The 69,057-nt window shown below is 42.8% G+C and overlaps 1 protein-coding gene across 1 annotated transcript; it reads left to right on the top strand.

Annotated features, from left to right (window-relative positions):
• Positions 1-9,472: 9,472 nt before the first annotated feature.
• On the top strand, positions 9,473-50,251 carry DTHD1 (death domain containing 1). The gene is made up of 10 exons (XM_070948898.1): positions 9,473-9,623; positions 16,873-17,632; positions 23,751-24,081; positions 24,176-24,355; positions 31,379-31,623; positions 34,945-35,109; positions 36,024-36,313; positions 44,197-44,438; positions 46,165-46,222; positions 49,947-50,251. Exons 1-10 carry the CDS (start codon positions 9,473-9,475, stop codon positions 50,249-50,251), a joined length of 2,727 nt encoding a protein of 908 aa, XP_070804999.1.
• Positions 50,252-69,057: the final 18,806 nt, after the last annotated feature.

The following is a 69,057-nucleotide window of genomic DNA, read 5'->3' as shown; positions in this document are numbered from 1 at the left end:
CTAGACTAGCCAGGCCCCAGTTCCTGCAACCGTTCTTCGTATGTTTTAGTCTCCATTCCCCTAATCATCTTTGTCATAAGGCACTTTTTTCAGTGGCGGTGCAACTTCCAACGGTCACTAAACGGACCATTGTAAGTCGGAGACTACTTATATTTGTAGTTCAGGATTGAACTGCGGGGTGCTTGGTGCTTTCCGAGTTTGATGATTTAGACTTAGAATAACTTATTGTGACTTTGAATGCACACCCATCAGCATACATTAAAATGAAATTTCATCGCGTACAGCTCTCTAAGGGTCTCCACCTCTAACATACACCACATAAACATATAAATAAATAAATAAATAAATAAATAAATAAATAAATAAATAAATAATATGCATATACCCACATCTAAGGTTCTCCACCTCTAACATACCCCACATAAACATGACAAAATAGATAGATGGATGAGAGAGAGAGAGAGAGAGAGAGAGAGAGAGAGAGATGGATAGATAGAGAGGGGGGGAGAAAGGGGGGAGAGGAAGAGGAAGATAATTATGCATATACCCACATCTCTCTAAGGGTCTCCACCTCTAATATACACCACATAAACAAACAAACAAACAAACAAACAAACATACATACATACATACCAGATAGATAGATAGATAGATAGATAGATAGATAGATAGATAGATAGATAGATAGATAGATATCAGGTAAATAAATAAATATTATGCATATACCCACATCTAAGGCTCTCCACCTCTAATATACACCACATAAACATAAACAAATAAATAAAACAAACAAACAAATAAATAACAGATAAATAAATAAATGGAAATTTTTGCATATACCCACATTTTAGGGTCTCCACCTCTTAATATACATCACATAAATAAATAAATAAATAAGTAAGTAAGTAAGTAAGTAAATAAATAAATAAACAACAGATAAATAATTAAATGGAAATTATGCATATACCTACATCTAAGGGTCTCCACCTCTAATATACATCACATAAACCTGACAAAATGAATGAATGAATGAATAAACTAATAAACAACCAGACAAATATATAGATATAAATACATACATACATACATACATACATACATACATACATACATACATACATACATACATCATGTACTCAGATATATATGACAGGGAGAAACAACACAGTTTACTTTGGATGTACACATGTACATGGAGAGAGAAACTAATCTTGCGCGTTGATGGTTTTCTTGCAGAGGTTTCATTAGCCAAGTAGGTGACCCACATCCACAAGAAAACCCAGAAGCTCAGAGAGCATCAAGGATCCCCTCCATCAAGGAGAGAAGTGTGACTATAACTGGACACGAGTTTGTCCAGTTGAGATCTCTCAAGTCCGAAAGGCCAATTCATTACAGGGGAGGGGGGGGAGAGAGAGAGAGAGAGAGGAGAGAGACGGGATCTCAGGATTCCAGGGCATCCTAACCCGCGAGAGAGGAAGGAAAGATCCCGTTCAAGCATCGGAAACGGCCGATTTGGACCAACTCGGCGCGCGTAAAAGTGGCTCCGACTTTGCGCCGAGCGGCCGCGGACCGGGACCTGAGCGGAGGCGAACTCCTTACAGCGCCGAGAAAGACCCGTCGTCTCCCTTTCCCGGCGGGATTCCCCAGGCGACCGGGGCATCCTAACCCGCGAGAGAGAAAGAAAAGATCCCGTTCAGTCACCAAAGAAAGCATCGGAAGCGACCGCTTTGGATCAAGTCTGTGTGCGTAAAAGTGGCTCCAACTTTTGGAGCGGACAGCCCGTTGTCACGGCGCTCTCCTCTCTCTCCCCCACTCTCTCTCTCTCATCTCTCTCTTTCCCTCCCTCCCTCTCTCTTTCTGCCCCTCTCCCTCTTTCTCTCTCTCTTTCCCTCCCTCTCTCTCTCATCTCTCTCTTTTCCTCCCTCCCCCTCTCTCTTTTTCTTTCTCTCTCTCCCTCTCTCTTCCTCTCTCCCTCCCCCTCGCTTTCTCTCTCTTTCTCTCTCCCTTTCCCTCCCCCTCTCTCTCATCTCTCTTTTCCTCCCTCCCCCTCTTTCTCTCCCTCTCTTTCTCTCTCTTTCCCTCCCTCTCTCTCTTCCACTCTCCCTCCCCCTCGCTCTTTCTCCCCTCTCCCTTTTTCTCTCTCTCTTTCTCCCCCTCTCCCTCTCTTTCTCTCTCTCCCTTTCCCTCCCCCTCTCTCTCATCTCTCTTTTCCTCCCTCCCCCCTCTCTCTTTCTCTCCCTCTCTTTCTCTCTCTTTCCCTCCCTCTCTCTCTTCCACTCTCCCTCCCCCTCACTCTTTCTCCCCTCTCCCTTTTTCTCTCTCTCTTTCTCCCCCTCTCCCTCTCTTTCTCTCTCTCCCTTTCCCTCCCCCTCTCTCTCATCTCTCTTTTCCTCCCTCCCCCTCTCTCTTTCTCTCCCTCTCTTTCTCTCTCTTTCCCTCCCTCTCTCTCTTCCACTCTCCCTCCCCCTCACTCTTTCTCCCCTCTCCCTTTTTCTCTCTCTCTTTCCCTCCCTCCCTCTCTCATCTCTCTTTTCCTCCCTCCCCCTCTCTCTTTCTCCTCCTTCCCCTCTCCCTCTCTCCCTCCTCTCTCTCTTTCTCCTCCTCTCCCTCTCTTTCTCTCTGTCTGTTTCTTTCTTTCTCTCCCTCCCTCTTTCTCTCTCTCTCTCTGTTTCTTTCTTACTCTCTCTCATTCTCTCTCTCTCTCTTTCTCTCTCTCTCTCTTCCACTCTCCCTCGCTCTCTTTCTGCCCCTCCCCCTTTCCCTCTCTCCCTCCTCTCTCTCTTTCTCCCCCTCTCCCTCTCTTTCTCTCTGTCTTTGTTTCTTTCTTTCTCTCCCTCCCTCTTTCTCTCTCGCTCTCTGTTTCTTTCTCTCTCTCACCCTCCCTCTTTCTCTCTCTCTCTCTGTTTCTTTCTCTCTCTCACCCTCCCTCTTTCTCTCTCTCTCTCTCTGTTTCTTTCTCTCACTCTCTCTTTCTCTCTCTCTCTGTTTCTGTTTCTTTCTCTCTCTCTCTCTTTGTTTCTTTCTCTCTCTCTCTCTTTGTTTCTTTCTCTCTCTCTCTCGGATCCTTGAAGGCTTCAAGTTGTGCCGGGGAAAGAGAGGCGGGACACGGGTTCCCCCCGCCGGGTCGTGTGAACGCAACCGTCGCTCGCGCCTTCCTGCTTACCTGGAGGTTTTTGCCAGGCGCCGACCTCGCGGGGGGAAAGGAAGTGACTCCGAGGAAATCTTTACTTTCTCTTTCTGCTCTTCGGTTGCTCCTTCCTGATTTGTTCCCGGCCGGGCCCATCCTCCGCCGGCTTCGGGAAAGCGCCCCAGGAAGGGCTGGGCGTCCAGGCAGACGCCACCGAAAGCCAGCCGGAGGCGGGAGGGTCACCTGGCCGCCTGCCGAGCTTCTCCGGCGCGCAGGAGCCCCGCGTGGGCTGTGGGCGGAGGAGCTGCTCGGAGGAGCTGGGGCTTTGGAGAGTTCTGCCAGTCGGAAGTTCAACGGGGAGAGCGCTCCCCACTGGCCTGTGCGGAGGGAAGAGCCCGGGCAAGGCAGGCAGGCAGGCTCTTTAAGCGCTGGAAGGAAGGAGATTTACCAGAGCGCATGTGAGCTGGGCTTTTCCTTGGAAAGTCTCTTTCTTTCTTTCTTTCTTTCTTTCTTTCTCTTTCTTTCTTTCTTTCTTTTCTTTCTTTCTTTCTTTCTTTCTTTCTTTCTTTCTTTCTTTCTCTTTCTTCCCTTTCCTTCTTTTCCTTCCTCCCTCCTTTTCCTTTTTCCTTTCTTCCCTTTCCTTCCTTCCTTTGCTTTATCCTTTTCTTTCTCCCTCCCTCCTTCCCTCCACCTCTACTTTCCTCCCACCCTCCCTTCCTTCCTTTTTTCCTTTTTTTCCTTCTTCCCACTCCTTCTTTATTTTCACTTCCTTCCTTCTTCTCTTTCCTTCCTTCCTTTCCTTTCCTTTTCCCTTTCTGCCCTCCCTTCCTCCCTCCCTCTAGCTCTACCTCCCTCCCTCCCTCCCTTCCTTTTCCTTTTTCCTTTTTTCTCATTCCTTCTTTCTTTTCCCTTCCTTCTCTTTCCTTTCTTCCTTTCCCTCTTTCTTCCTCCCTTCTTCTCTACCTTCCTCCCTCCTTCCTTCCTTCCTTTCTTTCTTTCTTTCTTTCTTTCTTTCTTTCTTTCTTTCTTTCTTTCTTTCTTTCTTTCTTTTTCTCCAGCAAAGATAAAGATAAACAGAAAGACAGACTCATCACAATATATGTCTCTCTCTTGCCGTCTCTCTCTCTCTCTCTCTCTCTCTCTATCTCTCTCTCTCTCTTTCTTTTTCCACTTTTATCATCTTATAAGTAACTCAAGGCAGGGAACATAACCAAAACACCTTTCTCTTCCTTCAAGGGTTTTAGAGATGAGTTTGGTGGTTTGCTGTTCTTCTCCTTACATGTCTAACCAGGCTACTAAATTAACCCCCGTTTCAGGGGTTTGCATAACAGAGTCAGTCTTAAGAGCTCCCGTTTGTGCAATCTTTTCATTCAGATACATCCAAAGGATAAAATGAACCCTCTTATCATGCTATGCCAAAGCAGGCATTTTCTTGCTGCCTGGGTTAAGCGCATTTGGGTGACTAAAAAACAAAAATGAGCCTTGGTAGTACAGTGGTCTAAAGCACCCTGTTATTAAGACCAGCTGCCTGCAATTACTGCAGGTTCGAATCTCGCCAGAGATTCAAGGTTGACTCAGCCTTCTATCCTTTCTAAGGTAGGTAAATTGAGGACCCAGTTTGTGAGGGCAATAAGCTGACTTTGTATAAATATACAAAAGGATGAAGGCTATTAACGCATTGTAAGCCGCCCTGAGTCTCCGGAGAAGGGCGGCATATAAATCAAATTTTAATTTTTTTAAAAAAAAATGAAGTATTTGTGGTCAGATTTTGAATGAAAATGCCTGTTCCACTGAATTGTATCGGATTTGCTTCCAAGGACTGCCGATAAGATTTCATGTAGAACTCCACTTCTAAAAATATATTCATTCATTACAGTAACAAGAATCAAGATTGATTGGATATGTCTAAAGCAGGGGTCAGCAACCTGCAGCTCTGGAGCTGCATGCGGCTCTTTGAGCCGTCTGCTGTGGCTTCCTGTCAGGTGATCCCCACCACTGGCTGGCCCCGCCCTTCGTCCTCCTCCCCTCCCAGTCATTCCTCGCCTGGCCTGAGAAGGTAAGGACAACGATGGGGGGGATGGAGAAGTGGCCAGAGAGAGGGGGAGAGAGTGGGAGGAGAGAGGAACGGAGGGGGGGAGAGAGAGAGATGTCGAAAGGATTTTGTGGTTCCCAGTGTTTTTTAACAATTCGTTCTCTGCCCTAATGACCAGCTGGGTAGGAATGGCTAGGGGAGAGTCATGTGACTGGTGGAAGTGAGTGACATTGAGCTGGCCACGCCCACCCAGGTTTTGTGGCTCCCGGTGTTTTCTTTTCTGTGGGAAACAGGTCCAAATGTGTATTTAAATATGTATTTGTGTATTTAAGGTTGCAGACCTCTCGTTTAAAGAAAAGTAAATGGGAGGAAGATTGCCCCAAAAGAAAGAAAAAAAGACAAATTAGCATTTGCACAGCATATATTTATATAGTTTACTTTATTGTCATTGCACCTCGTACAACGAAATTCAAATGCCATCTTCAGTGTACATTATACATGAAAAATAAAACACAAATACACATCCTTCATATTCGATACAACTGAATTGAAAAACCCCTGATATTGCATTAATATTGCACTATACAGCAGAATTCAATATAGTTACTGCTCTGGGATAGAATCTGTTTTTCAGCCTATTTGTCCTTGTTTTTATTGTCCTGTACCGTCTGCCAGATGGTAATAGTTCCAAAAAAAAAAAGGGTACCCAGGATGAGATGGATCTTTAATAATATATTTATGGTTTGTACTGAAAAACTACATGTATAGAGCTTCTTGGGAGAATCTTGAGTGGTCTGTTCCATTATTTACAACAAGTTGGACTCAAGGTAAAGGGTTTAAGGCCTTGAGATAAGTATTATCAACTGTTAAGGGCTGTAATCAAAGTGTAACCTCCAGCTACAGGAAAAGGATCAAAGGTTGAGGAAAAAACAGCAGAAGCTTTCTAAGATTACAATACCTCTCTACAAAACAGTAAAACAAAACAGATGAACAGGCTATAAAATCAAAAGCCATTCAAGTATTCTTTTCTTTTTTAAAATAAAACAACATTTGCCCCCAATACTTTGCTGCTAAATTGGTGAGGTAATTGCTAAATGTGAGCTGAATCCACAGAATTCAAGATTTTTTTTTAAAAAAATAATCCTCATTGCAGAGCCTTGAAAATAACACAACAATTATGACAAGGAGGGTTGATAATGGGTTTACATTTTATCCTACTAGATTTGGGCTCTGTACTTAATTGAAACATCATTTATTCAGCCTAATGGTCGTCTTCTTGTGTCATATCCATCCTCGGACGTTGGCGATCGTATTTTTATCTACAGGCGCACGAAAAAGTTTTGTCCAAACTTTTGTCCCTGAGATTTTGGATGATAATTCTTCTTCCTGGACTTCATTTGCCTTCAATATTTCCCTGGAGGATTAAGTGAAGAATGCCGTATTTTTCCGGGTGTCGCATCCCATGTCCAAAATATTCTAACTTTCGCTTTTTTAAAAAAAAAAATATTTTTATTGCATTTTTTTCTCTTTACATATCTCTATTACATATTTAACAGATCTATGACATTATTCATACAACTAGAACCAATATTCAGTACATTATATACATTCTATTTCGAAACACTCTATACCTTTATGTACATTTCCATTCCTTATTTCTATTATCTATCCATTCATGCCATTTCTCCCATACCGCATAATATTCTGAGTCATCCTTTCCCTTTAACTCTAATGTGAGTTTATCCCTTTCCGCGCAATCAAATATTTTTTGAATAACTAATCCCTCTGGCGCAGGGGTGAAATGCTCCTGGTTCGGACCGGATCACCCGATCCGGTAGCGATGGCGGCGGGTAGTTCAGAGAACGGGTAGCAAAAATCCCTGCCCCCCCCCGACATGCCCAGCTGAGCCGCACTATCATCAGAGGCTTTTTTTTTTAACTTTTAAAAGCATTTTTTCTACAACCTCTTCTGATGAAAAAATGCTTTTAAAAATAAAGAAAAAAGCCTCTGATGATCGCACGGATCAGCTGGGATCGTCAGAGGCTTTTCAAAGCATTTTTTTCTGCAATCTCTTGGCCAAAGAGGTGGTAAAAAAAAATGCTTTGAAAAGTCTCTGACGATCCCAGCTGAGTTGCCTGATCGGCAGAGGCTTTTCAAAGCATTAGAAAAAATGCTTTGAAAAGTTAAAAAAAAAAAAAGTTGGCCACGCCCACCCAGTCACATTACCGCCCCCCCACCAAGCCACGCCCACAGAACCGGTAGTAACAAATTTTACATTTCACCCCTGCTCTGGTGGTATACTGTCTTTTTTCCAATACTGTGCAAAAGCAATCCTTGCCATCGTTAATATATGTAACATCAAATATTTTATCTTTTTATTGTATTTCGCCCTAAATATCCCCAAAAGAAACAATTCCAGTTTAAGTTCTATTTGACACTTAGTTAGAACCTGCAGCCATTTCTGTATCTTTGTCCAATATCTTTTCGTTTCGGGGCATGGCCACCACAAGTGAAAGAAGGTACCTTGTCCCTGTTTTACATTTCCAACCTAACTTTCACTTTTTAATGGTTTTGATGATTTCCCTTGGCTTTCCCAGGCGGCTTATCTCCCCCTCATTTCTGATTTTGTCAACCCAACGTATATCTAACAGCCGCCTCTCAATCCACATTTCAAATGCTTCTAGTCCCTTCCAAGAGGCTTTCTGTCAGAGACCAACTCTCCACTCCGTAGAGCAGGATAGAAAAGATGTAGCATCTGACAAGCCTGGCTATAATGAGCTGAGGTGGCGCAGTGGTTAGAGTGCAGTACTGCAGCTACCTCATCTGACTGCTAGTTCAGCAGATCAGTGGATCAAATCTCACCGGCTCAAGGTTGACTCAGCCTTCCATCCTTCCATCTGGGTAAAATGAGGACCCAGATTGTTGGGGGCAATATGCTATTTAGTATACTGTCTTTGGTGTAAGCCGCCCAGAGTCCTCGGAGAGTGGGCGGCACAGAAATATGAATAATAAGTAAATAAATAAATAAATCTTAGGCTTGTGTTGTGACTGCAGAAGACCTTATGATCTAGTGGTGTCGTATTTATTTTAAATTTTATTTTAATTCGCTTTTAAAAATTATTTTTATAAATAACCCTAGTCCCGTGATGACGAACCTATGATAATTTCTTTGAGGACAATGACTATGCGGTCCTTGGTGCTCTCTGAGCTTGGCTGTTTTCTTGCAGATGTTTCATTACCCAACTAGGTAACATAATCAGTGCTAGAAGGGTGTGGGGTGAGGAGCAGGATGGGATATCCCTTAATTATAATAATGGTAAAATCTCCTAGGCATGTTAAAACCAATACAGAAGTGCACTGATGTGACAATGAAGTCAAATGGGGTAGAAGCAGTGTTGAAATCCAGCAGGTTCTGACAGGTTCTGGAGAACCAGTAGCGGAAATTTTGAGTAGTTTGGAGAACTGGCAAATACCACCTCTGGCTGGCCCCAGAGTGGGGTGGGAAGGGGGATTTTGCAGTATCCTTCCCCTGGAGTGGGGTGGAAATGGAGATTTTGCAGTATCCTTCCCCTGCCACACCCACCAAGCCACACCCACTAAACCACGCCCACAGAACCGGTAGTAAAAAAAATTGGATGTCACCACTGGGTAGAACTGTTGTAACTTGAGGATCACCTGTGTGTGTATATATACACATATATTTGTTTTCTTTTCTTTTCGTAGGTCTTTATGTGTATTTCTCTTTAGCCAGGTTCTTCCTACGTAAACCAAGATTTTTATGCAGCCCTAGTGGTTTGGGATTTCACTGAACTAGGGCTGTATTAAAATCTTGGTTTACATAGGAAGAACTTGGCTAAAGAGAAATACACACACACACATACATATATATATATACATATATAAATATACATATATTTCCCAAAGGTAGCAGTGTCATCAGTTCACCTTTTAAAGGCACATCCTTACCTGTAAACAAATCCAAGACTTACTACCCCGAGCTTCATTCTGACAAAGCCACGCCCATTTGTCACCTAGTAACTCTTTGCCATCAACAGCAGTTCAACATTTCCTTGCCAAGGCGACTTCCTGTCCAGAACTGGTTGGAGAGGTTGAAATTTTGTCTCGATGTAAAAAAGAGGAGGAGGAGAAGAAGGGGAAAAGAAAGCAATTCGCTATTAGTTTAAGAATTTGTCAGGGACGCCATGGAAACCATCGTCGGCCACCCAGATCAAATTTTGGAGAAGATCCAGCATTACAATCTGAAGTTAAAGAAATCTGTTCTGAAAGGAAACCATCAGGATGGCGAGAAGATTATGGAATGTCCATCAAAATTAACTCCGCTCCTTCTAGTTTTGGTCAAAACTCTTGGTCAACAATTGAAGTTCACAACGGAAGTTCTCCAAAATACCTACCAGTTGTTGAATATAGTCTATGATCAACATCAGCAAGAGGTATCCTGCCCAGGTAAGTAATACTAGATTTGTCAACCACAAGTAGGGTTCAATGTTGAGTACGCCTATGAATCAAAAGCTCTGACTTCAGCTGTAAAGTTAAATATGTAAAACAGATTCCATTTGTCTCCCGGGGAATCTAAATTGTGCACCTTTCTAGAACTGTATCTCCCATAAAAGATATTTTAAGAACCCGTGTTTCCTTCTCTTGACTTCAGCCTAGGTGGTTTAAAATAGCCACATCTTCTTCTACGTTATTCGTGGAATACAGGTAGCCCTCGATGTACGACCGCAACTCGAGATGAAAATTTATGTTGCTAAGTGAGAAGTTTGCTCAGTGAGTTTTGCCCCGTTTTTAGGACTTGTCACATTTGTTAAGTGAATTGCTCCACAACTGAGCCGTAAATTTATGTTGCTAAGTGAGAAGTTTGTTCAGTGAGTTTTGCCCCATTTTTATGATGTTTCTTCTTGTGTTTGTGAAGTGAATCGCTCCAGTTGTAAAATTACAACACGGTTGTTAAGTGAATCTGATTTCCCCGTTGGCTTTACTCGTCAGAAGGTCACAAAAGGGAATTATATGACCCCACACACCTCCAGGACGCTGTGACTGTCATAAATCAGAACCACTAATCCGAATTTAAATCATTTGATCACGGGGATGCTTGCAACGGTCCTAAGTGTGGAAAACGGTTATAAGCCTCTTTTTTCAGTGCCGTCGTAAGTTTGAATGGTCCCTAAGAGAACTGTTGTAAGTCGAGGACTAACTGTACATACGGATGAGATGAGAAACCATTAAAAAACATGTAAAGTAATATTTTAGCTCGGTAATTTACTAAACCGATTCCATGGTTTAGTAAATTATTATTTAGTAAATTTGAATTAAAATTCAAAATAAATGTCCAAAGAACTTATCTCTGTAATTGGTTTGTACTCCTATTCTCCAAGCTTTATTCCACAGATATTAGCAACTAATCACAATGACTAATTAATCACTAATCACAATCACTAATTACTTCCCAAGTTATTTCTATTGATTTCTGTTAGATCAAGTTGTTTTTAAAGGAGAAAAACCAGTAGTGAGGTTAGGGGTGGGGGAGGCTTGCCCTAATGGGAAAAGTAGAGGCAGTTTTTGACTTACAACTGCAATTGAGGCCAAAATTTCTGTCACTAAGCGAGACGGTTGTTCAGTGAACTTTGCTCCGTATAACAACCTTTCTTGCTGCGGTTGTTAAGCGAAACGATGCAGTTGTTCAGTTAGTAACACGGTTGTAAAATGAATCTGGCTTCCCCGCTAACTGTGTTTGCAGGAAGTGAAAAATAGTCGTTTTTCAGAGCCATTGTAACTTCGAACGGTGACTTAAGCGAATTGTTGTAACCTTTGTCATTTCAAACGGTTGTAGGGTGAGGATTAACTGGCCACCCCTTACCTCAAATTTAGTGTCCAGAAAATTGGAAGTTGAGATTCAAGGGGATAATAAGTAATACATATAAAGAAATAAAGAAAGACTATATATATAATCTCCCTTTATTTCTTTATCAGCGAAATATAAATTTTATACATACATATATATATATATATATATATATATATATATATATATATATATATATATATATATATATATATATATATATATATATATATATATATATATATATGTAGGTCTTTGGTTATTCGGGTTTTCTCCCGCATAAAATTGGAGGTTTCTTGGCAACGTTTCGACGAAGTCTCATTCGTCATCTTCAGGCTGGTGTTCTCGGCTTCGTGCTTCTGTGCTTCTGTGAACACCCCCACTGGCAGTTAAAAGGAAGAAACAGCTGCGATCACACACATTGCTCCTAGAAGCCCGAAGCCGAGAACACCAGCCTGAAGATGACGAATGAGACTTCGTCGAAACGTTGCCAAGAAACCTCCAATTTTACGCGGGAGAAAACCCAAACCAAGATATTATGCAGCCCTAGTTCAGTAAAATCACAATTCACTAGTTTCTGGGCTTTTTTTTTCCCCTTCCTTCCCCCATCCCCCCCCCCCCATGGCACATTTTTGCTCCCAGGAGGCTGGAAGGAGGCCTACTAGGCCCAAAACATGCACACTTTTGGCCTGCGAGAACAAGAAGTTTAGCCATCACTGGGATATAGAATTGCAACCTTCGTTGAAGAAGAAAACCAGAATCAGATCGTTTTTGTTTTTGTTTTCTAGACTTTGGTTTCATCCTATGCCATTTCAGATAAACGATTATCCGTTTTTATTTTTATTTTTTTGGAAAGCCTCCTGTGATGGAGCATCCACAACTTCCACAAATTTCACCGTTAGGAAATTTCTACTCTCTCCCTCCCTCTCTCCTTCTCCCTCTCCCACACATTCAACCATTTCACCATTATTGGAAAGTAACCAGAAGTGGTATTCAGCCGGTTCGTATCAGTTCATCTGAACCGGTAACGGAAATTGTGGGTGGGCCCGCCTGCCTGCCTGCCCTGGCTCTATGCCATCCTATTTAGGCAAGTTTTTGAGGCCAGGCACATGCGCGGAAGGTGCACGTGCCAGCAAACACATGCACGGAAGGCCAGGTGTAGGTGTGGATGCGCGTGCACTCACATTTGCAAACCAGTAGGGAAAGTAAGTGAATAACAGCCCTGAACATAAGTGCAGACTTCTAGGTAGTAAACAACTCACCATGTCTTCAGGAAAATTCAAGGTCTTACCATAGGGAGAAATGGTATCCAGGAGGAGCCTGGATAGCTCTGCAGACAAGGCACTGTAATTTAACACCAGCTGTCCGCAATTAAAGTAAGTTCGAATCTTGCCAGGCTCAAGGTTGACTCAGCCTTCCATCCTTTCTAAGGTGGGTAAATTGAGGACCCAGTTTGTGGGGGCAATAAGCTGACTTTGTATAAAATATACAAAAGTATGAAGGCTATTGCTTAACGCACTGTAAGCCGCCCTGATTCTCCGGAGAAGGGCAGCATATAAATCAAATTTTTTTAAAAAAATGTGTGGGGGGGGTTTTCTTCAGCTAGTCCTCCTGGGAAAATAAAAGAGACAGACACGCTCACAGTGTCATCCCGTGTCATCTCTAACCCATGGTCCTTTGTGACTGAATATCAGTTCTGACCTACAGAAAAATCCCAACTGATCTTTTTGTAAAGCCTACAGAGATGGAGCATCCACAACTTCTGGAGGCAAGTTGTTCCATTGGTTAAATAACTCTCACCTTTAGGAAATTTCTCCTTAGTTCTAGGTCGCTTCTCACCTTGGTTAGTTTCCATCTATTGTTTCCTATCTTGCCTTTTGGCATTTTGAAAAATAGTTTGACACACACACACACACACACACACACACACACCCTTGTCTTTGTAGGAGCCCCTCAAATATTCGGACACTACGTGTCTCCTGTCGTCCTTCTTTCCATTAGACTAGACATGCAGTACCCAATTCCTGAAGAACAGGCTGATTTGCTCTCAGAAAGTGGCTTATTTTAGTGAAAACATTAAATTCTTAAGAAAACAAAGCCCTTCGTCAACCAAATGCCCTTACATTAGTAGTAGTGCATTTGTAGTTGCTCACTTTCAAATAAGATCTTTGAAGGCATTCGTTCATTCGTTCGTTCGTTCATTCATTCATTCATTCATTCATTCATTCGTTCATTCGTTCATTCGTTCATTCGTTCATTCGTTCATTCGTTCATTCGTTCATTCATTCATTCGTTCATTCGTTCATTCGTTCATTAAATCATTCATTCATTATTTTGAAGAGCAACTAAGACAATTAAAAGCCTGGAGACTAAAATGTATGAAGAACCGTTGCAGGATTTGGGTTTGGCAAGTCTAGAGAAAAGAAGAATTAGATGGGGACATGATAGCAGCCTTCCAGTATTGGAGGGGCTGCCACAAAGAAGAAGGGGTCCACTTATTTTCCAAAGCACCAAAAGGCATGAGTAGAAACAAGGGATGGAAAGTTACCAAGGAGAGAAGCAAGCTGGAATTAAGGAGAAACTTCCTAACAGTGAGGACAATTAACCAGTGGAACACAGCTTGCCTTCAGAAGTTGTAGGTGCTTCATCACTGGAGGTTTTAAAGAAGAGACTGGACAGGCCATTCATCTGAAATGGTATAAGGTCTTGTGCTTGCAGGGGTTGGAGTAGAAGACTCCCAAGGTCCCTTCCAGCTTCCTTCTGATTCTGATATCTATAACCAAGGAGTCTGTTTGCAGCAATGGCCAGCAGATGGCTCTGAAGGACGTTAAACTTGGGTTTCTTCTTATCTTACGGGAGCTTAGCATCTGCTATCCAGCCAAGTTATTCAGCCTCTCATTATCAGGAACCCTGGCAGAACTTTTGACCCCACAGGAGGCACCATCAAGTTAGCTAGACACCCTCAGGCCTTTAGCTGGGCATGGCTAGACAAGAATCTTTATTGAAGGCAAGGATGAAGCTGCGTAGCAGTTGGAATAGGAAGTCAACGGTTTTTTCCTCTGCTAAAAATCTTCACATTTGTTAAGTGAGTCACTGCAGTGGATAAGTTAGTGGTACGGTTGTGTTGTGGCCCATCAGCGGTCTGTGCAGCTGGTAGCTGATTCCGACAGCGAGGAGGCTGGAGAAGATATGGTGCCAGAGGCGGGGATTCAGCCAGGGCCTTCAGAACCTCCAGAAGCTCCCGTAAGTGAAGAGGAAGAAGAGGAGGAGCCTCTTCTCGATGCACGGGCACGCAGAGCTGCCAAAAGGCAGGAGTGGCTCCTCAGGAGGAGGTCTCCTTGAAAGTAAGGCTTGGGGCTAATTGGCCACTCCCTTAGCCTATTTAAGGAAGGACGACAACAGGCAATTTGCAGGGAACAACTTTGTTCACTCTCCTTCGCATCCTGATCTTAGTTCTGTTATGGAGGAAAGGAATTAAAGAGACATCCCTTCAGAGCAGACAAAAATCAGTTATTTATTATTGCAATAAGGATCAGATTGGTATTGTGACCACAAGATCTGAACAAAGTATAAAATGGAGACCTCAGTCTTTATACATTTTCAAACAAAGGATTCTGCTAACTCAGCAGTTCTTATCATTACAAACATTTGTTACACCAAATGACATTTTCTTTACCAAGTTTGTTACTATCTTTGCAAAACAGTTATAATTCTTCTTGTAAATCACTGAAGCATAGATTCAAATGATCTCTTGTTGATACAACAATATGGTCATCCTTGTCTCTCTGACCTTCAAAGTGTAAATCACCAAAATGTCTTTATCTGTGACAACTGAGGGGCAACTGAGGGGCCTCTCCTCACTGGTTCTACATCGAAGAAGGAATGTGCCTGCCTTTTATTTCAACTGGATACATTTGCAAGCACAATTTCTCTTCTACAATACTATGAACAAAGAGGGCCCTTCAGTGATCATCTAGCTGGACCCGCTTTTCCTACTTTAGTTCTCTTATCAGTTTCCTGCAAATTGCTTCTGGGCGCAGAAAATACTGGGGCAGTGGTTGGGGCCTCCACTGGATTAGTGGCCAGAATTGTGGAAGCCTTTTGGGAAAAGTGTATTTTCTAAAACTAGCTAATAACACCACTTTTTTTGGAGTAAAATTATATATCAATAGAAAGATAATTTAGTCAAGAATGCAATGCAATAACTTTTATGAAGGATTTGCTATTAGAATAGCAGGTACAGTATAAAGAAGAAAAGTGAAACACGTAGAAAAAACGAGATGTACAAAAAATGATCCCCATATCAGTTAATACTTAATTGGGTAACCTTTAGCATGAATTACGGCCTTACAACGTCTTCCCATGGAGGGAACCAAGCCTTTTAGTTCTGCAACTGTTATAATGTGAAACCAAGATGGAATGATGGCTTCTATTAACTGGGTTTTATTGCTGGGTCGCTTCTGACTAACAAGTTTCTTTAGCTGACTCCATAGATTTTTCAAAGGGGTTAAGGTCTGGGCTATTCCCAGGTCATTCCATCAGTGGAATAGGATTATCTTGAAACTTAATAATAATAATAATAATAATAATAATAATAATAATAATAATAATAATAATAATAATAATAATAATAAATGGTGTTATTAGCCATCAAACCTCAAAAATACACTTTCCCTAAAAGGTTTCCACAATTTTAGCCACTACTGTACAGCCATATTGTACCATAAACACCAGATTATTTTTGGAAGCTACCCTCCCCATTTATTAATGCTCTCAATATCCGGAGGTTTCATGATCAATTGCTCTGTTTAGTCTCTGCCTGAGGAGGAAGACTTTGGCAAACGCCCAACTTTCTGAGACACATACAGAGAAAAGATTAGCCTGGGAGTCTTTCCGGAGACTGTCAAAACATTTCTTACCATTTAATTGCAAAGTGAAGGTTTCAGGAACAACGGAGTTGGAAAGAGAAGGGAGGGGAGGGGAGAGGAGGGGAGGGGATAGGAAAGGAAGGGAAGGGAAAGGGAAAGGGAAAGGGGACGGGAAAGGGAAGGGAAGGGAGGGGAGAGGAAGGGAAGGGAGGGGATAGGAAGAGGAAGGGAAAGGAAAAGGGAATAGGAGAGAGGAGAGGAGAAGAGAAGAGAGGAGAGGAGAAGAGAGGAGAGGAGAGGAGAGAAGAGGAGAGGAGAGGAGAGGAGAGAAGAGAAGAGAAGAGAAGAGAAGAGAAGAGAAGAGAAGAGAAGAGAAGAGAAGAGAAGAGAAGAGAAGAGAAGAGAAGAGAAGAGAAGAGAAGAGAAAACTTTGTCATTTTTTCCCCCTTTGAGCCCTCTGGCACCCATTAAAAATGAAATTCTGTTGCCTGCTCTCAAAAGTGTACACACACATAACACACATATGCATATGCTACACACACACACACACACACACACACACACACACACACACACACTGTTCCTAAAAGGTCCTTGTGTTTGTTCTCTCTCTCTCTCTCTCTCCCCCTTCCCCCTCTCTGTATGTTTGTATGTGTGTATGTATATACACACACACACACAAACACATATATACACAAACACACATATACATACCCATGTTTTGCCGAAAATAAGACCCTGTTTTATATTTTTTTGAACCCTGAAATAAGCGCTTGGCCTTATTTTCGGGGAGGTCTTATTATTTTGGGTCTCATGGAGCAAGATGGGGCTCCTCTTGCCATCTTACCTGATTTCCATCTCTGTGTTTAATATTTGGGGGGAGGGCTTATTTTCGGGAAACCAGGGTATATGAATTTATTTATTTATTTATTTTTTAAAAAAAGGAATTGCTCCTAAAATGTCCTTGTGTTTGCTCTTGCAGAATGGGAGAGCCTGGTATGGTGGCTTCAGGGATTAAGCACCCACCTGCAACGTCTGGTTGAAGACCTTGGACAGTCCGAAAATGAGCTGCTTGGAAAACCAGATGATGAGCAACACAGCCCAGGCGGGTCCATGAATTCTCCGAGCGATGGCACCAAGGAGGAAATAGATACGCCGTTACACGTCTCTACGTGTCAGCAGCTCCCTTCTCCACCTCCCTCTCTGCGTGGAGAAGAAAATGGAAGCAGATCAGAGCAAAACCAGTTGGTGGAACTGAAAGAGTTGGTTCCCTTCCAGAAAAAAGAATCGGAAGAGGAAGGGCCAGTGCTTGTAAACAGTGAAAATCCCAATAAATCAGAAGAACTGTGTCTGATGCCGAAGAACGTCAGTGAAAAAGATTCTTACTCAGAGGATTCATCCGCTGAGAAAATCCATGAAAACCTCAGTTGGGGAGACGGTGGGAAAACGATCATGGTGTCCCCAAATCCAGAAGAGATGGTTGCAGAACATCTTCAGAGGATGCCTGCTCAAGAAACCAAGGCAGAGTTCAAAGGAACCTTGGACGAGACAGAACGTGACACTTGCAACCTGCTAAGGAAATTGGAGACTATAAATGGGGATTTCGATCCGAAGCCGAGGAATGATGGAATTGGGCAACGCCTGGAAGAAAGTTCTGGAAAAGCAGAAGATTTGCAGGAAAGCCGCTCCGTTGTCCCGTTGATTGAGAAGTTGGAGGAAGAGAAGGATGAATGCAACAAAGAGTAAGAGAAAAAAGTCTTCTTTGTATTCTGAGCCTGGAGATACATAGAACATTTATGTAACTATGTTGCTTTTCCATTTCACTGTCACACCAAACAGAGTCAATCTATTACCATGTTTCTCCGAAAATAAGACCCTGTCTTATATTTTTTGAACCCTGAAATAAGCTCTTGACCTTATTTTTGGGGAGGTCTTATTATTTTGGGGCACAAGGAGCAAGATGGGGCTCCTCTAGCCGTCCTACCTGATTTCCAGCTCTGCACTGAAATATTTTCAGGGAGGGCTTATTTTCGGGGAGGGGAAACTTATTTTAGTGCATGCTCTCAAAAGTCCGATTGGGCTTATTAGCAGGGGATGTCTTATTTTTGGGGAAACAGGGTAGGTGCATGTTGTTGTTTTTTCCCCTGGTGCAGGTTGTCTTCAACTTACGACCATTCTTTTAGTGACCTTTCAAACAGCATTGTTGAAAGTTAGCACCCACCCCTCTCCTAGAAGAACAAAATATTTTGAGAACTATTAAAAAGGCAGAATATGATATTTCCCTGGATACTCAATGGAGAAACATTTTTTAAGAGGGAGAAAGCAGCTCCCACCTTCCTTAATAGCTCTCAGCAGATGTCAGCACTTAAAAGATAAAGAGATAGATAACTCTATTCATAGGCAAAGCAAATACTGCAGGCAGAAATCCATTCAAGAAAGGATATTTTGAAATTCCCTGCAGCAAAGTCTGAACAAAGGCAGAGTGATAGGATTAGCCGCTCACTCAAGATCCAAACCAGGACAAAGCCATTAAGCCATAATCGGAACTGCCCAACACCCTTTCAGAACACAAGCCCCTTAGTTGTATCATCTCAGAGCAGACCAAACTTCAACCAAACCTGGGAGCTCAAACAACCTATAGAGCCAGCTATGACCCCTACATAACCTCTACAACAGCCAATAGAATACATGTTCTTGCACAGGAATAGGAAGCTCAAGTGCAAAGCCCAAGAGAAGGTATGAAAACCCCGCACTCTCAACTCCATGTGCTCAGCTGCACCAGAACTACAAACACATGGTTCTGTTCGTCAACAAATGGACCCTCTTTACAATCAGCCTCCAAGAATGGAATGGAATGGAATGGAATGGGACGGGACGGGACGGAACAGAATAGAAAAGAATAGAAAAGAATAGAGTAACAGAGTAGGAAGGGACCTTGGAGGTCTTCTAGTCCAACCCCCTGGTTAGGCAGGAAACCCTACACCACTTCAGACAAATGGTTATCCGACATCTTCTTAAAAACTTCACAACCTTTGCAGGCAAGTTGTTCCACTGGTTAATTGTTCTGTCAGGAAATTTCTCCTTAGTTCTAGGTTGCTTCTCTCCTTAGTTAGTTTCCACCCATTGCTTCTTGACTTGCCTTTAGGTGCTTTGGAGAATAGGTTGACTCTTCTTTGTTGCAGCCCGTGAGATATTGGAAGACTGCTATTATGTCACCTCTAGTCCTTCTTTTCATTAAACTAGACCTACCCAGTTCCTGCAACCGTTCATCCTATGTTTTAGCCTCCAGTCCCCTAATCATCTTTGTTGCTCTTCTCTGCACTCTTTCTAGAGTCTCCACATCTTTTTTACATCGTGGCAATCAAAACTGAATGCAATATTCCAAGTGTGGCCTTACCAAGGCATCATAAAGTGGTATTAACACTTCACGTGATCTTGATTCTATCGCTCTGTTTACGCAGCCTAGAACTGTGTTGGCTTTTTTTGGCAGCTGCTGCACACGGCTGGCTCCTATTTAAATGGTTGTCCACTACGGCCCCAAGATTCCTCTCACAGTTACTACTATTGAGCAAAGTACCCAATGGTGGGATTCAGCCAGTTGGGGCCAGTTCAGGCAAACAGAAATTTTGGATTCAGTCGGGGTCGTAAGTCGAGAACAACTACCTGATACCATTTCATAAGCCATCAAAGGGTGTCCCCGGAGGTGGTATTCAGCCGGTTCGTACAGGTAGAGGAAATCGCGGGTGGGCCCGCCCCCGCCCACCTACCCTGGCGCTATGCCATCCTATTTAGGCATGTTTTTGAGGCTGAGTGCATGCACGGAAGGCACGCGTGTGAGCAAAGCACATGCACAGAAGGCCAGGCGGATGCGCGGAAGGTGCACATGCATGCAAAGCGAGCCTACGCGTGCTTGGCGAACCGGTGGTAACCAAATGTGAAACCCACTGCTGGACGTTACCCACTGGATATAAAAAAAAATCTCTGTGTTGGAAAAAAAATAGCACTGTAGGAAAATGTTTAGCAAGCAAAATACGGGCAGCTAAATCGGTTCTGATCTAAATCGTTGCCTTGGGCTATAAATCCATAGAAAACCAACATGGAAATGCTACCGTTATTGAGGGAGGAAACTTATTCTGGTGCTTTTCTTTCCAAGCCACTAATCAAGAGAAACCAATTTTTAAAATATATATACATATATTATATTTTATAAAGAGGAGCGAAAACTGCATCATTTTTCCCCCCCAAGATTTTCTTAGGGAAAGAAACCTATAATATTTAAAAGTCTTAGCTAGACTACGCAGCTGCAATTTAAGGCAGCCCATTATCTTATTACCGTTGAATAAAAAAAAAAAAACCCTTGTCATTATGTGGAATAAAATCAATTTCCCTTTTACTATTTTGTAAATTTATAACAAAGCTGGGTAATTGGATTATATTTCATCCAGAGGATACTTAACATTCTAATAGGGTTTTTCAGTGGCCTTGCATTCCCAAGTAGCTGGTATGATCACCGTATTTTTTGGAGTATAAGACGCACTAGAATATAAGAGTTTTTGGAGAGGAAAATAAGAAAAAAGCTGATTGGCAGGTGGATTGGCCTCTCGGAATATCCCCAATCAGCTGTTCCCAGAGGTGAATTTTAGCAAGAGGTTCCTTGGTTGTGAGCTCTGTGCCTTGCTTTTTTTTTTGCTTTTTTTTTCTGCGTCTGAAACATCTGAAACTCTGTTTCAGAAAAAACTTTTTTCCTGCCTCTAAAAGCCTCCGAAACAGAGCTTCAGAAAAAAAGCCTCTGAAGCTCTGTTTGGGGGCTTCTTTTCTGAAACGGAGTTTCTGATGTTTTTTTCAGTCTCTGAAACCTCCAGTTTGAGAAGCTGGGCAGGGTTACATTCGGAGTATGAGACGCACCCAGATTTTCACCCTCTTTTTGGGGGAGAAAAAGGTGTGTCTTATACTCAGGGGTGAAATGCTCCCGGTTCGGACCAGATTGCCCAATCCGGTAGCAATGGTGGCGGGCGGTTCAGAGAACCAGTAGCAAAAATCCCTGCGCGCCCCGCACCCACATGCCCAGCTGAGCCACACGATCGTCAGAGGCTTTTTTTTTTTTACTTTTAAAAGCATTTTTTCTACCATCTCTTCTGATGAAAAAATGCTTTTAAAAGTAAAAAAAAAAAAGCCTCTGATGATCGCGCGGCTCAGCTGGGATCCTCAGAGGCTTCTCAAAGCATTTTTTTCTGCAACCTCTTGGCCGAAGAGGTGGTAAAAAAAATGCTTTGAAAAGTCTCTGACGATCCCAGCTGAGTTGCCTGATCGGCAGAGGCTTTTCAAAGCATTAGAAAAAATGCTTTGAAAAGTTAAAAAAAAAAAAGTTGGCCACGCCCACTCAGTCACATTACCCCCACCACCACCAAGCCACACCCACAGAACCAGTAGTAACAATTTTTATATATTTATTTATTTTTATATGCTGCCCTTCTCCGGAGACTCAAGGTGGCTTACAATGCGTTAAGCAATAGCCTTCATACTTTTGTATATTTTTATACAAAGTCAGCTTATTGCCCCCACAAACCAGGTCCTCATTTTACCCACCTTAGAAAGGATGGAAGGCTGAGTCGACCTTGAGCCTGGTGAGAATTGAACTCGCAGTAATTGCAGGCAGTTGGATGTTAAATGCTGCCTTAGTAGGAGGCATTAGCCTCCTACACCACTCAGGCTCAGGGGTGAAATTTTACATTTCACCCCTGCTTATACTCTGAAAAATACGGCATTTATAGTCCTGCAGATAAGGCTGAGAAAGAAAAGGATAAGAGTCACAATCGGTGGGTCTCCCTTGCTTCTACAAACAACGCAAGTGAGGATGTCCATGTTTCTTCCTTGGTGAGCCTCATTCAGTTCTTGGGAGTACGGGATGCTACATGGCCACACAAGGTACCTCATCAAAGTAAAACCAGTCACCTCTTCATGAGGTCAAGGTGGGTCAAGCCCAGAGGTGGGCTTCACATAATTTAGCAACCGGTTCACCCCAGCACTGAAAATGTGAATGCACGCACCTTCTGTGCATGTGTGCAACCTTCTGCACACATGCTTTGCTTTCGCGCAGGGTTGAACACATGTGCACAGCTTTAAAAACACAGCTAAATGGGACAGCATAGCACCGGAGCGGGTGGGCAGGTGGATGGGGGTGGGCTCCCCACAGGTTACAATTACCAGTTTGCTTGAACTAGCACGAACCGGCTGAATCCCACTCCTGTATGGACCCCACCATTGAAAAGATCTAATGCAGTTCCGTTCCTCAACTAGTTACAAATAATTATTCTAGGGGTATATCTAGTCTAACAAAGAGAAGGACTAGGGGTGACATGATAAGCAGTCTTTCAGTACTCGGCAACCTATTCTCCAAAGCACCAGAGGGCAGGACAAGAAGTAAGGAATGGAAGCTAATCAAAGAGAGATGCAACGTAGAACTAAGGAGAAATTTTGTTCTGAACCAGCTTCTCAAACACGACAAACCCCCTGTATTTTCAATCAATGATTCCTTTATTAGTAGCACCAGAAGCCCCGGCAAAATGTTCCTCTCTCAACAAGTCTGTCCGGCATGGAGATGAATAGTTGTCTGCCACATCTATTCATCTCTGCCCTCCGCCTTTTATCCCCAGAGCTAGGGTGGGGTTTCGCTAGTAGCAGTGGCTTTTCCTTCCCAAGGACCGGCCCACAGATTTCCACTGCTCTCCTCTCCTCTGCCTTCTGTGCAGCATCAGGAACTGGACCCAGCTGTTCCTCCTCTTCCTCATCAGCCACTTCCAGACCTGTGGGCTGTTGATTCTCCATCTGAGGGCTGATGGATGGTCCAGACTCCACCTCTGTCTCTGTCTCTCTCTGCCAGCTCCATTCCCTCTTCCCCCTCGGAGCTCTCAAGTTGCCTTGACACTGATCCTGACTCCCATGCCTCCTCCTCATCTGATTCAGCTGCTGGAGGGGCCACAACAACAAATTGAGACAGTGAGAACAATCCAACAGAGGAACGGGTTGCCTTGAGAACCCATGGATCCATGAGAAGTGTATATTAATGTGAGATAATTTTAAGAAAACTTATTATTTGTTGTACTATGTCTTAACTATATTTTGCAAACAAAGTTAGACTGTTGACTATGATTGATTAACATATTACTGAATGAAGCTATGAAATACACAGATGATAGAGATAAATTGTGATCTAATTTAACAAATATGGGAAATGATGATTATTATGAAACATAATGAGAATTAATTTTGATGAATATGCTGAGATATAGAGATTAAATAGATAATTATGATGTAAGGGAAAACTAAAACAATGAGGTGAAGGATACTAACTAGATAAGAGTTAGAGAATCAGAGGAAGTAAGTGGGAAAATAAATAAAATGCTGGAAATCAGCCAAACAATGGCAGGAGAGTTGGAGGAGACTATGCTGGAAATCAGCCAAAAAGAAAATGCTGGAAATCAGCCAATAAAATGCTGGAAATCAGCCAAGCAATAGGAGGAGAGTTGGAGAAAAATATGCTGGAAATCAGCCAAACAATGGAAGGAGCTGTGGAGGAGATTATGCTAGAAATTAGCCAGATAAAATATGCTGGAAATCAGCCTAACAATGGAAGGAGTTCTGGAGGAGATTATGCTAGAAATCAGCCTAACAATGAGAACCCATGGATCCATCATCACTGGCAGTTTTCAAGAAGAGATTAGATGGCCATTTGTCCAGAATGGTGTAAGGTCTCCACCTCAAGCAGAGGGGTTGGATTAGAAGATCTCCAGTTGTTATCCTGTGTTCTATCCATGGCTCTCTTTTTTGTTTTACCTCACGAATGTTATTTCTTGGCTGTAGATTTTTCATGGAAGCGAACGAACTGGGAGAACCTGAACTATCGTGTAGTGTGACAGCCCCTCGCGGCGTTCTGGAACATCTCACAGTCACCGTTGTCAATGATTTAAGTCCCTTCGTTGTGAATGAGGCAGAAGAACTTGTCAGCAACGTCGTATCTGTCGAGCGCTCGTCGGTTGACCAACGCAACATTTCTCCAATCAGCATCGCAATCCCATTTACTTCCCGTTACAGAGGAATGTACAAAGACGTAATGGTGAAAGTGAGCGACATAAACTTCCAGTCCACGTATTTAACTCCTACCTCCTTGGAAGGACATCAAGGCAGCCAGAAGGTGAGTGAACTCTTGAACCAAAATCTTGCTTAAATTGTAGGGCAGAAGAAAATGCTATTTAAATACTGGTTTTTCTCCTTTTGATTTCATGCAGGGGTCAGGCGCCGTGGTGAAAACCGGCCAGCTTGGTATCTTCTCTGTGGTTTCATGCTTGAAGAAGGAAACGTGGACCATTCCGAGAAGAGGACTTTCGCGAAAGCTTAACATGGATCCTAGAATTTCGTTTTGCTATCCCCCATCAACGCTCAGTTCTCGAGTCACAGTGGACCTCAAGGTATGTTTGAAAAAGAAATGGCTTGTCTTCTCAGACATGAGCATGTTTTTCGTCAACCAAAATACATCAAAATGTTTGGATTGGAAGAGATCGAGAATAAAATTTTTTAATAGCTAATCATTCATACCAAGGATGACTTCCTTCAGTGAAGGGGAAAAAAATATCTAGGCTTTTGTAAATTGAGTGATCTACTTTAAGGCCACTGGTAATATTGTCCTTTAGTAGCAGATCTGTATGCAATCTTACCTACCTACATACAGTACCTACCTACTTTCTTTCGTTCTTTCTTTCTTTCTTTCTTTCTTTCTTTCTTTCTTTCTTTCTTTCTTTCCTTTTCTTTCCTTTCCTTTCTTTTCCTTCCTTCCTTTTTCCTTCCTTTTTCCTTTCCCTTCCTTCCCTTCCTTCCTTTCCTTCCTTTATCTCATTCTCCCTCCCTCCCTCCCTTCCTTCTTTCCTTTCCTCCCTTCCTTTTTTCCTTCCTTCCATTCTCCCTTCCTTCCTCCCTCCCTCCCTCCCTTCCTCCCTTCCCTTCCCTTCCCTTCCCTTCCCTTCCCTTCCCTTCCCTTCCCTTCCCTTCCTTCATCTCATTCTCCCTTCCTTCTTTTCCTCTTTTCTTCCTCTTTTCCTTTCTTTTCCTTCCTTCCTTTCCTTCCTTCACCCATTCCTCCCTCCCTCCCTTCTTTCCTTCCATCCGAAAAATAATTTAGGGTTCTATGAGCTGGGGTGATGCAAGAGCAAATAAAAGAAAAATGAAATCCAGACACTGAGAAAAGAGATTTATTCACAAGAGGAGATCTGCTTTTGAGGGTAGACTACTAAGAAAATGGGGTGCAGAGGCTTGGTTTTATAAGGGGACTGTCCTTGGTGTGAGCAACGGGATGTCATCTGTGTATGTGCTGGTTTTAACACGTTCTTCCCATGAAATTTGGTTTGATCCTGATCTGTGTGAAATCCAGAAAGGAAGATTGCCCTAAAATCGCCGGAGGATTCCACTTCTGGCATCTTCCTTACCCCAAGGGAGTTCCTGTTCTTTGAGGTCATTAGTGGGATCCTAGTCTTGTATTTATTCTGGGACTGACCTGCAGTTAAAAGTTCAGAGGGCTACTAAAAAGAAGGGGGTGGAGCACAGATCAGAGGCCTTTTCATTTTCCTTCCTTCCTTCCTTCCTTCCTTCCTTCCTTCCTTCCTTCCTTCCTTCCTTCCTTCCTTCCTTCCTTCCTTCCCCTCCTTTCCTCCCTCCCTCCTTCTGTCCCTCTGTCCCTCCGGCCTCCCTTCTTCTCTTCTCTTCTTTCCTTTCTTCCTCAAAATCAATCTTTCTTTCTTCCTTCCTTCCATCCTTCTTCCCTTCCCTCCCTCCCTCTCTTCTTTCCTTCCTCAAAATCAATCTTCCTTCCCTTCCTCCCCTCCCCTCCCTTCCCTTCCCTTTTTCCCTCCCTCCCTTCTTCCCTCCCTCCCTCCCTCCCTCTCTTCTTCCCCTCTTTCCTCAAAATCAATCTTCCTTCATTCCCTTCCCTCCCCTCCCTTCTTTCCTCTCACCCTCTCCTCCATTCCCTTCCTCTCTTCTTTCTTTCCTTCCTTCCCCAAAATCAGATCTTCCTTCCTTCCCTCCCTCCCTCCCTCCCTCCCTCCCTCCTTCCTTCCTTCCTTCCTTCCTTCCTTCCTTCCTATTAGCCCAAAATAAGACATCACCTGATAATAAGCCCAATCAGGCTTTTGAGCACATGGCAATAAGGCCAAGCGCTTATTTCAGGGTTCAAAAAAAATATAAAACAGGGTCTTATTTTGGGGGGAACATGGTATCTGTCACCCATCTATCTTGATCATCTCGTTTACCTATCTGTCCAATTTTAAGGTCCCCTGAGAAGCTTGCAGGGAAAAAAAAAAAGAAGAAAAGGCATAATCGATCTTCTTAACCATGTTCTTAAAAACAAGCTCGCCAAATGGGATGGGAAGTTACAGGATGGGGAATTAATTCTGCCCTTTGAGGGATTCCGGCCACATTTCAAAAAAGGATTTGAAAAATGATGTTAATAGATTCCTCCTTGTTTAGAGCACAGCAGATGCTTAAAGGGATTTCTTTACATGAAAAAAAAACAGAAGCTGTCATTCAGTTCATCCCTGGGTGGCAGCAATAGCTTATGAAAGAGGATTAAGAAGATATTCATTACAGAATGTCTGTTACGCAGTTCAGTTCGTCTCCGTTATAAGGTTAAATGATTAAAAACAAACAAACGCCTCCTTTCCCCTTGTTGAAAAGGAAAAGATCCTTCTGCATGCTACTCATGTTCCCCTAGAGCCGTGATGGCGAACCTATGGCACCCGTGCCACAAGTGGCACGTGGACCATGTCGCCTGGCATGCCAGCTTAGCTATGGCTTGCATGCACGCGTCAGCCAGCTAATTTTTGGGCTTTCTGGGCCCACCAGAAGTAAGGAAAGGGCCTGAGGGTGGGATGGGAAGGCTGTTTTCGCCCTCCCCAGATGCATAGAGAGGATCTGGAGCCAGGTGAGACAGAAAAACGGGCCTACCGGGACATCGCGTGCCAGGAGCGGGGGAGAGGGGGGTCACACACACATGCACAGGGCAGGGTGCATAGAATTATGGGTGTGGGCACGCTCACGTGGGAACCTCCCCCACCCATCCCCTTCCTGGCACGCGATGGCAAAAAGGTTAGCCATCACTGCCCTAGAGCAAAAGAGCAAGATGCATTTTCTTCTATTAATAATCTGAAATCATTCAGTTATATGGACAGCAGTAGCAATAGCGCTTCGATTTATATACCTCTTCACGGGGCTCTACAGCCCAGTGGTGAAATTTAAAAAATTCCCCTACCGGTTCTGTGGGCGTGGCTTGATGGGGGAAGGTCATGTGACAGGGTGGGTGTGGCCAACTCGACATCACTCACATTGAGGGGCTCCTCACCGGCCCCTCCCCTCCCAGCCGCTCCTTGTCGTGAATAGCAGGAAAATGGGGAGGGGAATATTCCTGCCTACCATCCTTCCCTCAGTCTGTGCTGAGATTGAGGAATGGACGACAGGCAGGAAAATCCCCTTCCCCATTTTCCTGCCTTTCACGAAAATGGCTCCATTCCAGCTGCTCCCCCTGTCCCCCTCCTTCCTGGGGTCTACCTTAAAGGGACAGGCTGCAGCAGCTCCGTTCTGAATGGAAGGAGAAAAGTTAGCATTCTCTCTGCTGCATTTAACATTGAATTCTGCGGAATATCGAGCGGCCGGAAGAGGTGAGCAGTGACCAGCCGGGCGTGGGTGAATGGGGCCAATGAGGGGTGATTACTACCGGTTTGGTGAACCAATGCCAATAATCCCTAGCGGTTCTCCCAAACCTGTCTGAACCGGTCGGATTTCACCCCTGTTAGAGCCCCTCTCTAAGCGGTCTGCAGAGTCAGCTCATTGCACCCAACAATCTGGCTCCTCATTTTATCGACCTTGGAAGGATGGAAGGCTGAGTCAACATTGAGCCAGTCAGGATCGAACTACAGACAGTTGGCAGAATTAGCATGCAATACTGCATTCTATTCTATTCTATTCTAGTCTAGTCTAGTCTAGTCTAGTCTAGTCTAGTCTAGTCTAGTCTATTCCAAGGGATGCGGTGGCTCAGTGGCTAAGATGCTGAGTTTGTCAATTGAAAGGGCGGCAGTTCAGCGGTTCGAATCCCTAGTGCTGCGTAACGGGGTGAGCTCCCATGACTTGTCCCAGCTTCTGCCAACCTAGCAGTTCGAAAGCATGTAAAAAAATGCAAGTAGAAAAATAGGGGCCACCTTTGGTGGGAAGGTAACAGCGTTCTGTGTGCCTTTGGCATGTAGTCATGCCAGCCACAATACCATGGAGACGTCTTCAGACAGTGCTGGCTTTTCGGCTTGGAAATGGAGATGAGCACCGCCCCCTAGAGTCGGGAACGACTAACACATATATGCGAAGGGAACCTTTACCTTTACTGCATTCTAACCACTGCACCACCACGGCTCTTAACTCTCTCAGATCATAACTCTTAGCACATCCAACAAGCATAACTATTAAAAGCTGATTTCAACATCATAGTGATATATATACTCAATGTTTATAAACGGCTGATTAATCAACTCAAAGTAATATCAGGTCTTGAATCCACTGAGTAATTAAAACCATCAGTTGTCTTTCCTATGTTGATGGACCAGTCTCTTAGTGATAAGGGAGACTTGGAGAATCCATTTCTGTTGTCCAGTCATCAACTTCTATGCCACAGGGTTTTCATTCAAAATATGATGGATATCCCCACCCTCACCCCCAAAACTCCCTGCAGTTCGACCCCCCCCATAAAAAATTTCTAGGGGTTTTGGTATTGGGTTTTTTTGACTGTTAAGTATATGTTTTTAAATTTTCATGCATAATTCCATCAGTTTTGAGACAGCCTTTTTTCCTTAAATCCGTACTATTTAGATCTAAGTCAGGGGTCGGCAACCCACGTCTCTGGAGCCCCATGTGGCTCTTTCATCCCTCTGTTGCAGCTCCCTGTTGCTGGTCAGTTCCACAATTGGTAGGGCTTTCACTTAGGACAGGTAGAGGAAAAAGGACGCCGTGCTAGGAGGAGACTCTATGGTGGGGGAACCGGACTTCCGGTCGGCAGAGGAAAAAGGATGCCGTGCTAGGAGGAGACTCTATGGGGGGGGGGGGGGAAACGGGGACCAGACTTCAGGTCGGTAGAGGAAAAAGGACACCATGCTAGGAAGAGACTCTATGGTGGGGGAACTGGACTTCCAGTCATCTCCAGAATTGAATGGGGGGCTTCCTCAGAGGGCTTCTGGTTAGGACCTTTGTGGCTCTTTGCGTGGTTTAAGGTTGCTAACTCCTGATCTAAGTTCTAACTAAAAATTATACCATAATTTGCTCAAACTTTTCTATTTTGTCTGCAAACGTTGTCCAACGTATAGCAGGCTTTTTCAAATGTATCCAGAAGGGAGATTTAATGAGGATCCCTGCAGAAACATCTCTGCCTTGGCTAATGAGAGAAATTGAATCAGTGTTTCATGTCCTCCTTCATTATCCTTGGTATTCATCTTGGCGCAAGGATTGAATTATGCTTCTGTTAACCAGCTAGCACGAAAATTAAGTAGAAAACCTTTTTTTCTTCCTTGCATTCCAGAATTCTGCTCCATCCCCATTGCAATTAGCAGCATGACCTTTAGGGAAATATGGGCCTCCCTGCGTGAAGATTTAATTTTATTATTTTGGTGTATTGGTGTGAGATATGCGGTGTGTGATAGAACATAACATAGAATAACAGAGTTGGAAGGGCTCCTTGGAGATCATCTAGTCCAACTCCCTGCTTGTTACTATTTCAGACAAATGGCTGCCCAGTCCAGTGATGGGGCCCCCACAACTTCTGAAGATCAACCATTCCACTGGTTGATTGTTCTCACCATTAGGAAATTTTTCCTGAGTTCTAAGTTGCTTCTCTCCTTGATTAGTTTCCATCCGTTGGTTCTTGTAAAGCTCCTTCGTCATTCCATTGATCCAGTGATCCCTGAGAACAAATATTCAAAACTACCGTTGGAAGAAATATCCCTCTGGCTCAGTTCCAAGCTGGGGTAAAGAAGCTGGAAACAACATGGAGGCTAGTTGGAAAGACGGTTTATTGATGAAGCAAAGCCATCAATCACGTGTGATTCTGGGCAGCTCTCAAAATGGAGTTGAGAGTGGGAGAGGGGGCTGTACCCAGTGGTGGGATTCAAATAATTTAACAACCGGTTCTCTGCCCTAATGATTTCTTCCAACAACCAGTTCACCAAACTGCTCAGAAAGTTAACAACCGGTTCTCCCGAAGTGGTGCGAACTGGCTGAATCCCACCATGGCTGTACCTTCTTTGGGCTTTTTTATTTGAGTTTCCTGTTCCTGTGCAAGATGTCAGGCTTCCGACGGATGCCCTAATTAAATAATGAGCCTCGAGCCAAGCTTCAAAAGAAATCCAGTTATTTATTAGGAGCTTCATGTCTGCACGTTCCAAGGGAAACCAACTCTGATCCCACGTAATTTACGACCCAGGCATGACCCTGTTTTCTCCCTCCCCCCAGGGTGTGTCATCAGTCACATTCACCAACGGAGCAATTTCACGGGTTGTAGAGATCACTCCCCTCCAACCGCTGTGGATAACCCTGGGAGACAGCCTTGAGAGAGAGATGTCTGGAATGTGCTTTAGTTTTTGGCTGCTGTGCTGCTTCGTCGGTTTTCCCATCCCCCTTGCCTATGGCAACTCGAGAGCAGGCCAGGGATGCTTTCCGAGTTGACACAAGAACATGTCCTTTAATATTCTATTGGCTGTTGTTAGATTCCTATGGGGTCATGTAGGGGTTATGTAGGGATCATAGCTGGCTCTATAGGCAAAAGAGGAAATGGAAATCCTAGGCTCTTGTCTGAGCTAATTGAAGTTTGGAATGCTCTGGGGTGATGCAGTGAAGTGGCTTTGGTTCTGAAAGGGAGTTGGGCAATTCCTAGTGTGGCTTAATGGCTTTGTCCTGTGTTGGATCTTGGGGGAGGGGCTAATCCTACCATTCTGCCTTTGTTTAGACTTTGCTGGAGGGAGTTTCAAACTATCCTGTCTTGAATGGATTAACAAATCTCCATTTCTAAAAGCTGGCCTCCTCAGTTTCTGCTTGGGGGGGGCAGGGAGACTGGGGCTGCTTCCTGCCTCTAAAAAAAAATGTTTCTCCATTTCTCATCTAGGGAAATATAATAATCTGCCTTTTTTTTTTTAATATTCCTCAAAATATTTCACTATTCTAGGAGAGGGGGGCTTTCCACAATATCTTGAATGAGAGCTGATAATGATAATCATGCCCGTAATTGCTTATTTGTACCCTATGACTATCATTCAGTGTTGTACCTTATGATTCTTAACAAATGTATCTTTTCTCTTTATGTACACTGAGAGTATATGCACCAAAGACAAATTCCTTGTTTGTCCAATCACACTTGGTCAGTAAAGAATTCTAATCTAACCTAATCTAATAACATTAATATTAATTCTATGCAGGTGCAGCCGATTGATCAATCCACACTTTCAATATTGAAAACAAAACATGATGAATATCATTCAGTCATGTCAACCAGCTCTTTGGTCCACCTGGAATATTCTACATCTCTGCCATTCAACAGAGCTATCACTGTGGTCCTACCTTGCCCTCCAAATCAAGAAAAACGAAGAGAGGGTATTGAGACAGATGCCGGAAGAGCGACGAGTGCTTCTATCCCCACAGTTGCAAGCACTCTTAATTTCCGGTGAGAAATAAGAAGGGTGTCAGGTTTCGATGTCATCTCAAATAAATTGCACTCCCAAACAATTAATCTTTGCTGAAATATTCCATTTATTGAGTACGACAGATCTGGCCCCGACTTCGTCGTAGCCGATACTAACCCTCTGACCCCCAATCCCTTCCCTTTCCGTTCCCCAATTCTCATCTTCTCATTGGCCATCTTCCAAGTCAGTCTCCCCAGCTTCTGACCTCAACCCACAGGAATGCCCCCTCCCATCCCATCTCCTAAGGGATATTACCTACAGAGAAAATAAGTAGATGAAAAGTCAAGCCTTGTCTCCTCCTTTTTATGGCAGCATCAGAATGCTGACAAAGGGACTCATTCTTGGAAAATGCTCAGGTAGACCCAGAATCCATAAATGATTTGCCGTTGTTGTCTTCTTCGGTTCTTCAAATTTAACTGTGGAGAGAAGGCAATCTTTCTAACATCTCAAGATGTTGAGAGACTTGAACTGTGATGGTGAACCGATGGCATGCGTGCCACAGGTGGAACACCAGCTACACTGCGAATGAGTGCACGCCTCCTGCCAGCCAGCTGGTCTTTGGGTCTCTGCTGCACATGCGCAGGGGGTAGGGCGCATACAGGGGACATCCACATGCATGGGTGTGGAGGTGCATGCACAACGGAGTGCAGGTTGGTGCAGGACGCTTTCCAGGCCCAAAACGGGGCATGGAGCGCATGCACGGGGGGTGCTTTCATTGCATTTTGGGGGTTTGGGCATTTGCATTCATGTGTGTGCGCAGGCGCTTTGGGCACTCCGCACCCAAAAGGTTAACCATCACTGGACTAGAACATGGCCTGAAGCACTGTTAAGAAAACATTGTTCTAGACTAGGGAAACAAAACTTTGTAGATGTTAAGGAAATGAATGTGCTGCTTATGGATTGGATCTTGGTAGGCAGAAGCATAGGGGTTATACACATACACATACACATACACATACACATACACATACACATACACATACACATACACATACATATATATGCATATGTCAACTTGCAAAGCTTTCAAGTTGCCATGAGCAGGAGGGAGGGAGAACTGGTAGAGCTGATTGATTTCCCTAACTGAAGCTGCATTCCATAGATGCTTTCTTACCACAATCAGTAGGAGGGTGTTGGGTTTCACAGCCAGCCAAAGTGGTTAATTGGAGAATGTGATTTATGACATGGCCAGGGAGAACGGGAGAGACAGGGTCATAGGGGAACGTAAATCTACATGGGATTAGTTCTAACTGCATTCGAATATTGCCAAAATGGTGCTCCTAATAAATGACTGTATTTCTTTTGAAGTTTGGCTCATGGCTCATGAATTAATTAGGGCATCTTTCGGAAACTTTACATCATATTTATGTAAGCTTTTCACAATCTAATATCCTGTGGAGTCCTTGGTACACTCTGATCTTGGTTATTTTCTTGCAGATGTTTTACTACCCAACTAGGTAATATCATCACCGGTGCTAAAAGGAAATAGGGTTTATATACCAGTGGCTTGTCCTGTCAGTCTTGGTGGCAATGTTCTTGGTAGTTCCTTGATTAGGCTGGTATTTATTGTTTGGTTATTAGTTTGAGTTGGTAGGTCCCTGATGGTGATATTGTTTACTGTTTCGTGTTAATCTCTGCTTATCTAGATGTTGATTGATTGTTAGGAGGCATTGTAGTCTTTTAACTTTTTGATTGTCTCTTTTGAATAGTATGTAGATGTTATTTGTCTCTATATGCCTGCTGATGGCTGATTTGGCTGAGTGCCAGGTTTCCAGGAATTCTCTAGCATTTTTGGACTTACTAGCTACTCCCTTCTAGCACTAATGATGTTACTTGTTGGGTAATGAAATGTCTGTAAGAAAACAACCAAGCTCCAAGAGCAAGGACCTCACAGTTCAACCCTGAGCTACAAATGTTCTCTTCTATTGGTAATCTGACGTCCTTCAGTTGTATGGATCGTAACTCTCAGTATCTCTAACCGGGATAACCATAGGTTATGCTGGCTAATGATCCTGGGATCCATAAATTATTCCAGCTAATGATCATGGGAGATGTAGTTTAATGCATTTAGGGAGGAAAAAGATGAAGAAAACTGATTTAAACATCTACCCTGTTTCCTTGAAAATAAGTCAGAACCTGCTAGATTTCACTCCTGATCTGTACCGATGTAAAAGGTGAAAATGGATGGAATGATCTGCTCTCTCTGCTCCTACTTCCAGAACTGAAAGAGGATTAATACCGCATTCCCCCGAAAATAAGATCGGGTTTTATATTAATTTTTGTTCCAAAAGACGCATTAGGGCTTATTTTCTGGTTAGGTCTCATTTTGGGGGAAATACGATACTAAATGCATCCATCTGGCTGACAATCTTAACTGGGGCTTATTTTGGAGGTAGGGTTTATATTACGAGCATCCTGAAAAATCATGCTAGGACTTCTTTTCTGGTTGGGTCTTATTTTCGGGAAAACAGGGTATATATTGACCTATGATCTGTCAGGCATTGCCAACTTGAACAATAGCAACTTAAGTTCATTAAAAGTCAATTGTAACTTCTTAGCAATCTTTCTGAGGTAGAGGGTGTTTTTTTTTTTTTGTCTTTGTATAATTTTAATGAAAAATTGTAGAAACCTTTCAATCCCCCCCCCCCAGTGTATCTGGCTTTATCTATAATGAAAATTTAATTAAAAATATACCAAAACAGTTTTCACATTCTAAAATCCCCAGCTGACTTTCTCTTTAGTCTTTCTGGCTGGGACATTTTGAAAGCTGAAAACTGGGGCCATGAAAGAAATACACATTCATTGCAGTTAAAGAAATTCTAGTTGGTAAGGTTAGGAAGGTCTCCTTCAAAAGAAAAATTGGCTTTGGATCACAAAACCCAAATAGTAAGAAGATGAGTAAAGCGGAAGAAACAGAGAAGTTGTCAGGTTACGATGTCGTCTCAAATAAATTGCATTTCCAAACAAAAAGTCTCTGATGAAATCTTTCATTTATTGAGTACAACGATCTGTCCCCGACTTCATCATAGCCGAAACTGACCCTCCGACCCCAAACCCTTCCCTTTCCGTTCCCCAATTCTCAGCGTCTCATTGGCCATCTTCCAAGTCAGTCTCCCCATCTCCTGACTTCAACTCACAGGAATGTCTCCCCTCCTATCCCATCTCCTAGGGGATATTATCTACAGAGAAAATAAGTAGGTGAAAAGTCAAGCCTCTTCTTCTTCTCTTTATGGCAGCACTAGAATGCTGACAGAAGTATGTATGGAGGTATATTCTTTACCCTACCTTTGTGATTTTTCCAGCAGTCTGAGTGCCTCCCCAAGAAAACACAGGGAGAACCTGAAGGAACCACTGAAAGTCCTGGGCTACAGAAACAGTGAAGAAGAATGGATTTTACTGGATGACATCGCCGTGCGAAATGCAAGGAACGGTCTTGTGTCATTTGACTTAGACGAACCCTTAGAGAGGTGAGATGGATTCGTCAAACGTGTAGATCAGGGGCGTCAAACTCAATTTCATTGAGGGCTGCATCAGGATTGTGTTTGACCTCAGGGCGTGGCCAGGGTGGGAATGGCCAGCATGTCACTAGTGTCAGGGGGTGCCTGTGGTGGCCCTAGCACTCTACCAGTGAAAACAAGCTCTGGAGCTCCATTTTTGATAACCTCCTGCAACCCTCTGCCAGTAAAAATGGAGCTCAGGGGGGCACATGCGACCTTTACAAGCTCCGTTTTTGACTGGGATGGCTTCCTGCAACCCTCTGCCAGAGAAAACAGAACTCAGGAGGGCTGTGCACAGCCCTCGCAAGCTCTCTTTTCACTGGCAGAGAAACTGCGGGCTGGTCCTTTGGTGTTTCTAGGTTGACCCCGTGGGCCAGATCTAAGCACCCCATGGTTTGACACCCCTAGTGTAGATGAATGGGATGCCACTGATTTACCCTGTCCTACATGACATTCCAAAATATCGAACCCATTGATTGTGAAAGCAGCATGACATTTACCCTGTTTCCCTGAAAATAGGACCCAGCTAGAAAATAAGCCCTAGCATGATTTTTCAGGATGCTCGTAATATAAGGCCTACCCCTAAAATAAGCCCCAGTTAAGATTGTCAGCCAGATGGATGCATTTGGTATCGTATTTCCCCCAAAATAAGACCTAACCAGAAAATAAGCCCTAATGCGTCTTTTGGAGTAAAAATTAATATAAAACCCGGTCTTATTTTCGGGGAAACACGGTATTTATCCTCTTTCAGTTCTGGAAGTACGATCAGAGAGAGGAGATCATTCCATCCATTTTCAACTTTTACATCAGTACAGATCAGGGGTGAAATCCTACTCCAGTGTTTTCTTTGCTTTGTCACCATCCTAGTCTTCATCTTTACGCAGATTTATTATCATCCGCTTATCTTCTGCTATGGACAACGGACATCTCGTTCAGTTTATTCAGAATCTGGAACACGCCATCCACAACGTCATGGTGAAGGTGGTACTGTGGCAGAATAAAGACGACCCTTACAAGATCCTTGTCTTATTGGTTCCCTCTAAAGAATTAAGCATGGAGCTGCATTCTCTACGTGAGGAAGGATATTGCGGCCCTCCAGAACCTTCCAAGACATTTAAGATGAGGGAAGGAGAGCAGGTTTCCTTTAGATTCAGTGGCAATATTTTTGCTTCAGGTAAATCAAGTTTAATCATTCAAAATTCCATTCCGCAGATCGTTGCAGGCTATCGGTCTTGCTGTTTGGACTTTACAAATGAGACTTTCAAAGATAAGAAAAAAACAGTTTTGCTTTCTTGACAGGGATATTTTGTGTGTGAGCAACTTATTCGGTCATTTCTCTATAATAAGCACTCCATTGTTTTGTGAATTAGTGAATTTATGGGTTTTATGATTGACGGCTCCTGGTATTTATAGGATCTTAATCGGTTCTAGCGCTAAAGTTCTGTTCAGATGTGCACTTTGCACTGGCAGGAACAAATCACCACAGTATCCCCTCCCCCAAATATGCAGATTAGATCAAGGGTGGACTCCTGAGGGTTCAGCAGGGTTTGGGAGATCCTTTAGCCAAGGATTGCCGATGTTCAGCGAATCCCCAAATGCCATCCCTGGCTTGCCACGCCCACCCTGCCCCACCCTTCCCAGGAGTCTCCACGCCGCCCATTCATCATTCCAAGTATTTTTATCAGGGTATATATTATTCCAAGACTTTTTATCAGGTCTGCCTGATTCGCCAGTTGCGTCCCTTTCTGGATCGGGACTCATTAAATACGGTCACTCATGCTCTCATTACTTCCCGCTTGGACTACTGCAATGCTCTCTACATGGGGCTCCCCTTGAGGAGCACCTGGAGGCTCCAGCTGGTCCAGAATGCAGCCGCGCGGGTGGTTATGGGAGCGACGTGGCGCTCCCATGTGACCCCCCTCCTGCGCGAGCTGCACTGGCTCCTGGTGGTCTTCCGGGTGTGCTTCAAGGTTTTGGTTACCACCTTTAGAGCGCTCCATGGCATCGGACCGGGGTATCTACGAGACCACCTTCTGCTACCAATAGCCTCTCACCGACCAGTACGCTCCCATAGAGAGGGGCTCCTCAGGGTGCCATCAGCCAAACAGTGTCGACTGGCGGCCCCCAGGGGGAGAGCCTTCTCTGTGGGGGCACCTACCATCTGGAACGAGTTCCCCCCAGAGATACGGAAGATCCCGGACCTACGCACGTTTCGCCGTGCTCTCAAAACTTTTCTATTTCAGCAAGCTGGCCTGGCCTAACTCCCATCTTTTAAATTTTTAAATTTTTTAATTCGTGATTTTATAAATTGGGTGTTTTAATCTGTGTTTCGGCCGAAATATTTAATAATTTTAAGGGATTTTTTTAATATTTGTATTATCTGTATTTTATCTTGGCTGTTCACTGCCCTGAGTCCTTCGGGAGTAGGGAGGTATAGAAATTTGATTAATAAATAAATAAATAAATAAGTAAATGCAGGGATCGCGCGGAGGGTCTGGGAGGGGTAAAAATGGACTACTGGAAGTTCCGGAAATCCAGAAACGGGCCTGTTTCTGGCCTCTGGAGGGTCTCCAGACCCCGGGGGAAGCAGGTTTCTCCCTCCCTGAGGCTCGAGGAAACGCTCCGGAGCTAAAGGAGGGTGAAAAATGGGCCTCCTGGAAGTTCCGGAAGTCCGGAAACAGGCCTGTTTCTGGCCTCTGGAGGGCCTCCAGACCCCGGGGGAAAACAGTTTTCCCCCTCCCTGAGGCTCGAGGAAACGCTCTGGAGCTAAAGGAGGGTGAAAAATGGGCCTCCTGGAAGTTCCAGAAGTCCAGAAACGGGCCTGTTTCTGGCCTTTGGAGGGCCTCCAGACCCCGGGGAAAGCAGTTTTCGCCCTCTCGGAGGCTCAAGAAAAGCCTCCGGAGCCTGGGGAGGGTGAAACACACATACACCCTGCCGTGGTACAGGCGGCTGACTAGGCCATGCCCACCATGGCAACCCCCACCCAGTAACGGGGAACCGAACCCGTTGCTAAAGGATCTGAAGCCCACCTCTGGATTAGATAAGTCTGTGCTTCCTAAATATATATGTGAGGCATTTATTTGAAAAACAAGAAAACCGTTTACTTCAGTCTTCCTTATTTTCTTGTCGCTTACCATTTCATCACTGGGGCTTCAGAATAAACATGATAAACTCAATAAACATACAAACAGACATTCTGCTGGTTCTGATTTAAATCTCTTAGGGTTAGTCAGTCCCGAAAGGTCCACAGTTCTGAAGGATGGAGGAGTTTCAGTGAACTCAAAAACCTTAAAGAACAGGCCATCAAGACAATCCCTTCTCCCTTTGTTGTTGTTGTTGTTGTTAGTTGCAAAGTCATGTCCGACCCATCGTGACCCCATGGACAACTTTCCTCCAGGGCCTTCCTGTCCTCTACCATCCTCTGGAGTCCATTGAAGCTCACGCCTACTGCTTCGGTGACTCCATCCAGCCACCTTATTCTCTGCCGTCCCCTTCTTCTTTTGCCCTCAATCTTTCCCAGCATTAGGCTCTTCTCCAGGGAGTCCTTCCTTCTCATTAGGTGGCCAAAGAATTTGAGTTTCATCTTCAGGATCTGGCCTTCTAAAGAGCAGCCAAGGTTGATCTCCTCTAGGACTGACCGGTTGGATAGCCTTGCAGTCCAAGGGACTCGCAGGAGTCTTCTCCAGCATCTTCAAAGGCCTCCATTCTTTGGCACTCAGCCTTCCTTATGGTCCAACTTTCACAGCCATCCATTGCAACTTGGAAAACCAGAGCCTTGACTATACGCACTTTTGTTGGCAGGGTGATGTCTCTGCTTTTTAGTATTATCCCTTAACCCCTCCATATCTTCTCCCTTAACCCCTCCATATCTTTGTCCTAAATTTTGATTACATCTAATTGGATTTATAACCCTCTTTTTTTGTGTGTCACCTGAAAGGGAGAGAGAAGACAATGAAGGCAGCCGACAATGAGAAAGAATCATGGGCGAATCAAATCCATGCAAACCACAATCGACACACAAGGAGAACGCAGTCCAGTCATTGCTAACACAAAGTGTAATCAGCTTGTAACAAAACACCAGCTCTACCATCTATCTGATGGGTGAAAGGGGCTAGTGCCAGATAAACCACATCCATCAGAAAATGATTTTTAAAAAAAAAAAAAAAAAAAAGAGGCCTAACCAATCTCTTCCTCACAGCCTGGCTGCATTATTTTCGGCTTATCTGTTTTCGCCACATGTCTAAAGAGGATGTTTGAATAAATCTCTTTCCCCTGCTTTTTTTTTCTTCATTTTTTTGGAGGGGTGGTGTCCAATGGATTGACAAGACACCATTCTTAGCCCAACAGCTAGATTCCAAAAAAAATGAGGTAACCTTGATGCCAGCTTGAAATCGTTTTTGTTGGGTATCTTCCCATAAAAATATAATAAAGGGAATACATATTTAATTTTATATGTGTTAACAGCGGCTAGAATTGTGTTTGCACAACAGTGGAAAAACAAAGAGATCCCTACAGAAGAAAATGTATTAAAAAAAATATTTGAATGTGCAGACATGGATAGATTAACACTTAAAATTAAGGAGAAGGAAGAAACTGAATACTTTTTAACATGGGATTTGTTTTATCAATGGCTAACTAACAGAAACAGAAGTTATAAATTTAAAAGCATAAAAGAATGACTAATTATATAAAGATGGTTCACTAAAATGGTAAATATTATTGTAAATATTACTGTTATTATGACTGTAACCTTCTTGTTGGTATCCTTAAGATTTATATTGACTGTTTCCTAATATGATTTGATTGCTTATTTGTTCCCTATGACTATCATTAAGTGTTGTACCTTATGATTCTTGATGAACGTATCTTTTCTTTTATGTACACTGAGAGCATATGCACCAAGACAAATTCCTTGTGTGTCCAATCACACTTGGCCATTCTATTCTATTCTATTCTATTCCATTCCATTCCATTCCATTCCATTCCATTCCATTCCATTCCATTCCATTCTATTCTATTCTATTCTATTCTATTCTATTCTATTCTATTCTATTCAGAGCCTTGGTGGTGCAGTGGACTAAACTGCTGCTGTTAAAGTAGTACTTAGCTGCCAGCTGCCTGCAATTACTGCGAGTTCAATTCTCACCAGGCTCAAGGTTGACTCAGCCTTCCATCCTTTCGAGGTAGGTAAAATGAGGACCCGGTTTGTGGGGGCAATAAGCTGACTTTGTTTAAAATAGAACACCGCTCGGGGGGGCCAAAGAGCCCTACTAAGCAGGTATATACAAAAATATGAAGGCTATTGCTTAACGCATTGTAAGCCTCCCTGAGTCTCCGGAGAAGGGCGGCATATATAAATTGAACTAATAAATAAATATTCTATTCTATTCTATTCTATTCTATTCTATTCTATTCTATTCTATTCTATTCTATTCTATTCTATTCTATTCTATTCTAATATGTAATCATTATTAATGTTATGAATATTACTATTATTATTTTTTTTTCTCAAAATTACTTCTACCCAGATAACACACTGTTTATGTAGACACTGAATTTTTTATGTTTAATTAAAAGAAAAAAGATCACAGGGATAAAATAACAGTCCATTTTGGAGGCTGGTCGGTTATAGGCCCAGGAAGTACCAAATTGTTGCCTCAGGAGACAATCTATCCCATTATTCCTGGTGCTGATGTTTAATATCAATTAGAATAGAATAGAATAGAATAGAATAGAATAGAATAGAATAGAATAGAATAGAATAGAATAGAATAGAATAGAATAGAATAGAATAGAATAGAATTCTTTATTGGCCAAGTGCGATTGGACACACAAGGAATTTGTCTTCAGTGCATAAACTCTCAGTGTGCATAAAAGATATAAGTGATAACTTATGATCATAGTCATCATCAATACATTCATTGCGAATCATAAGATATAACGCTTAGTGATAGTCATAGGATACTAAATAAGCAATCAAAATCATACTAGGAAGTTAAATAAAACAATATAAATCGTAAGATACAAGCAGCAAGGTTATAGTCATAAGTAGAAAAAGGAGATAGGTAATAGGAAGGATGAGAAGAAGAATAGTAATACAGTCTTAGTAAATAGTTTGACAGTGTTGTGGGAATTAGTTGTTTAGCAGAGCGATGGCATTCAGGAAAAAACTGTCCTTGTGTCCAGTTGTTTTGGTGTGCAGTGCTCTATAGCGTCGTTTTGAGGGTAGGAGTTGAAACTGTTCATGTCCAGGATGCAAGGGGTCTGTAGATATTTACACAGCCCTCTTTTTGAGTCGTGCAGTATACAGGTCCTCAATGGAAGGCAGGTTGGTAGCCATTGTTTTTTCTGCAGTTCTGATTATCCTCCGAAGTCTGTGTCTGTCTTGTTGGGTTGCAGAGCCAAACCAGACAGTTATGGAGGTGCAGATGACAGACTCCATAATTCCTCTGTAGAACCGTATCAGCAGCTCCTTGTGTAATTAGCAGTTAGAACAGAAGAGAACAGAATAACAGAGTAGAAAAGAGACCTCAAAACTCATCTAGTCCAACTTCCTATGTGAGCAGGAGACACTATTATCATTTCAGACAGATGGCTGACTAATCTCTTCTTAAAAACCACAACTTCTGAAGGCAAACCATTCCATGGATTCATTGTTCTTGCTGTCAGGAAATTTCTCCTTCTTTTTAGATTGGATCTCTCCTGGATTACCCCCCATAGTTGGAACTGCTCAAAGCAGGATTTCTCCCCCCCCCAGGAACAATTTCCCCCCCAGAAAGTTGTGGTATGGGGATGACTTTAAGAGCAAGAGTTTGTCCCCAGCTAACTGTAACAGTGTAGTGTTTTAATTACAGAGGTAATGAAATTCAGCCATACTCCGGGGAGCTTCGTGTACCATCACTCATAAGTCATTGTTTGCTCAAGGAACAGGCACTGATGTTACACGGAGAGACAAACAAACCCGTTTTATGAAAAGAGAGGCAAATAATAGGGATGTTCCCATTGAATCAAAGCCTGTGTGGATCCCGCATACAGTTTAGATTGTCAAAGCTGGCTTCCAAACCGTGTATTTAAATTACGGTATCTTTCCAAATTAAGGTCAATCGATCAGAATAGATCTGGAAGGGACCTTGGAGGTTTTCTAGGACAGCCGCCAGCTCAAGCTCTTGTCTGAGATGGTATAGAGCCTTGGTGGTGCAGCAGACTAAAGTGCTGTTAAGTAGCACCAGCTGCCTGCAATTACTGCGAGTTCAAATCTCACCAGGCTCAAGGTTGACTCAGCCTTCCATCCTTCCGAGGTAGGTAAAATGAGGACCCGGATTGTGGGGGCAATAAGCTGACTTTGTATAAAAAATAACACCGCTTAGGGGGGCCTGAAAGCCCTACTAAGCAGGTATATACAAAAGGATGAAGGCTATTGCTTAACGCATTGTAAGTCGCCCTGAGTCTCCGGAGAAGGGTGGCATATAAATCGAACCAATAAATAAAAATAAAATAAAATACAATAAATAGATCCGTAATGGCGAACCTATGGGACACGTGCCACAGGTGGCACACAGAGCCATATCTGTGGGCACGCAAGTATTGCCTTAGCTCAGCTCCAGCATGCATGCGCGCATCGGCCAGCTAATTTTCGGGCCTTCTGAGCCCACTGGAAATCAGGAAACAATTTTCCTGAACACCAGCTGGGGAGTTCACGTATGTTCAGCTCCAGGTGTCAGGTTTCGAGGTTGTCTCAAATAAATTGCATTTGAAACAAAGTCTTTGATGAAAAACTCCCATTTATTAAGCACGACATTTTAACTCCGACTCCATCGCAGCCAACACTGACTTCCAGACCCAAAACCCTCCCTTTCCATTCCCCACTCCTCTGCACTCATTGGCCATCTTCCAAGTCACTCTACCCCTAATCTACTGCTTCAGCTCAAAGGAATTTCCCTCCTCCCATCCCATCTCCTAGGGGATATTATCTCCAGGGAAAATAAGTAGGTGAAAAGTCAAACGTCCCTTTCCAGACGCCTCCGCTTCTCCTTCTTATATCAGCACTAGAGTAAATGCAGCTTGAAGTGCTGACACCAGGTGAGTTGGGTGACAGCTTGCGTGCCTGGAAAGATGGCTCTGCATGCTACCTCGGGCACACTTGCCATAGATGTTGAGTGAAAAATGATAAACTCCGTTTATCATCTGCTCCATAAACCCCAGGTTTCCCTCCCTCCTTGTGTCTCATCCATCACCTTGTATCACCATGTATATAGTCCTAATCGCAACACCCCCCCCCCTTCCACTGTGATCTGTTCCTATCTGCAGTAGGAAAAGCTTCCAGAATCGGGTGGTAAATTGGGGTCCCCTGTCAGAGATAATTCGCTTGGGTACACCATATATGCTGTGTACAGTGTTCGCCATCACGGCTCTATATCATTTCAGACAAGTGACTGTCCAGTCTCTTCTTTAAAACCGCCAGTGATGGAGCACCCATAACTTCTGAAGGCAACTTCTGTCCCACTGGTTTATTGTCCTCACTGTTAGAAAGTTTCTCCTTAATTCCAGGTGTCTGGATTTAGTGGATCCTGTTTGGATGGTCAATTTGATTTGGGGGAATAAGGGAGCAGACTTTTCTATGAATTCTTTAAAAAAACAACAACACCAAAACAATTGTTCTTACATTGAGTTGGAAGCAACTGCTTCGATCTCACAAACCAGACTAAATCAACCATCTGTTTTAGGAGATTCAAAACAGGAAGGAAGCAGGGGTGATATTCATCCGGTTCCTACCGGATCGCGCGATACGGTAGGGCTGAATGCACGATGCCCCACCCACCCATGCGGACGTCACGACGTCCCTTTTTTGTGACGATTTTCGGCCTCTGTGCATGCACAGAAGGCTTTGAGGTGCACGCACGTTTGTGAACCGTTAGGGAAGGTAAGTGAATTTCACCCCTGGGAAGGAAGGTTTCTGTGCCAAATTAAATCCATTGATCGCATTTTTATATTTTTGTGGGTTTTTTTTTTTCTAAATTGAGTAGTTGGTAGCTTAACATTTGTGTCTCACCTGTGCAGATGACGGGAACACCTATGGAAAAAGTTACAAGCTTGCTTTTCACGCTCAAAGAAAACCCCGGCTTGCTCTTCGGATCAAGGAAGTGGATGAATTTGGTAACTACAGTTCACCCCATTATAAAGGAACGGCCTTGTTTTACAAAGTGGCAAAAGACGCTGCCCTCAACCACGTAGAATCTCTTCCGCTAGAAGATCACGAGCAAGATTCCCTCCTGTGCAAGCTGGCTCTGACTTTGCCAAAGGTGAGCTGTTTCTTAACATGAGGGTGTTATAATCTGTAGTAATGTTCCAGAGGTGGGTTTCAGCAGGTTCTGACCAGTTCTGGAGAACCGGTAGTGGAAATTTTGAGTAGTTCGGAGAACCGGTAGTAAAAATTCAGACTGGCCCCACCACCATCTATTCTCTGCCTCCTGAGTCCCAGCTGATTGGGAGAAAATGGGAAATTTGCAGTATCCTTCCCCTGCCACGCCCACCAAGCCACGCCCACCAAGCCATGCCACACCCACCAAGCCAAGCCACGCCCACACAACCGGTAGTAAAAAAATTTGAAACCCACCACTGTAATATTCCCTAGCGGCAGTGGTGGGATTCAAAAAATTTTTACTACGGGTTCTGTGTGTGTTTCTTGGTGGGCGTGGCAGGGGAAGGATACTGTAAAATCCCCATTTCTTCCCGATCAGCTGGAACTCAGGAGGCAGAGAATAGATGGGGGCGGGGCCAGTCAGAGGTGGTACTTACCGGTTCTCCGAACTACTCAAAATTTCCGCTATCGGTTCTGGAGAACTGGTCAGAACCTGCTGAAACCCACCTCTGCCTAGTTGCATCCCATAATGTCTCCACCAGTAATCAGCACTCATTAACTCCAAGGTCAACTTCAGACCAACAATCAAGTAAGCAATACCCCAATCAAGAAACTGTCAAAGAGCCATCAGCAAACAGCCCGACCAATGAATCCCTAAGACTCCCCCACCCACACAGACAGGCAAGTCCCCAGAATATAAACTGACAGCAAACAGCAGTCCTTACTAGAACTGATAATGTTACCGAGTTGGGTCATGAAACGTCTGTAAGAAAAGAAGGAGACTCAGAGAGCACCAAGGGCACCTCAGCTACTGTTTAATTTAGGCTGCAAAGGTCTGGCTTGAAATCTATTTTATTGGGAAGGCCAGGATGTTATTTATTCTTTGAAGAGTTTTTGGGAAGTTAAGAGGACTTCAGTCCTGATCACGTAATTAAATGACACAGTTAATCAAAAAGGGAAGGGAAGGGAAGGGAAGGGAAGGGAAAGGAAAGGAAAGGAAAGGAAAGGAAAGGAAAGGAAAGGAAAGGAAAGGAAAGGAAAGGAAAGGAAAGGAAAGGAAAGGAAAGGAAAGGAAAGGAAAGGAAAGGAAAGGAAAGGAAAGGAAAGGAAAGGAAAGGAAAGGAAAAATAGGAAAGGGAGGGAAGGGAAGGGAAGGGAAGGGAAGGGAAGGGAAGGGAAGGGAAGGGAAGGAAAAATAGGAAAGAGAAGGGAAGGGAAGGAAGAAAGAAAAGAGGAAGGGAAGGGAAGGAAAAATAGCAAAAGGAAGGCAAGGGGAAGGGAAAGGGGAAGGGGAAGGGGAAAGGAAAGGATGGAAAGGAAGGGAAGGGAAGGGAAGGGAAGGGAAGGGAGAGGGAAAGGGGAGGGAGAGGCAGAGGGAGAGGGAGAAGGAGAAGGAGAAGGAGAGGGAGAGGGAGAGGGGAAGGGAAGGGAAGGGAGAGGAAAGGGAGAGACAAAGGAAAGGAAAGGAAAGGAAAGGAAAGGAAAGGAAAGGAAAGGAAAGGAAAGGAAAGGAAAGGAAAGGAAAGGAAAGGAAAGGAAAGGAAAGGAAAGGAAAGGAAAGGAAAGGAAAGGAATCCCCCTGATTGTCTCTGCAGAGGTCTCTCTCTGGTTCATTTAATAACCCCCAGTAATATTTCTTTTTCTTTTCATATCTTCCACCTTAACAGAAGGAGAAACTGATCAGCCGCCCACAAAGCACAAAGAGAATCTCAACAGATATATCAGGTAACGTTTGATACCGCCCCCCCCCAAAGGGCATACAGCTCAACCCTATACATTTAAGAGCCTCACAGCACTAGGGAGTTCCAATAAAGGAGAATATTTGTAGGATTTTAGGCTCGTGCCTCGGCATGCACCTTTTCCAATGAGACAGACCGAGACAGGAAGATCATTTTGTACAATTTATTAGAATGTTCTGATAAAAAGGAATTCCTCTCATTCAAAGAGGGAACCCAGACCTTGGCTTACATTTCACTGTATAGCTAAGGCATCAAAGAGAATCAAGAGGAAAGATGATTGGACAGGACAAGAATAACTTCTCCTTTGCATAAGAAATCAGTTACATGGAGAAGAGAAGAGAAGAGTTAATAGAATGAAGAATAGAATAGAACAGAACAGAACAGAACAGAACAGAACAGAATAGAATAGAATAGAACAGAATAGAACTGAGTAGAGTAGAGTAGAACAGAGTAGAGTAGAACAGAAGGGAAGGGAAGGGAAGGGAAGGGAAGGGAAGGGAAGGGAAGGGAAGAATAGAATAGAATAGAATAGAATAGAATAGAATAGAATAGAATAGAATAGAATAGAATAGAATAGAATAGAATAGAACTGAGTAGAGTAGAGTAGAGTAGAACAGAGTAGAACAGAGTAGAGTAGAACAGAGTAGAGTAGAACGGAAGGGAAGGGAAGAATAGAATAGGATAGGATAGGATAGGATAGGATAGGATAGGATAGGATAGGATAGGATAGGATAGGATAGGATACGATACAATACAATACAATACAATACAATACAATACAATACAATACAATACAATACAATACAATACAATACAATAGAATTCTTTATTGGCCAAGTGTGATTGGACACACAAGGAATTTGTCTTCAGTGCATAAGCTCTCAGTGTACATGAAAGATATATGATAATCATGATCATAGTCATCCTAAATACATTCACCATGAATCATAAGATACCACACATACGGATAATCATAGGATACTAAATAAGCAACATAAATCATACTGGGACACTAAATAAAACGATATGAATCATAAAGATACAAGCAACAAGGTTATAATCATAAATAGAAAGGGGATAGGTAAATAGGAAGATGTGTAGTAGTAATACAGTCTTAGTAAATAGTTTGACAGTGTGGTGGGAATTAGTTATTTAGCAGATGATGGCATTGCGGGGAAAAACTGGAAAAAAAAATTAATCAAACGTGTTACATATCTGTATCCCGTAATACCACACATGTTCATTAAAATGAAATGTGAAGCCAGAAGAGATGTAAATTTGGGGATGTTAATAAGGAAAAAGGTTGTTTGGAGTTCACGAGACAAACCAGATGTCAATTTAGCGCTCACAAGCAGTTCTCTTATCAGGAAACATCGTCCGGACAGGCCCTCTTACAAATTCTCTTTGCAGTTCAGAAATGTTTAGAAGCTATCAGTCAATCCATACAAGCAATAAGAGAAAAAGCTTTCCCCCGTTCCAGTCTGCAAAGGTTTGATAAGCCTTTGTTGGAAGAAATGTCCAGCTGGGTTCAATTCCAAGTGGGGAGAAAGATACTGGAAACATGGAGACTGCTTGGAAAGTTGGTTTAATGGTGGACAGGACCACATGGTTTGAAGTCCTGGGCATGGGTGAGAGAGATTTATACCCTCTCTTGGACCCTGCCTTGCAGCTTCCTATTCCTGTGTAAGGAATGCACTCTGTGTCAGGGTTCCGACAGATGCCCTAATTAAATCGTGAGCTTCAATTAGGTCAAGTCAAGCTTCAAAAAAAATCCAATTATTTATTAGGAGCTTCGTGTCCGCACGTTCCAATTTAAGCCAACTCTGACCCCACGTAATTTACAACCCAGGCATAATCCTGTTTCCCCCTTCCCGCTCCAGGGTGTGTCATCAATCACATTCGCCAATGGAGCAATTTCACGGGTTGTAGAGATCACTCCCCTCCGCCCGCTGTGGGTAACCCTGGGAGACAGCCTTTAGAGATATGTCTGGAATGTGCTTTTGTTTTTTGGCTGCCATGCTGCTTCGCCGGTTTTCCCATCCCCCTTGCTTATGGCAACTGGAGAGCAGATCAGGGATGCTTTGTGAGTTGACACTCTGATTGGTTGTCAGTCTCCCAGGCCTGGTTGAACCTTGCTGGGTGATGATGTAATGAAGGGACTTTGGGCAATTCCTATTATGGCTTAATGGGTTTGTCCTGGTTTGGATCTTGAGTGAGGGCTAATCCTATCATGTCCTGAGAGCCATGTCTTTTGTGTTGTAGATAAGTTGGCCCAGCCTTTGTCTTGTAGATAGGTTGGCACCAAAATATCTGCTTGCAGGGAAAGGAGCTGAGGCTCTGAGTTTGTCTTTAAAAACATGCTTCTCCTTTAGGGAAAATATAATATTCTGCCTTTTTAATATTTCCAATTTAGTGTTGGAAGAAATATCCTTCTGGGTTCAGTTCCAAGTGGGGAAAAAGACACTGGATTCATGGAAGTTGCTTGGAAAGAAGGTTTATTGATGAACAGGATCACATGGCTTGAGATCCTGGGCAAAAAGGGAAGAGATGCTGAGAGTCCCTGGGTTTTATACCCTCTCTGGCTTTGAACTTCCTGGAGCACAGGAAGAGTATCCTGACTGGTTGCTGTCAGATGTCATGGCTAGCTTTGTAGGTTGTCTGTGTGCTGTGTTTGGTTGATTCTTGTTGGGTAATGCAATGAAGGGCAATTAAATGACTCTGCCTGAAGGAGGTAGATCTTTGTTATGTAGAATGGACTGGCTCAGACCTTAATGGCCCTTTAACAAAGTGGGGGGCGGGGGGCTGAGTTTCTGCCTCCCTTTTAGGGGAAATATTCTGCCCTTTTAATATTTCCTAAAATATTTCATTTTCCTAGGAGAGGGCTGGGTGCTAACTTCCCACACCTTATCACCATTTTCAAAGAGAGAAAAATAGATCAAATTGTTTAAAAAAAACCAAAGTAACTATGTTAATTAACAAGTATAAGAATGCAACAAAATCCATGTCATGTGCCCTGTGTCTTCAGTGATTATTATTATTATTATTGGTTAATCTTTAGTGAGATTCACAGCCTTTGAGGCTGGTTAATAGCTCAGCAGCTCGAGTCCTAACCAAGGACCTAGGAACTGTTAAGGTATCGTCGGAGGATGTAAGCTGTTCTGAGTAAGGTGGTTTTTTGTAGAGTCAAAATGTTCAAGTCCGGTAAATTTAGAATTTCTAAATAGTGAGGTAGCCCTTTGGGTATTGCTCCAAGGGCTCCAATTACAATCAGGACAACACACGATTTTTTTTCCCACAGTCATTCAACTTCAATTTGTAAGTCCCGGTACTTTGTGATTTTTTTCTTGCTGCTTATCTTCAATCCGTGCATCACCAGGTATTGCAATGTCAATGAACCATCCTTTTTTCTTTTCAACTATTGTTATGTCAGGTGTGTTGTGGACCAAGTGCCTGTCAGTCTGAATCCTAAAGTCCCACAAGATCTTGAGTTTCTCATTCTCTAAAATTTTCTCAACCTGATGTTCCCAGTGGTTTTTGCTGTACTCAAATCCAAACTTCTGGCACAATTTCCAGTGAATGATCTTAGCAACACGGTCATGGCGTTGTAGGTAGTCAGTTTGTGAAATTTTGCTGCAAATTATTATTATTGTTATTGTTATTGTTATTAATTGCATTCAATTCCATCTCTTTATAAATATTCTGACTAGCAGAGGTCATGTGGGACAACTTGCTGTACTGGTTGTCGGAAGAGCTGTCGGAAGAGAATGCCAACTTTCTCGCCCAATACCTGCCTCTCCACCGAAGCACTCTTCAGTTCATTAGACTGAAGTGTCCTGATAACCTCACCCAGCAGATCTACGAGCTTCTGTGTTTCTGGAGACGGAGTCTTCCCAGGTCCGCTGACAAGCTCAAGCTTCTCTCTCGCTACCTCTGCAAAATTGGCCGGAATGATCTGGCTCAACATCTCCAGTTCAAGTGGACCAACCAAAACGTCATGAAGAAAATTCATCGGTAGGGAGGGATGCAATTGTAGGGCCGGATTGAAGTACCGTATTTTTCGGACTATAAGACGCACCTAAATTTAGAAGAGGAAAACAACAACAAAAAGCTTTTGGCCTCCACATACTCCATTTTGGGCCTTTTGGGGGGGGCTTTTATCAGCCCGGTTTTGAGACTTTTTTTCAGCCCAGTTTTGAGACCTTTTCTTGGCCCATTTTGGGGGCTTTTTTTGGCACTTTTTTTTTTTTGGCTTTTTTAAATCTGTTTTTTCCACACACACAAAAATGGACCGATAAAAGCCTTGAAAACGGGCCAAAAAAGCCTCAAAACAGGCCAAAAAAGGCCTTGAAAATGGGCTGAAAAAGGCCTTGAAAATGGGCTGGGAAAAAGCCTCAAAAATGGGCTGAAAAAAGCCCCCAAAATGGGCCGAAAAGGCCTGAAAAAGGCCGAAAAAAAGGCCCAAAAATGGGGCATGGGGAGGCCAAAAAACAGCCAGCAGGTGGGTGGGGCTTTGGCAATATTCGGTCTATAAGTCGCAGAGACATTTTCACCCCCTTTTGGGAGACAAAAAAGTGAGTCTTATAGTCCGAAAAATACGGTAAATGTCAGGTCTCTGTAGGGGCAAAGAAGGAAGTATTCTTGAATGTTCTTCCTAAGTGGATTTGGGAGTGGAGGGACAAGTCAGGGTTAAAATGGAAGCTCTTTCAGGAGGTGAATCAACATGTGGAGATTCTGCTGGTGTAGCTTTATAGTAAAATAGAATTAGCTTATCGGGTTGTGTTTCCTGTCTGGTCTACCTGACATCAATCTCGCTAGTCTGAAAGTACAGTTCCCCTGTTGTTGCCTTTACAACCCGAGAATGTAGAGATAATCCCTCTTGACCTTCTTGTTCCACCCATTATATAGCTGTGGGCTCTTCTCTCTCTTATCTAATCTTCCCTAGATAGCATCTCTTAGTCAGGTCTTCCAAGGTCATTCTGATTGTCGTGCCCCAGCATATAACTTTTATATATTGCTGTTGCTCTCTAGCCCCATCTAGTGGCTGGAGGGACAAATATGCCCCAACAGACAATCTTTAATATACTGTTGTTTCTCTCTAGCCCCATCTAGTGGCCAGAGAGACACATACCAAGTATATTATTTAAAGCTAACCCCGCCCCATTACCCATCAGCCCGCACTCTCAAAACAACTGCATGCTTGGAAGCCAGACTCCATTTCCTTCAGCATTTGAAGAAGGCAGAAGCACAAAGAACAATCTATCTTAATCCATGGCATGTGGTCATCCAAGGACAAGCCCACATCCCACACACAGAGCATCGCTGGTGAAATTTAAATTCCTGGTATTAATTAATTGTTATGTTCAGCAGTAACTCAATACTACCTATCTTGTATTTGGTTCTCACTGTATGTATTCCTGTTTTCCCCAGTTTCACCCTATCCTGTTCTTTCAATAAAGCATTCAGGTCTATGCACATGGTCTGTTTTATTGGAGATAAGGTGGGATTAGCTGCATATCGAGCTGCACACAGACTAACGTGTAATGGGGACAAATCACCCATATACCATTTAAATGTCTCCCTGAGGCAGCCTCTTCATGTGTCAATGGCTGGAGAATCTTCTGCCTTGTCTTCTTGCAGATGTTATTTAGAAGATAGTGTTTCCTGGACTTGGTTAAGAGCTGAGGTGGCGCAGTGGTTAGAGTGCAGTACTGCAGCTACTTCAGCTGACTGCTAGTTCAGCAGATCAGCGGATCAAATCTCACCGGCTCAAGGTTGACTCAGCCTTCCATCCTTCCGAGGTGGGTAAAAGGAGGACCCAGATTGTTAGGGGGCAATATGCTATTTAGTATACTGTCTTTGGTGCAAGCCGCCCAGAGTCCTTGGAGAGTGGCCGGCATAGAAATATGACTAATAAACTAAAATAAATAAATAAAAGCACATGTCATTAAGTCCATTGTCCCATCCTTGATTTAGAAAATGAGTTTCACTTTTCCTTAAGCTGTTCTTAAGGCCATGGAGATAGAGGGGGGAGATGTACAGTATTTAAATAAATACCACATTTTCCTGAAAATAAGACCCTGTCTTATACTTTTTTGAACTCTGAAATAAGTGCTTGGCCTTATTTTCAAGGAGGTCTTATTATTTTAGGGCGCATGGAGCAAGACGGGGCTACTCTTGCCATCTTACCTGATTTCCAGCTCTGTCTCCCTAACTCTAACCAGAGGAAATGGCGGGGACCAGCTGCTCATGCGTTTAAATATTTTCAGGGAGGACTTATTTTTGGGGAGGACTTATTTTCGGAGGGCGCTTATTTTAGCACATGAGCTCAAAAGCCTGATTGGGCATATTATTTGGGGAGGTCTTATTTTCGGAGAAACAGGGTACATGTCAAAGGACTTACTGAGTTCAAAATATTATGTCAGTTATAACTCTCTTATGAACAAAAACATTCTGCAGCATACATTCCCTGAAAGAGCAGTCACCATTTTTTTTTCCACGTGGGGATAAATGATATTTCTCTGAGCCATTAACAATGAAGCCTTAGCTTTCTTTTTATAAACATAATCCTATTTCTTGTATTTATTTTTTTTATTTTGAGTCTTCTCCGGAGACTCAGGGCGGTTTACAATGCGTTAAGCAATAGCCTTCATACTTTTGTATATTTATACAAAGTCATCTTATTGCCCCCACAAACTGGGTCCTCATTTCACCTACCTTAGAAAGGATGGAAGGCTGAGTCAACCTTGAGCCTGGTGAGATTTGAACTTGCAGTAATTGCAGGCAGCTGATGCACTGTAACAGTGCCTAATCAGCTACGCCACCAGGCTCCATATAATGTAATAACTTCAAATAGATCCATGGGGGGGAAGGGTTTCTTGACTGCCCAGAAACCAAGGATAAGTCAACACGATAGACTCCATGTTTTATTTAGAATGCAATCCCAAAGGTGCTTTTTCAGGAGGCAACTGGACTTTCTTGGATTTTGTTTTCTTTGAAGATGTTTCGCTTCCCCTTCAAGAAGCTTCTTCAGCTCTGACTGGATGGTGGGGAATAGAAAGATTTATAGTCATTTGCTAAGACGCTGAGCTTGTCGATCAGAAAGGTCGGCAGTTCGGCGGTTCGAATCCCGAGTGCCGCGTAACGGGGTGGGCTCCCGTGACTTGTCCCAGCTTCTGCCAACCTAGCAGTTCGAAAGCAGGTAAAAAATGCAAGTAGAAAAATAGGGACCCCCTTTGGTGGGAAGGAAACAGCGTTCCGTGCGCCTTTGGTGTTTAGTCATGCCGGCCACATGACCACGGAGATGTCTTTGGACAGCGCTGGCTCTTCGGCTTTGAAACGGAGATGAGCACCACCCCCTAGAGTCGGGAACGACTAGCACATATGTGCAAGGGGAACATTTACCTTTTTAGAGAGTCATTGAGGCCACGTGGAGGTTTGTCTGTGTCCTCAGGGTCACCTGAGTAGTGCTAATGGTTCCTGTAGTCTGCAACTTTTCTGGAAATCCATCCATATTCTCACACCATTTGAAAGGTGTTCATCCCAAATGGCATAGCTAAAAGTCTATAGACATTCTCAGTCCTCCAGGTCATGTTTGTCCCAAAGGTGCTTTTTCAGGAGGCAAAAGGGGTCACCAGTTGACACTGTCTAACTGATGGCACCCTGAGGAGACCCTCTCTGTGGGAGCGTACTGGTTAGTGGGAGGCTATCGGACGCAGAAGGTGGTCTCGTAAATATCCAGGTCCCATGCCATGGAGCGCTTTAAAGGTAGCAACCAAAACTTTGAATCGCACCTGGAAGACCACTGGGAGCCAGTGCATCCATTCCACTGGAAGCTTCTCATCCAAGAAGCTTCTTCAGCTCTGACTGGATGGTGGGGAATGGAAGGACTCATATTCCTTGCAGACAGCTGGTCATTTGCATCCTTTTAGAGAGTCGCTGAAGCACTCGCAGGTTTATCTGTGAATGAGAAGCGAAATGTCATATTATTTATTAAAGAATACCCTTTCCAGAATGTGGAAAATCTTTATTTATTATTATTATTCATATTTCTATGCCGCCCACTCTCTGAGGACTCTGGGCGGCTTACACCAAAGACAGTATATTAAATAGCATATTGCCCCCTAACAATCTGGGTCCTCATTTTACCCACCTCGGAAGGATGGAAGGCTGAGTCAACCTTGAGCCGGTGAGATTTGATCCGCTGATCTGCTGAACTAGCAGTCAGCTGAAGTAGCTGCAGTGCTGCACTCTAACCACTGCGCCACCTCAGCTCTATACCAGGTTTGTTACCAGGTTACCAGGTTTGGGTGGCATCTGTAGGGTCTTGAAGAATTTTCCTATGTTTTTTCCCTTTGGAAAACCTAGATAGCCAACTCCTTCTGTTTTAGCCACTCTTTGCTCTTTTGAATCCATCATCCCCTGCATTGAATTATGACTTTGATGCCAACTGAGCAAAAACTTCTGAAATATATATATAAAAAAACAAAAAAACAATAACATTCATTTGTCAAAACTATCCAGCTCAGGTACTATTCTTAATTAATTAAAGTGCTAAATTAAGCTTCCAGCCTCTGTCCAGGCAATTATATGGGGGGGAAAAAACTGATTATAAAAATGACAACTCTGGATCTATCCCAATCGTGGGAATCTGCTACATGGATGAAATGTAAAGTATGACCTTAGACCACCAGATGGCCTCAGCGTATATTTTTACAGGGGGAAAAAAATGCAGTGTTTCTTTCAGGAGCACATACAATGATGTGCCTTCATTTTAAAAGAGAAAAATGTCTTTCAAAGGACCACTTTAGAATGACCACAGCTTAATTTTTGTTTGCTATAAGATGGACAGAGGAACTTTGGAGACTTTCTTACCATAGGTAAAGGTAAAAGTTCCCCCACACATATGTGCTAGTTGTTCCTGACTCTAGGGGGCGGTGCTCCTCTCCGTTTCAAAGCCGAAGAGCCAGCACTGTCCGAAGATGTCTCCGTGGTCATGTGGCCGGCATGACTCAACGCCAAAGGCTCACTGAACGCTGTTACCTTCCCACCAAAGGTGGTCCCTATTTTTCTACATGCATTTTTTATGTGTTTTCAAACTGCTAGGTTGGCAGAAGTTGGGACAAGTCACGGGAGCTCACCCCGTTACACGGTGCTAGGGATTCGGATCACTGAACTGCCGACCTTCTGATCGACAAGCTCAGCTTCTTAGCCACTGAGACACCGCGTCCCTCTTTCTTACTATACCCTACAACAATAAACATCATTCCTGAGATTGTTGCCATGCCACTTTGTCTACATCAAAGTAGACAAACTATTTTCAACGTATTTTCCAAAGCACCAAAAGATTTTTGAGATGGGTGGTGCACTGTTCCGATATCTCAGGGGCTGCCACAAAGAAGAGGGAGTCAAGCTCTTCTCCAAAGCATCTGAGGGCAGGACAAGAAGCAATGGGTGGAAACTAACCAAGGTGAGAAGCAACCTAGAACTAAGGGGAAATTTCCTTACGGTGAGAGCGATCAACCAATGGAACAGCGTTGTCTTCAGAAGTTATGGAGGCTCCATCGGTGGAGGCTTTCAAAAAGAGACTGGAGAGCCATTTGTCTGAAATGGTATAGGGCTGTGATGGCGAACCTATGGCACGGGTGCCACAGGTGGCACGCCGAGCCATATTGGTGGGCACATTAGTGTTGCCCTAGCTCAGTTCCAGCGTACGTGCGTGCACTGGCCAACTGATTTTCAGGCCTTCCAGTCCCACCGGAAATCAGGAAACTGGCTGTTTCCGGCCTCCAGAAGGCCTCCGGGGGGATGGGGAAGGCTGTTTTTGCCCTCCCCAGGCTCCTAGAAAGCCTCTGGAGCCTGGGGAGGGGGAAAAAACGGGCCTACCGGGCCCACCGTGCCATCATGTGCCAAAAGCAGGGGGAAGTGTGTGTGTGGGGTCACATGCGCATACACGGGAGGGCGGGGCACATTGAATTATGGATGTGGGCACATGGACCCGCGACCCCCCATGCAACCCCCGCTTTTGGCACGCGATGGCAAAAAGGTTAGCCATCACTGGTATAGGGTATAGGGTCTCCTGCTCAAGCAGAGGATTGGATTACAAGACCTCCAAGCTCCCTTCCAACTCAACTCTATTATTCTATGTTCTGTATTCAAAGGACTAACTCACATGCAGGGAAATGCACGGAAACAGGATCAAAATTCAGCAGAGCATTCACAACTTGCAGTGAAAGCTCGGTCCTTTCTGATTTGCATTGACCCTTGACCCTTCCCTGTGGACACCTGTACATACGTGTTCCAGATAGAGGGTCTGCATAGAAGGCAAATGAGCAGCAACTTGAATATTTTATTCTGCCCCCCAGGTGCCTTCAATTGTTTCTCCAGAAATCATTGAATCTAGGCTTCTGATTCTGGAATCATTCAAGTTGAATCCTAAAGTATGTCTAGAAGGACATGAAAAGATGAAAGAAAAGAAGGACTAAGGGCAGCGGTGGGTTCTAAATTTTTTTACTACCGGTTCTGTGGGCGTGGCTTATTTTGTGGGCGTGGCTTGATGGTCATGTGACAATTATTTAGGATTTAGCAGAGGTACTGGTCTACTAGGCTTTTAACTGCTTGCAGAGCTATACCGATCTACCCAATTTATTTTTGCAGGCACTGGTCTACTCATTTGTTTTCTTTTAACACCGATCAGCTGTAGGGCGGCCCTTTGAAGCCCCGCGGCAAGAGTTTAAATAGTTTTTTTCCCTCTAGCCATCAGCTGGGACTCAGGAGGCAGCAATAGATTGGGGGTGGGGCCAAATAAAAGGTAAGAATAATGCGGGGGTGGGGGGGGCGGGGGAGGAGAACCGGTTCAGTGACGTCATATCATCACCGAACCGGCTCGGGAGAACCGGGCTGAACCACTAACTAGGGGTGACAAGATAGCAGTGTTCCAATATCTCCAGGGCTGCCACAAAGAGGAAGGAATCAAGCTATTCTCCAAAGCACCTGAGGGCAGGACAAGAAGTGACGGGTGGAAACTAATCAAGGAGAGAAGCAACCTAGAACTAAGGAGAAATTTCCTGACAGTGAGAACAATTAACCAGTGGAACAACCTGCCTCCAGAAGTTGTGAATGCTCCATTCTGCTCCAATGCTTAAATATGTTTCTAAGAAGAGATTGGACAATTGTTTGTCTGAAATGGTATGAGGTTTCCTGCCTAAGCAGGAGGTTGGACTAGAAGACCTCCAAGGTTCCTTGCAACTCTGTTATTCTATTCTGTTCTGTTCTGTTCTGTTCTGTTCTGTTCCGTTCCGTTCCGTTCCGTTCCGTTCCGTTCCATTCCATTCCATTCTATTCTATTTTCCATTAGTCCTATTCTATTCTATTCTATTCTATTCTATTCTATTCTATTCTATTCTATTCTATTCTATTCTATTCTATTCTATTGTACTCTACTCTATTCTACTCTACTCTACTCTACTCTACTCTACTCTACTCTACTCTACTCTACTCTACATTCTGTACTCTACATTCTATTCTATTCTATTCTATTCTATTCTATTCTATTCTATTCTATTCTATTCTATTCTATTCCATTCCATTCCATTCCATTCCATTCCATTCCATTCTGTTTTCTATTAGTCCTGTTCTGTTCTGTTCTGTTCTGTTCTGTTCTGTTCTGTTCTGTTCCGTTCCGTTCCATTCCGTTCCGTTCTATTCCATTCCATTCCATTCCATTCTGCTGGCAGAATGCCCAGATGCCATGTAATCTAAAGAGATCCCAGAGTTCCTTTTCTTGGGAAATCTGCACCGGACATTGTGATCACTGTCCGTCAATACTCTATGAATGCAGCTGAAAACCGCAACTCTGTTCCTTACTATTTTTTATTTTTTATTTTTCAGCCATGTCTCTCCGTCTATTTTCTGCATCCTATTTAAGCCGTTCTATCTCTAAACTCCAGGTGCTGGTTGGATAGGGAAGAATTAATACCTTTACACCGTTAGCGGATTTCCCTGCATTTTGTCATTCCCCCTCCCTGAAAACGAGAGGTTAGTTTGATGTCACTTGTTAACCTTTCTGGTCCTTCACACCCGTGAAGATTTATTTGGCATGTTTCCTAGCTTTTCATATCCTCTCCCAGGCATCCTGAAAAATCTTCACGGAAAATTGCAAAGGAATACGCGGTAAGGACATGATACTAATAGTTAGATCGTGTTATCTAAATTGCTTTGAGAAAGGGCAGAGTTAATTCGGGCCTGAAAAATGTATTGATTAATTTGATTTATGGTTTCCAAAGAGATAAGTTCTAGGAGGCTGCAAAAATGCAGCTTTGTGGGCAGGAATTAGGCTGCTTCTCTCTCTCTCTGCATTCGATGACTCTGCCAATCTAATTTACCGTGACTAATCCCAGGAAGATTTGAAATTGACATGTTATGGTAAAACTGAGTGCTGTTTTAGTAAGAACTGACTATACAATATGACTAATTCCTTTAAATCAGAATTGACAAAAACCGATGCTGTAAGCACATTCATTTGTCTCACATCAATGGAATGTTTAATGTAACCTGATGCATATACTGTCGACCTGTCATTTACTACGAGTCGCTGTTATGATTTATTAAAGTCCACGTTTTATGGAAGATAAATTGTCAGATGTAAATGCCTTATTCTCTAATGTGTAAATAATGTATATATGGAACATCAGGGGTTAACTTATTCTTTGGACTTTAATGTATTCATAATTTACCACTCCCATTCCTGGCTCCACCCCTTGTATATATAAGGAGCCATCCTCCCCATTTTCATTGCTTCTATCTTGAATATTCAGCGAATATAGAATGCCTATTATGATTAAAGAGAAATATATTTAAATCTCTAACTTCTATTATTTTTATTGAGTCTGATCCTGAAAATATTGCAACAAGCTGGTAGCAGAGGATGGTTAATTGACTCAATAAGTAATTAAAAATGTCCAAGAAAGATAGGCCCAACACCAGGGCCTACAGCAAAGAAATAGAAACTGATCAAGAGACAATCAACGAATCCACTAATGCGATTTCGAGAGAATCCGAAGAATACACCACTGAAGAAGAAGAACTGATGAGTGAAAATAACGACCAGGAAGAAATCGAGATAGAAAATAACGAACTCAGGTCAGAGATATTAAAGATACTAAAAAGCCAAAAGAATGATGAAAGCCTCATCGCGGACCTCCAGGAGATGCTGAGAAACAGCGGAGCAGCGAGAGAGAAAAACGTCATTAAAGAAAAACCCAAAGACCAAAAAACTGTGAGTGAAATGACTACTGAGAAAATAGTTGTAAAAAAGAAAAGATGTGACATCGCGCGAAATTTTGAATGGCAGCCATCTTGGTTTCAACGAACTTCAAAAGAGAGTGAAGCAGAGCCAATCAAAACGCTCAGTTCAAAATTTCTGGCGCGAAAAACGCTATCAGACGAAGAAAGTGAAAAAGAAGTCACAAACTCTTCAGATGAACCAAAATCAGAAAGTGAAGACGATTTAACAAAGTCTCAAGTAAAGTCAGCAATGAAAACGCTTTTTGCTGCTTTTGGGCCAAGATTGAAAATTTCCAAGACATCAACAAAGAAGCAAGAAATCAAACCGACAACTCAAGACCTGCACGCTCCCATCCTGATTTCGAAAACGACGACACCCGAGCCCAGAGAGCCATGCCGATTCCGTCCTACACCGCAGACAGAATCGAGTGCCAGCGCACACAAGAGAAAGAGAAGAACCGTCGCCATCACCAAAACCCCAAAAACCGAGCCAGAGACCGACTCATCTGAAGAGGAGCGGATCGAGAGAGCTGAAATGGAGAGAACCTTCCACAACGGCGCCAAAGAAGAAATGAGCAACGCGCATGTGCAAAACTACGTAGACGGCCCCGAAAGACTTGAACTGGCCAGAGAACCGCGCAGACTCGTTACAAGCATCCCAATGCCGTTCTGTAATTTCCTGCACTTGAGAGACCACGGACTGCCTCAGGTTGTAAGTAATGGACAGAATAATGTAGGGAATTTACCCAGTGACTTCCCAAAACTTAGAGTTGATGGCATTAATTTACAAGAGTGGTACCAACAGCTTCAGGTTATTTTTATGAAAGAAAATTTACTATTCTTTATAACTAGTCCTCCAAGAAGACCTTGGACTTTAAAAATAGATTGTTTACATCATAGAGCATTTTTCATAATAATTTCTAGCGTGTCTCCTGCAATGTATCATAGCATCAAACCAAACCTAACTGTATCAGAAATAATTCAATGCATGTTTAATCTATTTCACAGCGATAGCGTAGCCACAACCACAAGAATGTCTAAGGATTTCTTTTCTTCTAGAGTGAAACCAGGGGTTTCTATAAGTGAGCATTTGATAAATCTAAACAAAATAAGAGCTGAGCTGCAATTGAGGGGGGAAGTGATTTCAGATCAAACAATGAAAAGTGTTATTATCAATTCACTTGATCCATCATGGGATAGCTTTATGTCACACTTAGATACCATTAATTTGGGATATTTATCAATAGAAAGTCTATCTAACAAATTGATAGCAGAAGACAATTCAAGAAAAAATCGTTTCAGTAACCAAACAGACACAAATCTTTTAGGAAAGTAGTCTTCCAAGATAAATATAATGAGGCCTTTAGATGCCACAATTGTGGATCCAGGGAACACAGTAGAAGAGATTGTCACAAAGTCCCAAGAGAGAGACATAGACCAGAATATAGGAGCAAATACAATTACAGACAATCTTCCACAGATAGACACAAATATAGAAGTCCACCAAATTACAGAGAAAGTAGAGGGGGTAGAGAAAATTCAAAAGAGAGAAAATCTGGGTCACTAAATGGGCTAAATAAACAAGACAGCACCAGAACACAACAAGATGAGAACAATAATTGGCTTATTGATTCTGGTGCAACAAATCACACCACTAACAACAAAAGTATATTATCTTCATTTACAGAAGATAAGTTTGTGATAAAGGTAGCTAATCAAGAAAAGGTTCAAGTATTAGGCAGAGGAAATGTGAACTTGCCTGGTTTAGGGAAAATAGAGGGGGTATTATTAATCCCAGAAATACCTCACAACATACTGAGTGCTATAAAACTAAGCAGAGAATCTGACATCAATATAGTTTTCTCAAAGGGGAAAGCAACTATAGAAAAGAACAAAACAAATGTAGGCACTGTGATGATAAAAGGGGGTCTACCCTATCTGATAACCAAAGAAAGATGGTTACATAACATTGATTCAAATATGGAAGATTGTATTGAAGCAGATGATGAAAATGTCAGTAACAGTGACAATGATGAATGTAAAATAACTCATGATAACAAAAATACACACAATGAGAAGAAACCAAAAATAGGTAAACCAATTCATGATGAGTGTGCTCACATCTTACATAGGAAGTTAGGACATGCAAGCTTTCCTGTAGTACAAAAAATGACTGAACACGCAGAAGGTGTCAAAATAAAAAATTGTGAAAATTATTTGGAATGCTCAGTATGTAAATCCACCAAACTAAAAACCAGTCCCAGACCAAAAAAATCTAACAGATCAACCAACAATATTTTTGATTTGGTACATATGGACTTAGTTGGTCCATTAACTCCATCAATTACCTATAGAAAACGTTACTTCCTAACAATAGTGGATGATTACAGTCGCTATGGTTTTGTTTACACATTAAAGCACAAGGATGAAACCTTTCAGAAATTTAAGGAATTCTACAAACGCATAGAAACACAACATAATATTAGAATAAAACAAATTATGACAGATAGGGGATGTGAATTCATGTCTAAAGAATTCTCCCAATGGTTAAAGGATAGAGGGATGCTACATTTCACGTCCAATCCATTTTCTGCATTTCAAAATGGGATTGCAGAGAGAAAGAATTCCACACTACAAACCATGATTAGATGCACATTAGAGGATGCTGGTTTAGGCAAACAATTTTGGTCAGAAGCCTTACATTATTCAAATTACACTCAAAATAGGACATGGTCCAGTATTGTGAATAAGACACCATATGAGGTGATGTACAATAGAAAACCCAAATTAGCACACATGCACATATTTGGAGTTACTGCAGACGTACACATACCTAAACAATTGAGGAGAAAGGGAGAAAACGTATCCAGGAGATTAAGATTCATGGGATACGAAACTGGAACCAAAGGGTACAGATTCATTGATAATAATAACAAATTTATAGTATCCAGAACAGCTGTGTTCCATGAGCAGGCCAATTGGTCTAAATTGCACCTTAATGAAATATTTCCTAATAAAAGCAAAGATAATATATCTTGCGAGGAAGGAACAACAGAAATTCAAAGTATTAACAAAAGTAAGAACAAAACCAAAACTTGGACAAATAGTCAGCATAAAATAAAGACAGACACATTAACAAAAAAGGAAGCTAGATTTTTGCATGACAACCATAGCAAACCTGAAAGAAATATTAGAAACAATAGAAACCAAATACCAAATAAATACAAAGATTACATAATGCATATGGATAGAGAACAAATAACACCTAATACATATGAGGAAGTATTGAAACTTCCCCGTGAAGAAAGAGAAAAATGGGAACTAGCTATGGAAAAAGAGATGGAAAGTTTACAAGGATTAAATGTATTCACACCTGCGATCGCACCTAAGGATAAAACAATTATAGGTACCAGGTGGATTTATAAAATTAAGAATTTAGAAGGAGGTAATACCTTATACAAGGCCAGACTAGTTGCACAAGGTTATGCACAAAAATATCCAGAAGACTATACTGACACATATTCACCAACAGTGAGAACAGAGAGTGTCAAAACAGCTCTTGTAGTAGCATCTGCACTCAATCTGGACGTGTTTCAATATGACATACAGACTGCATACTTACATGCAAAATTAGATAAGGAAATATATGTAAGAGCACCACACAGTCAATACACTAATAAGAACGAAATTTGGTTATTAAATAAGAGTCTGTATGGATTGAAGCAATCTGGAAAAAGATGGTACGATTGTTTGGTAAAAGTACTTAAAACCATGGATTTCAACGCCACCACTGCTGATAACTGTTTCTTTGTAAAAAAGAGTAATGATCATATTGAATTTGTATTAATTTATGTGGATGATATTTTATATATTGGAAAGCATAAAGAGAGCAGGGAAATCTTTGTAAATAAGTTAAACGAACACTTCTCATTGAAATCACTAGGTAGAGTGAACAAATACCTTGGTGTACAAATTAACAAAACAAAAAGGGGATTCAAACTTACTCAGAAAGATAAAATCATTGAACTCCTAAACAAATGTAACTTAAATAATGCCAAAACATGTGACACACCTATGCAAACTGATTTTCTCAGAAACATTGATGAATCTTCCCCTGAGTTTAAAGACAACACATTTTACAGATCAGTTATAGGTTCACTCCTTTATATATCCAATTGGACTAGGCCAGATATTGCATTACCTCTCAATTTATTGTCAAGATATGTTAGCAGACCAACCTTGTATCATTGGGAAGCTGTCAAAAGAATTTTAAGATATCTAAAAAGTACATTAGATTTTTGTTTAATATTGGAACCCAATAATGACAAAGAACCAAAAATTACTTGTTATGCTGATGCAGATTGGGCTGGTGATACATCATGCAGAAAGAGTACCTCTGGTTATGTTTTTCTATTGAACGATTGTCCAGTTTACTGGTATACTGGTAAACAAGAACTGGTAGCCACTTCTACCACAGAAGCGGAATATGTTTGCTTGTCTAAAGCTGCAAATAACCTTGTATGGTTCAATGATTTGATCACAGATATTTGGAAGAAACCTACTTTACCATTTATTATGCATGAAGACAATAAAGCGGCCATTGAAATATCTAGATCCGATGCAATTGGACAAAGGTCCAGGCATATTGATATAAAATTTAAGCACGTGAGACAACTATCTCAAGACGGATTCATCAAAGCAATACATTGTGATACTTCTGAACAATTAGCTGACATATTAACAAAACCCTTACCTTCTAAACAACACAAATATTTAACTTCTAAATTATATGTATTATATTGTCCTGAATCTGAATGTAACTGGTGTTGTATAACGAACCGGCATTTAGAGGGGGATTTGTCAGATGTAAATGCCTTATTCTCTAATGTGTAAATAATGTATATATGGAACATCAGGGGTTAACTTATTCTTTGGACTTTAATGTATTCATAATTTACCACTCCCATTCCTGGCTCCACCCCTTGTATATATAAGGAGCCATCCTCCCCATTTTCATTGCTTCTATCTTGAATATTCAGCGAATATAGAATGCCTATTATGATTAAAGAGAAATATATTTAAATCTCTAACTTCTATTATTTTTATTGAGTCTGATCCTGAAAATATTGCAACATAAATGTTGGTACAACTTTGTTCTGCCCCAGCTACGGACCCCAAAGAATGCAGCACACACAAAGTCTGTACCAGTGGTGGGTTCCTCCCGGTTCGGTCGAGCCAGTAGTGGTGACGATATGACATCACTGAACCAGTTGTGCCCCCGCTCCCCCCGCATTATTCTTACCTTTTATTTGGCCCCACCCCCAATCTATTGCTGCCTCCTGAGTCCCAGCTGATGGCTAGAGGGAAAAAACCTGTTTAAACCTGTTTTAATTAGTCTGTGATTCTTAACTTTCGGGCCAAAATTTATATATATTTTTAAATGTTTTAATATTTGTATTCTATGTTTTTTATCTTGGCTGTACACCGCCCTGAGTCCTCAGGGAGAAGGGCGGTATATAAATTGGAAATTAAATTAAATTAAATTAAATTAAACTCTTGCCGCGGGGTTTCAAAGGGCCTCCCTACAGCTGATCAGTGGTAAAAGAAAATAAATGAGTACACCAGTGCCTGCAAAAATAAATGGGTAGACCAGTGCCTGCAAAAATACATGAGTAGATCAGTGCCTGCAAAAATAAGTGGGTAGACCAGTGCCTGCAAAAATAAATGGGTAGATCGGTACAGCTCTGCAAGCAGTTAAAATCCTGGTAGAAACCTCTGCTAAATCCTAAAGAGTTGTCACATGACCATCAAGCCATGCCCACAAAATAAGCCACACCCACAGAACCGGTAGTAAAAAAATTTAGGACCCACCCCTGGTCTGTACAAACCTTAGTTTACTAAATTAAAACAGTCTTTTTCAAACAAAGGCTGTTAATTAACTTTCTTAACAGCCCACAAGAATCCAAAGAATAAATAATCATAAACTTACTCTGGTTGGCAGAAAGCCTAGAAGCAATTTGCAGGAAACTAATAAGAGAACTAAGATCCAGACCCGAAGGAGAGTGAACAAAGTTGTTCCCTGCAAATTGCCTCAGTCGTCGTCCTTCCTTAAATAAGCTAAGGGAGTGGCCAATTAGCCCCAAGCCTTACTCTCGAGGAGACCTCCTTCTGAGGAGCCACTCCTGCCTTTTGGCAGCTCTGCACGCTTGTGCATCAAGAAGAGGCTCCTCCTCTTCTTCGTCCTCTTCACTTATAGGAGCTTCTGGAGGTTCTGAAGGCCCTGGCTGAATCCCCGCTCTGGCACCACATCTTCTCCAGCCTCCTCATTGTCCGACTCGAGTGCCAGCTGCACAGGCTACTGGCGCAGCACCACACCAGCCTCCTCGCTGTCGGAATCAGCTACTAGCTGCACAGGCCACTGATGGGCCACAACAAACTTTGGAGTGTTTAACAGATTAACAGAGTTGGAAGGGACCTTATATACCACTACATCCTTCACCTTCTTCATTTCAATCAATCAATCAATCAATCATTCAATCAATCAATTTCTATAGCTGCCTATCTCATCCCTCTGGGTGACTTAACTTCTAAAATAATGTGATTGAAGTAGAGCAATTGGACCTGGTGAAAAGGCCAAAAACGATGGGGTTTGTTGCAGGGGTGAAATCCAGCAGGTTCTGACAGGTTCTGGAGAACCGGTAGTGGAAATTTAGAGCAGTTCAGAGAACCGGTAGCGGAAATTTTGAGTAGTTTGGAGAACTGGCAAATACCACCTCTGGCTGGCCCCACAGTGGGGTGGGAATGGAGATTTTGCAATATCCTTCCCCTGGCGTGGGGAGGGAATGGAGATTTTGCAATATCCTTCCCCCAGGAGAGAGGAGGGAATGGGGATTTTGCTGTATCCTTCTCCTGGAGGGGGTGGGAATGGAGATTTTGCAGTATCCTTCCCCTGCCACGCCCACCAAGCAACACCAAGCCCACCAAGCCACAGAACCAATAGTAAAAAAAAAAAAAATTGGATTTCATCCCTGGTTTGTTGTCCCAACACATCTGGAGGGTTGTTGTTTTGAGAAGGCTAGATCTGTTTGGGAGCCACCCCACCCCCAATCCTCACCCCACCCCCCCAGAATTCAGTATAGGATGGGTGTCTATATAAATGTTTTAGGTAAATAAATAAAACCTTGATCAAATCTTCTCTGTATTCTTCAACCCTTCTCTACTCAGTCAATTGCTTTCGGTACATTTACCATGGTGTTTTGATCAATATGAAAGAATAACGGAATGCTAACCCATGGGTAGAACTGAATAATTGTATTTTTTTTTTTTAACCTATGCTTCATTTCTTTCTTTCCGTAATAGTCTTCCATCTGTCTGGGATGATCTGTTGTCACAATTGTTTGTTTATTTTTCCTGGGGTTGGAAGCTATCCTGGATGTCCTCTTTTTGTTCTGTTTGATAGAACAGCTTTGTTATTTCTGAATGTTTCTCTCGGCGTACAAGAAGAGCTTTTCTTCTTTCTTTTCAATAATCAGCTGGTGTGGAGGAAATCTGTTTTATTGCCTTGACAGAAAGACATCGACTTTGTAGAAAATGACAAGGAGTAGCCATCCAATTTGGCTCCTCTCCTCCCTCCCTGTGAGAACCAAGCATTTTCTTCCCTTCAAACGTGTATGTCCAATTCATTATTTCTCACTTCTGGCTTTCGTTACTGCTTTCATAAGGAATAGGTGAGATCTAAGACTTTGAATTTCTTCCCCTCCCTTCACCAAAGCTCTGAAAATAATGAGAAAAAAAAACTCCATTCTTGGGATAATTATAACTCGGATAAAAAAGAAGGTGGGTTAGCTTTCCATTTGGCATGATCCAAAATAGTCAGGGTCTACAAATTGTAGCCCTTCCTATCATATCTGTTGAGGTACCGTATTTTTTGGACTATAAGACGCACTTTTTTGACTCCCAAAAGGGAACGAAAATGTCTGTGCATCTTATAGACCAGTGATGGCTAACCCTTTTGCCATCGCATGCCAAAAGCGGGGGGGAGCGTGGTGGGGTCACACGCATGCGTGCCCATATCCATAATTCTATGTGCCTGCCCCCCCCCCCGTGCTCTCCCCGCTTTTGGCACGTGATGGCACGGTGGGCCTGGTAGGCCCATTTTTCGCTCTCCCCAGGCTCCAGAGCCTTTCTAGGAGCCTGGGGAGGGCAAAAATGGCCTTCCCCACCCCCCCAGAGGCCCTCCAGAGGCTGGAAACAGTGTGTTTCCTGACTTCTGGTGGGCCCAGAAGGCCCGAAAATCAGCTGGCCAGCGCATGCATACATGCCGGAGCTGAGCTCGCGTGCCCACCGATATGGCTTCACGTGCCACCTGTGGCACCCGTGCCATAGGTTCGCCATCACGGTTATAGACCAAATATTGCCAAAGCCCGGCTCATTCGCCAGCCATTTTTTTTGGCCTCTGCATGCCTTGTTTTCGGGCCTTTTTTCGGCCTTTTTCAGGCCTTCAGGCCCATTTCCAAGGCTTTTTTTGGCCGGTTTTTGAGGCTTTTTTTGGCTGGTTTTTGAGGCCTTTTTTTGGTCCCTTTTTATGTTTTTGGAAAAAAGCCTCAAAAATGGCCCCCCAAAAAAGCCTGAAAATAGGCTGAAAAAAGCCCTAAAAACAGGCCAAAAAGCCCCAAAAATGGGCCTCAAAAATGGGCTGAAAAAAATCCCCCAAAATGGGCTGCAAAAAGCCTTGAAAATGGGCCAAAAAAAGCACCAAAAATGGGCCAAAAAAGGCCCCAAAAAAGGTAGGCTGTTGTTTTCCTCTTTGCGTCTTATAGTGAGGTGTGTCTTATAGTCCTAAAAATACGGTAATTTACGATTATTGAGATCAGAATCCCACTCTACTCTGCATTGGTCTAATTCTTTGGAGAATAATTTTTAAATATCTAGATAGATTAATTATTAATCTACCTAGACATCTATATAGATACACACACACACATATATATATACATCTATATATCTTTGTTTTCGTAGATTTTCATGGGTAGAGGCATGCAAGTTTTGGTGTATTCGGGTCTTTTCCCGTGTAAGATTGAGAGTATCTTGGCGACGTTTCGACGAGGTCCCACTCGTCATCTTCAGGCTGGTGTCTTCGGCTTCGTGCTTCAGCTTCGTGCTTCGTGCTCACACAAGCACGAAGCCGAAGACACCAGCCTGAAGATGACGAGTGGGACCTCGTCGAAATGTCACCAAGATACTCACAATCTTACACGGGAACAGACACGAATACACCAAAACTTGCATCTATATATCTATATCTATATCTGCATCTATATATAAAAATATCTATCTATCTACATCTATCTATCTATATCTATATCTAGTCTATAACTACAACTACATCTGTATCTCTATCTCTATCTCTATCTCTATAACTACATCTATATCTGTATCTGTATCTGTATCTGTATCTGTATCTGTATATCTCTTAAGGAATTTGCAGAGTAACCCTTGAATAGCAAGGATATACACATGAAACCGATTGAGAGTAGGTAC

Source organism: Pituophis catenifer, unplaced genomic scaffold (assembly GCF_029215685.1).
Source record: "Pituophis catenifer annectens isolate HBS135680 unplaced genomic scaffold, rPitCat1.0.hap2 SCAF_8, whole genome shotgun sequence".
In the NCBI taxonomy this organism is placed as follows: Eukaryota; Metazoa; Chordata; class Lepidosauria; order Squamata; family Colubridae; genus Pituophis; species Pituophis catenifer.
This window is presented reverse-complemented; position numbering and strand designations above follow the sequence as displayed.

What these genes read in the sequence shown, in the direction of transcription:
- DTHD1 (XM_070948898.1), top strand. Translation starts at nt 9,473, where the DNA reads ATGGAATGTCCATCAAAATTAACTCCGCTCCTTCTAGTTTTGGTCAAA. An exon ending in GACATCAAGGCAGCCAGAAG is followed by an intron (nt 24,082 to 24,175) that starts GTGAGTGAACTC and finishes GATTTCATGCAG; the next exon opens with GGGTCAGGCGCCGTGGTGAA. An exon ending in TGGCAATATTTTTGCTTCAG is followed by an intron (nt 36,314 to 44,196) that starts GTAAATCAAGTT and finishes TCACCTGTGCAG; the next exon opens with ATGACGGGAACACCTATGGA.